Raw genomic sequence first — 72,089 nt, 5'->3', positions numbered from 1 at the left:
AGTACATCAGATCTTGCACTTCCTGTGCCATTTCCAAACATACCATCAAGAAGCAAGGCCTCTATATTCCGCTTCCTGCCCCTAGTCGAACTCGGGAATACATTTCCATGGATTACATGTCAGGCCTTCCTTCTACTAGGCATGGAAACGACTATGTTTTTGCGGTCGTTGACAGGTTCTCAAAGATGGCCGTTATGGCGGCCTGAAAGAAGAATATCATAGCAGAAGCCACTGCTAAGCTCTTCTTTCAATGAGTGTGGGTACACTTTGGGATCGCACAGACTATCATCTCATATCGGGATAGTCGGTTCCTTAGTACATTTTAGTCCAGTCTCTAGTCATGCTGGACACAAAACTCACTAAGTCCACAGCCTTCCATCCCCAAACTGATGGGCAGACAGAGGTTGTCAACATGATGATCGTGCACATTCTGCACATGTACAACTCAAAGCATCCACACACACATGATGACAACCTCCCCTATGTTTAGTATAGCTATAACTGAGCTCTCCACAGCTCGACTGGCCACAACCCTTTTCAGGTGGGCTTGGGATTCCAACCACTATGTCCCATTGATGTGTCCATGCCATTTGTAGCTACTCAGGCAGGTTCGCCTCATGTCTAGTCTAAAATAGATAAGTCAAACAACTTCATTGAGAAAATCCAACATATATGTCAGGAGGTCCACGACATTCCGAAGAAATCAAATGCCAAGTACAAGCAGTGACATGATCAACATCGGGTGCCACACAAGTTTAAGGTGTACAAGAAAGTCTGGCTACATTTGCAAAAGGAATGCCTTACCAGAGCCTATCGGAAACTCATACAACTCTGATACGATCCTTACACCATTACCAAGGCATTGGGAGATAATGCATTTGAGCTCAACATTACCCCATTCCTTGGCCTGCACGTAGTGTTAATGTAGACCGCCTTCAGCCATACTTTCCACCATTACTAGACACATCCGACATTGCAGAACAACTCACACCAACAGAGTTAGATCCAGATTGCATGGAACAAGCTGCAACTGGTCAGATCATGGACACACAAGATCCAATTGTATCGAGTTGTTAAATTAGGCCAACTCCTTCATGAGGGCGAGTGGCTCACCAAGGACCAAGCTCAGCAAATGTTTCCTCATCTCATGGATGAACTCAATGCAATGGGGATCATTGCTTCTTATGGAAGGAGGAATGATCGAGATGGATATTTGTAGCGACTAGCCAATTCCACTTGGACCCAAACCATTTTTCTTTTAGTTTTTCAGTTTCCTTAATTGTAACAGAGTTTTCTAGTTTTAGCAGTTTTTTGGGTCTTGAAGTTCAGGAGTCATTTTATGCCCTAAACGATTTTGTTTGGGAAAAATGGGACCAACATGGGTCTAAAGACAATTCCTTATCTTCCCAAAGTTGTAGTCCTAAGATAGATCTTTCTAGCGAGGTATTGTGCGTGTCAAACGGAGATCGTATGCCAAAGTTACGACCCCAGGAATTTGATGTACCAATTTACCCAAAAGGAGTCCCATAGTTTGTTGCTTCTTCTCCTAGGGTTAAGTTTTTGGATGTTTATGGTTTTCCATTATTTCTAAATAATAAATAGACCTTCGAGCCTCATTGTAAGATAGTTCCGAGGCATGTAGCCACCACTTCTCTCCTCAGAGATAAGCTACCATCGCTCGAGCTAGTTTATTTCCATTTCCATTTGTAAGCATATTTCAGTATTTTACATTAATTAAATGAAGTATTATTTTTGTTGCATCTCTATATTTATGGTTATCTCTGTAATTTGATGCATTCCTATTTAAATCCAGATCATAATCAGACCTGAGAATGATATTGATTATGAAGCATTTGATGGTTGTAATTCAAATTTGAAAACTAATTTGGTTGATGCTATTAACCAATATGATGAAATGTTTCAGGAATCAAAGGGATTACTTCCCAAGAGGGGAATCCAACCTGAATTACAGTTGCAACAAAAGTGTCTTCTTCCTAACATTGGCATGTACATGATGTTAGTGATGGAAGGAGCAGAAATTAAGATGAAAATCTATGGATTGTTAAATAAAAGGATCATTTGGCCTACTCGTTTACCATGTGTTGCACCTCTTCCTTTGGTGCTCGAGAAGAATAGTAATCATTTCCCTGAATGGGATTCAAAAAGTGGTTTTCATTAAGGTAGAGTTGTTGAAGGAGACATATGGAAGACGAGATTCAAAAGTAGGCAAGGTTTTTTTGAATGGCTTGTTATGATTTTCTGTCTTTGCCATGCTCCTACTTTTACACATATGAAGAAAGATGTGTTGGAGCCATTTCTAGATAGGATAGTCTATTTGAATGACATTTTAATTTTCAAAAAATTTCATTATGAACATGTCATGTGTGAGAGAAAAATACTTAATGTCGTGTCTCAGTAACATGTGTTTTTGAAGATGTCAAAGTATACGTTGGATAGAACTTCTTTCATTTACTTGAGCCGTGAAATTGGTTCTTCCAAGCATGTTCAGGTTTCCAAAGGCTTTTTGGCAGTCTGCGTGGGATGTGGAGAAGGTGAGATCAAGCTAGACCTCTTCAAGATTGATGTCGTAATAGTCTATGGTGGTATTGACTCCATTCTTGTAGACAAAGGTGAAATAATCATACATCCCCATGAAGCTATAGATGCCTTTGCTCTTCTTGAAATTTGCACAGGCAGACTCAAGATATTCATTTGGATAAGATGTTTTTTGGTAGCAGCCCAATGTTGGAGGATAAATTTTGTTAATTTTTCTTATATTGTAGTTCATTTGCATTCATTGGAAATTGTGCAAAAGGTATTCTAGTGGGGAGGCAAACAACGAGAGTCATTTGATGCTTTAAAACAAAAAATCAATACAGTTCTAGTACTTACACTTCTAGACTTGAGATAGTCATTTAAGTTCCAAGTTTTTAAATTCGACTATGCCATGGTGCAGTCTATTTGCAATATGATAAGCCCATTTATTTTCATTCAAAAATTTTCAATGATAAAGTCAACGACAAAGGCACTACCATTGGATGGGTTTTCTTCTATACCACTCAGTCAAAAGGTATAAGAAAGGTATAAGTGACAAGTTTGTCGAAATACTTTATAGTCCTATAGTTTGTACAACTATTTTCCTCAACCATCATTTTGTTTTACATAAAAGTTATGTTTAGAAAAGTACATAATTTCAAGATGTATATTCAAGCTTGAGTCAAAGGAATCAGATGGAGGAATTTGTTTACCATTTGCATCATAATGTATTGTATCATCTTGGTAAGAAGGATGTTGCTACTAATACTTACATGGACAATGCCAAAGAGTTCATTGAACGACTCCAAATGGTACACAAAATAGTGGAAGAAAAAATTGAAAAGGTTAAAGGCAACTACACAAAAAGACCCGACAAGAATCATGGAGATCACAAGTTCTAGTTCAGTGATCAATGGATCGAGATTTGAAAGGTGAGGGAATTGTACCCTCACATGCTTGCCAATTGAAAGTGATCTTTTGGGGTCGAAAAGACTTCCAGTCGGGAGGAGTAATTAGGTGCTAAAAATTATGCTCAAAAATCAAAGTGTCAGAATCTTGATAAACTTAACTTCAGAGCAAAGAGCTTGTAATTCTAAATCCAATGGCACAAATGACACTGAAATCTCAACTCATATGTAGAAGTAAGAACAATTCAAAGTTCAGGTTTGACTTTGACACATGCAGGATTTGATGATGTGCTAAGGCCGTTCAGCCAATGAGGAGGCACCAAGTGGAAGGCCACCATTGGTCCTTGCATATCGCAAATCGAAAATCACAAGTCGCAAGTAGATCTTGTTAAAGAATCAACCCTCGAGCAAAGAAGGGTTGTGATGTGATAAAGCACAATTGTACTTCGCAAAAGACAGGTGGAAAGGTGTTAAAGGATTAACCCCGTAGTTGCATGCAAAAGATTAGGCCACTAGAAGAAATGCAATAAATCGGTCCCCAGCATACCTAGGTTGTGATGCGATAAATGGAATCGAAGATCGCAATTGCAAAGTGCAAGAAAAAAAATATCCACATTAGTTTCTTCATCAATTGCAAAATGAGATTGGATCCTAGATTTGATGTGACTTCAAGTTCTAGTTAATACTCTCATTGGCTTCACCACATCACAATCGCACATTGCCCGCCACGTTCATAAGAACTTAAGCCTGCTGGTTCTCGTTGATTTTGCGATGAACAGTCGACCGATAGATTATGGCCCTCCACGCGGTGAAATTTTCAACTAGGTAGTGCATTTTTGGGGCTAATTTGTAGGATTATGCCAAAATGGGGCAATTTGTGGAGCGAATAATGGGAAAACAAGGCGAAGTCATAACTTCTTCAATTTCTCACAAAAGGCTCGATAGCCATTTTTGGACATTCTGGACTGATTGGAGCAGGTTTCATAAGCATTTGAGAATTGTAAACATAGATTTTTACACTTTTCACCATATTTGAGAGGCCCAAGCCACTGGAAGTTGGACTAATGATACATATCCCAGGAGGGGCGAACTCCTTTATCACGTTCTTGTTGTAATTTGTTTTTGATATTGTTCTATACATGTTTATGTTGTTGTTCAATTTCTTATTTATGTTAAATTTCTCATAAAATTAACATAAAAAATCTCCATTTCACTTGCAAAAAATGATGAATCCTTAAGCACAATGAAAGAATTTTTTTTATAATCTAAGGAGAATCTTAGCACTGTAAACTAATATTCTATATTAGATTAGTATCTCTAAGCTATCTCATTGTTCCCTGCACGTTTTTGTCCTCTCTATAGGGCCCAATACTTTCACTCGTCGAATTTGCATATCTTTCCATTTTATCGATTAAAGGATACAATGTTGCTTCCTCTATTAAGATGAAAAAAATTATGAGTTTGTTTATCCTTACATTCCTCGCTACCTGTAAACACAAACCACTTGTTAGTTTTAAGAACATGAGACTTCACAGCCTTTTCAGATGCTTACAACACCCTTTCCTCATGTAACATTGGAATCTTTAATCCATTCATCAAATCTTCATCTACTTCTTTCACTTTAATAACTTCTTCCTTAGTTTCACCATCTTGAAGGTTTGTATCCACAAATTTATCAATCTTCGACATCTCTTCAAAAGCTAGAAACTTCTCTAATTAGGAATCTCATCTTGAAATAAAAGACATTCAATCTCATGCTTTTCTTCCATAGATGCATTTATTCGTTGCATATGGTATACACCTTGATTTCCTTTACAAAAAATTCTACCTTCTTTCCTCTTCCAAGAGAATTAAAATTTTGTTTTGTTCCAAAAGTTATAACAATGATTTGTAATTGTTCTTCATCCTTCACAAGAATCACATTAAAATGTTGTTGTTCTTCCCTATTGTTGGCAACGGGTCCCCTGGAGTCAATTTTTGGGATTAAAACCCAAGTTACTTGTTAAATGATTCCTACTTCCTTTTGTCTGCTCCCTATAAACATAAATTCGTATAACCAAAGTTAACATAAAACATTTAAATCAATCCTCATAATACTTGTACAAATATCTCATCTCCCATTGGGAATATTCCTTCTTGAATCAACTTCTTCCCATGAGCACATCTACTCGAAATTTCCCTCATACGTCCTAGGGAAAAAAATTTGGGGAACGGGAGTAATTCCTTTCAACAAATGGTATTTCCTTTTGCTAGATGACATCGTCGACCTTTGTTATGTCATGGACCTTCACAAGGTCCAATTGAAAAAATCTCATCCCTTCTACATTATAAACTTCTCTATAACACCTCTTCTAATGGAGCGGCACTCTACCTCAATCCTTTATTTATTCTCGATCATTAATCACATTGTTTCACCCACACTATGAAGGAAAAGTTTCACCCCTTGTTTAAAGGGCCTTGGTGTCCTCTATTTTAATTATAATGTGCATCCTTGAACCTCTTTTCTATTGAACTTTGAATCTCATGGTTTAGATATTACTTCATAACAAGGCCATTTCCAATTGAACCACCCCCATGGGCAATGTACACATATTTTTATTACTTGGATCATGCATGCTATTTTAGTGTTAAGACCATGCACACCATTTTTTGAATTTAAATGCCTTTTGGGGGGGAGCTTATGTGCATGATGAATTGGCGACTTCACATATAGGTTCGGGATCACAAGCATTGTGTTTGGGCTATAAACACATGAAAATATAAATTTGTTAAAACGTATTTATATCCCTATCTTTCACATTATTTTTTGATATTCTAAACAAATCAATTGTCCAGGAAATTACATACATATATTGAGTCATCTATGTACATCCTAATTGTATACTTTTTAAAAATATTAATAGTGTTTACTATTTTGAATACATTTTTCTCTTGACATATATTGAAATATCAAAATAGATCCCCTTATATTTCCATTATAGCTTCTTTTCCATGTTAACCATTTGAAGAAAAAATTACATGGTTCACTAGTGAACAATAAGACCTACAATGATAAAATTAAAAGGACTGTTTGGTAATTTTAAGGCAGGACTGTTTGGTAATTTTAAGGCTCTTTTAAAGTGCATTAATGGAAGTACTTATGTTTTCAAGGATATAAAAAAATCACAATTCAAAAGGATATCAAATTAAGATCAATTCTTTTCAAAGAATTAGATATGCACAAAATCACTCTATTTTATACAACTCTACTAATTTGTTTTATCAATGTTTCATTATTTATGTACTTATAAGTTGCACTAATGAAATCATATGGCATTTAAGTAGACTTTAATTTAATTAAAAATAATTTGAATATATTAATTTTTAACAATTAATTAACACAACCCCTCGTTAAAAAATAATTAGACAAAACCGACCCATCCTAAGATATGAGGCACATTTGATGGCATATATATATATATAATAATAATATCCTATCATACAAAATAGAAACAAATATTTTGTAAGGTAAAGAGAAATCCTGGGTGGCGATCATTATTGCCGAAAATGGATCGTGAGATTCCTGAAATGTACATAGATGTGTTGACTCAAGAATTTGAGTATGATCCAGTTAGATTGCCGCACACAAAAGACCCCGCTCAGGTTCTATACGATCGAACTACATTGGAAACTATTTGGGATGCCAAGCACGAAGCAGTTAGTCCGTTTACACGTCAGCCTTTTGACATTACCAATGTTATTCCGCAGGTTGAGTTGAGGCAAGAAATGCAACGATACATGGTCAACAACTCAAGCCCAACTCAAAGGCTAGATGTCCTCTCCGACTATACTCAATTCTTGAGCGAAGCAGATATTCCGCAGGTTGAGTTGAGGCAAGAAATGCAACGATACATGTTCAACAACTCAAGCCCAACTCAAAGGCTAGATGTCATCTCCGACTATACTCAAGTATTGAGCGAAGCAGATATGAAAATTCTGGTGAAGGGGTTGATTTCGGATTATGAGAGGGGAAAGCGAGAGGTGCCGGAAGAGCATTATTGGAAAGTGTTGTGGAAGAAATTTAATCTTCTCCGCCTCTATTGCCCATACCAACCTGGAAACAGGGTTGTGTTTTGTTCAATAGGAGGATACGAAAAGTTGTTGCCGGTATTAGATGGCCGGTTTTGTTTTTTATGCAATCTCTACGCATCTTCATGTGATACTTTGAAACAAGTGTGCAAGGAAGTGTGCAGGCTCGTGGATCTCATTGGTTTCAAGGATACTAATATTCCTCCAGACATTTTGTTCGGGATTTTTACAGCGCTGTCTTGCCTTGTAACGCCATGCGATCAGTTGAAGATCCGGAGCATGGTTTTAAGAATTTATCGTCGGATGCTTTACGACTTGAACATCGAAATTCATGGGAGATCTAAGGTCGACCATTTCTGCTTCCGGATAGTCATGATCACCGTCCGTGCGTTAGAGCGTGGAAATTTGAGCGATATAACTAATGAAGACCTCTACAACGCAATGTTAATCCTAAAGGCTGCCTGGATAAAAGATCCATTGAATTGCATCATCTCAGACTCTAATTTCGTTGGCCTTGTACTTCATTCAGCAATTCTTTGCATCTCCCGTTTGCATTACTTGCACCATGCAACCATAACTGATGAATGTAGTAGGTCAAGAACGTTGAAGAAGAAAAAGAATGAGGATGATGAAGCTAAGAATGTCGATATAATTAATGTAGCACTTGAAGCAGTGCTCTGGTTAATTAACTCCATTCTCACAACTACCTCACTTGAAGAAGGAGAGAATGAGTTTTTCTCGGAGTCCAAGAAGGCGTTGCAAAAATCAGATATAGTAACAGAAATTGTCCGAATGGTGGAACTCGTCCTTGCTGGTTTCAAATGTCTGGGATCGTCTCATTTGCAATTTGGTATAAATATTGTGGTGGCACTTCTTAAGGAAGAAGGTTCTGAAAGAAGGAGGGACGATGTTGTGCGAGTTTTTGGCGATTTTCTTGAAAGTGATATGGTGGATGAGCATGATTCACATCTTAAGTTATTGCTGCAAGAATTTATGCACAGTGGCAGTGCATCCCAGCTGCCATAGTGCAATTACATTATTAAGTGATCGGTCTTTTCTCCATTGAATGTTTGTAGTGATCCCTCTGCGTTTATTACCTTTAATCGCACTAACATTATTGGCAAATTACAGATTACATTTACATTAGTTGTACTTAATGGAGGGTATCCATTAAAGTGCGTGTGATACCAACTCCATCAACAACATTATTACTTGTGCAGTCCCGTAACTATTTTTAACTAAATATATATTTTATGTCGAAATAGGACGCTTCCATTTCATTTGCAAGCTGTGCTGAGTTGATATTCTCATCGTGACAACCAGGAATGGAATTTGAAGCCCGTGATGCGTTTGCAAGTAAAGGTACTTTTGGCAGTTTGTTTTTTTTCCAACAACGTCCTAACAACGTATTTTGCTCTTTTTGGTGTTGGAGCCATTTCTAGATAGGATAGTCTATTTGGATGATATTTTAATTTTCAAAAAATTTCATTATGAACATGTCATGTGTGAGAGAAAAATACTTAATGTCGTGTCTCAGTAACATTTGTTTCTTAATGTCGTGTGTGAGAGAAAAATACTTAATGTCGTGTCTCAGTAACATGTCATGTGTGTCAAAGTATACGTTGGATAGAACTTCTTGCATGTACTTGAGCCGTGAAATTGGTTCTTCAAGCATGTTCCAAAGGCTTTTTGGCAGTCTACGTGGGATGTGGAGAAGGTGAGATGAAGCTAGACTTCTTCAAGATTGATGTCGTAATAGTCTAGGGTGGTATTGACTCCATTCTTGTAGACAAAGGTGAAATTTTTATATGGCTAGGTTTAGTGATGCGTTTGCAAGTACAGGTACTTTTGGCAGTTTGTTTTTTTTCCAACAACGTCCTAACAACGTATTTTGCTCTTTTTGAAGTTTAAAATTTATCTAAAACGTATTTTTGACAATGTGTATTTATCTAATGCTTATTTTATTTCGGAATCACAAGCTAAATGTTTAAGAGTAGTGTCATCTAAAAGTAATTAGCTTGAATATTGAAACTTGTTAGAGTTTGACCGATCCAAGATTAGGTTGGAGACTAATTTATAAGTTAATATTATTAATTCATATAGTAATATTATAGAAGGATTGTAATTTGTTAAAGGCAAATTAAAGATATTCAATCATATCAATAACATATTGATGATGTTTATTATTTTTATTAGCCTCACTCTCTTAAAAATCAATAATAAATCCAATTATAACCTTAAATAAATAAAATCATGAGAATTTCTCAAACTAAGGAGTCTAGTTTGGATGAGAGATTCTCTCCAATTAGCTCTCCTAAATTAGTGTGTAAGTTGAGAAATTGTCTCAACCAGGTGAGTCTAAGATAGATGCACTATCTTAAGACCACTTACTCATATATTTAAATGTATTATTAAATTATTTGAATAATGTGAATTACATGAGCATGAGAGACCACGTCATGGCTCTTTGCCTTTTCTGATACAGATAATCTTCCATCTGCATCTTCCATAGCTGGTAGTTTTGTCCGTTAAATTTTTCGACCCTAAACCTACCATCTTCCACCATTTCTCCCACTTCAACCAGTAAGCCTTCTCTCCTGCATTTATCAGCCAAATATACCTTCGGCTCTAATACCAATTGTTAGAGAATTATATATTACAGAGCAATGGAACACATAAAATATATTGTAGAAATATAAACACATAAAACACATAAAACAAGAGAGACACAGATATATGTGGTTCACCCAAGTTGGGCTACGTCCATGGAGAAATAACTAGTCCTTCCTTTTATATTATCCAGCAAACTGAAGTGATACAACCTACATCAGATCTTCTGTAATTCTCTCTTCGCTCTCACACAATATCCTCTCTCTTTCTCGCTCAGAATACAGATCTACATAGACACAATACATTTCCCTCATATATAGCGATGGGTTGCCTTCTAGGGAAAAAAACCCTAAATTAAACATAACACTCCTACTGTGAGCTCTCTGCCTAATGAATGGCCCAGATTGACTATGAAATTACATCATTTTACAAGGAAATTTTACATCTACTTTTATCTTCAGGGGCACTTCCCCCGATCCCTCGCCAGGGGGGGGGGCTCCCAAAGATTGTTGTTACCCCCCCTGGACCTCCCTTACAATGCAAATATTAGGGGCGGCGATGTCGCCACATTATGAATTGGGGTCCAATGCGCTGATACCTCTGAATAAATAAGGTAATTAGGCTCCACACCCAATAATGAATAACCATCATTTACTCATATTTTCATGGTCCCCACCGGGCCTAGTCTATGTGGTAGTGTCATTGAGTCACCCTTGTTCAAAGCATCCCCGATGAGTCACCCTTACATTCTTGGAGTCTATTTCATGTCACATCATATCATGTCACAGTGTTCCATCCATATTTTAATATCTTTCATCCTATGTTGCCCATTTTGACATAGTCATACTATCCCCATCCCCTCCAGAGTTGAGTCAGTTGTTGCCAGGTCAACCATGAACTATCCCTAGTGTCAGTCCATCAGTCACATTACTATTTGCTCTCATGCTTTAGCTGAGGACCACCATTGCCTCATCTATTGCAAGCCTTATTCTGCCGACATTAGCTCATTTATTCTAAAAGAAAAACGTAGAGGGCGGTGTATCTCTGTTCCAGCATCCATTCTTATTCAATACCTTGTTTAAAATAGAGGGTCTCATTATTGCCCTTTTACTTGGTTGTTCCATGTCTGTGATCCGTACACTTGATGGTATAGTGATGAAGCAGATTGTACCAGTGTTTTTTGGGTATGTGTGAGATGTTTTAGACCTCATGAGGGGGTAGCCCTTTAGGTAGCCCCACACATGCCCAGATGCATACCTACCATGCTACACCCTCAGATGCAGTTCCGCAGCGTTGATGGGTTCGATTTCTACCGACTGCAGTGTTCATAGCATGCATGTCTCCTCCAGATGATCCATTCAGTTTTGCATAGCCCTTCCTTATTCAACAGGGTTTCCTTGGTTGTTCTACCCTACCTCCCACCCATTTTTTGAGGGAAGGGGCATTGTATCTCATGTACTCAGATATTATTGTATTCATTCCTAGATCATGCTTTTACCAGGTGCAATATGTATATGCGACACGTTGTATTATTTCTTGGCTCTGTTATGCAAGTGTGTCATGTACCATTTAGCATGTACTTTATTGCTCAGTTTCATATTTCTTGGCAAATCATTATTTTGTACTAAGTTATCTTGGTGGGTATGGGTATGCCTCCCCTGCCTCATTGAGGTCTAGTACCACAACATAAAAGGAGAGTTGCATTAGTCTCGCCCCCTCTGTCACTATCTTCTCTCAACTTCAGCTTCATTGGTCTCTCTCTCTCCCTCCTTGACTCCCCTGTGTTGTCTAAGTGATTGTGTCTTTACAACATACTTCAGTCATACACTTTGCTCCTAACACTCATATTTTGGGGGCAATTTGTTATTACCAATTTTTGGTCATCTAGCCTATAGATGGAATGAAATAGACCATGTAAAGCCAATTTTACCGTAGTAAAATTTCTTTCACTGTAAGAAATCACCTAATAAATCACCTTTGTTAAGTAATTTATAGTTAAACCCATGAAGAATAATTAAATAAATCACTATTTATTTGATTTTCTTCTAGAAATAATTAATTTAACCATTGTTTTATTATTATTCTTTGTCAAATTTGACCCAATAATGAAAAATAAACAAACAAATCATTATTATCTTATTTTTCTCTAAGAATAATAAATTAATCGCTAACTAGTTATTATTCTTTGTTAAATTTGACTAAATCCCTTAGGAATAATTAAATAAATCCTTATTTGTTTATTATTCCTAAACTAATTCCTTCTTTTTCTTTTTTTCTTTTTTTTGCTAAGGAAAGAGTGTTTTTCGTTTCTCATTCAAAGGCTTAAAAAATTACATAATTATGATACAAGTCCCAGACATTGTCAACGGGACCGCTCAACCCTAAACAACAGGCTGCAATCCTAACAACAAACAACCTCTCGAACACATAAGGAGAAAAGTCTCAAAACATAGAATAAAATGGGTCCGCCCGAGTTTTAAAACCCGTGCGACTGAGAGATCCGCCCTTCAGGATCCAACACGTAGTACTTTGAAAAGAATGAAGGATAACTCCACTAACTAGCTCGACGTACTAGAGCCATTGATCTCCCTCCCCTAATCTGATGACTGAGGAGAATATTGCACGACGAAGAAGCACGAGGATAACCCACACAATATGGGTGGTATTCTCTCTCCTCTTGCTGCCATGTGTTGATTGATGAATGGCATCAGAGGAAAACCTTGTAAAACCACTTTAGGGCTCAGATGTGTGCGATAAACCACAAAACCACAAAACCACTTTACCTCTTATTCCTCTGTGAATAAAAAACACTTATTCCTCGCCTCCTACCATCCAAAAGAAAGCCTTCAAAACATCACGATCGAGAGCAGAGGCCAGATGAACCCTAGTCCCCCATCCTCTTCCCTGCCCTGCTTGAGAAAAATCTCATTGTCAGCATGAGCCATACTATAGCATTCTTCTCTCAAATTCCCTGTGGCATCGTTTCCCATTTGTAAAAACTGTATTCATTCTTGCAGAGCACCCCTTCATTTGCCAGCCAGTCCACCACTCTGTTGGCATTTCTGCGCACATGAGCAACGCTTAGGGTTCTTAGGATTCTCAGATGTGATCGAATGCACCGATAAACCTACAACAGTCTCTAGTGGTGCGAGACTTTCTGAAGGTCTGAGCCATTAGCAATTCTTTTCATAGAATTGATTGTTAATTCAGAATCAACTTCTATTATGGAGTTCTTCATGTTGAGGTTTCTTAGAATCTATAATCCTTGTTCTATGCCCATCAGTTTCGCCATGTTGTTGGTAGCATTCCCTAAGTAGCTGTGAAAGATGACTATTAAATTCCCCTTGTCATCTCTGATGGCACCTCCATACCCTGCTTCCCCTGGGTCACCTTTTGAGGCTCCATCTGTATTTAATTTTAAGTACCTGGGGGGGGGGGATGACCGAAGTCCTCCCTCATAGTAGCACAAGAAGGAATCTGGATTGGGCCTTGAGGGACCATCTTCTGTAGGCCCAAAAGATGAAGAATTCGAGTGTACTGAGGAGAAGGCAGATTCTCAGGAGGGTTCTTCTGAAATGTATTAATATTCTCTTTGAGCTGCCTGAGGAGCTTATTTATGATGATTTGGGGTGGGCAATATTTTTCCTTGAAAATTCTATTATTGCGTTCTTTCCATACGTTCCAGATAAGGAAGCCTGGGATTAGGGTCCAGGCTGAGTTGACAGTCTCATTCTCTCAGAGTTTTTTCCTCCAATTCCTTAAGGTTTTGGAGATGTCGTTTTCATCTCTGCCAGTTTGTCTAAATATACAGGCTAACTAGTTCCATAGGGTAGAGGTGAAGGTGTAGAGGCTGAGAAGGTGATCCCTCATTTCCTCCTGGATACCACATAACTAGCATCTGGAAGGTCTTGCAAAACCTTTCTTTCTAATATTTTCCCAAGTCAAGATCCTTTTGTGATGCACCATCCACATAAACAGCTTGATTTTCATCCATTGAGGGTGCTTCCACAGGTCCTTCAAAGTGTTATCCAAGTTTGGAAAATTCTATCCAGTGGCCACAACTTTAGCTTCTTTGAGGTTGAAATTTCCCTCACTACTTCTTCCCCATCTAAGTTGAACTGGGGATGACAAGATCAAAATTTTCCTTTTTTCCAGGATTTTGGCAAGAGTTACTATTTGGGTTTTTAGAGGAGATTCTTCATTATTAATTGGTACTTTCCAAGTTCTCCACTTGCGACTGTTTCTAGTTTTATCCCAAAAGTCGCTAACCTTTTTTATTTCTTTGTTGACAATTTCCTCTCTCAGAATGTCTAGTCCTTCTCTACTTAAGTTGGATTCCTGCTGCCAGTTATCCTCCCAAAACCAGGCAAGGTTTCCATTCCCAATCTCCCAGAAGCTGTGATTCTGAACTAAAGCTCTGTTCTCCCAAGCATTATTCCAAATGTGAGAACCCCTGAAGTCCTCCTCTCTCTAGTTATTTGCATATTTCTCCTTCCAAAGCTTGGCCCATGGGTTGCTGGATTCCTTCAGCCATCTCCAACAAAGTTTGGCCCCCAAAACGTTTTTGGCCATGCAAAGTTTGTCCCAAGCAACTAGTGCCCATTTATTATTTTCCTCACCTTTTCCCCATAGAAAGCCTCTTTGCATGTTCCTGATTTGTTGGGCAACTCCACTCAAGATAGGAAGAGCTGACAACATATAAATTATAAGAGACTGTAGGACTGTTGTTGTGAGAACACGCCTGCCAACAAGATTTAAAGATCTACTTGTCCACTTGCAGATTTTGTCCTTTAGTTTATTGATCAGAGCTTCCCAAACCTCCTTGCTCTGAAATTTGTCAGTGAGAGGAATTCCCAGATATTTGGTGGGGAGATGGTCTCTCTGAAATCCGTGAATGTTGGAGAGGTTTCTATGAATTACAATATTTGTATTGAAAAAAAACACTTTAGATTTAGAGAGACTTACCTCTGTACCAGCCGCTAAAGCAAAATCCCGCAGGATTTGTTTGTAGGTTTTGGCTTCCGTGACCATTGGCATGCCTTGTAACATAGTGTCATCTACAAATTGTTGATGAGTTAACGTGTTCCCTTCCTGGGTAAGCTTGAGACCCTAGATAGTGTCCTCCCTTTTATCCGAATTGATTGCTTTGCCTAATCCTTCCATCATGAGAACAAATAGAAATGGCGAAAGTGGATCTCCCTACCTAAGACCTCTCGAGGGCCAAAAGGATTTGGAGGAAGAGCCGTTGAGGAGGATGGAAAAGCTGGTTGAAGCTACCAAAGCCATAACCCATGTAATCCAATTCTGGTCAAAGCCACAGGCAATTAGAACTTATTTGATATATAACCAGCTCAGTTTTTCATAAGCCTTCACTAGGTCCAGTTCATTAATCATCCCTGCTTGCTTATTATTCTCGAGAGAGTGGAAAATTTCATGTGCCTGAATGATGTTTTTAAGAATTTGCCTTCCTTCCCCAAAACCAGTTTTCTCCTTCGAAACGAGTGTTGGTAGGAGGGGCTTTAGTCTATTTGCAATAACTTTGGAGATGATTTTGTATATCACATTACAAAGAGCTATGGGCTTGAACTGATCTAGAGTCATTGCCTTATCCTATTTAGGGATGAGGGTAATGAAAGAGGTATTTAGTGCTTTTAGGATTGCTTTTGAAACCCTTGAGTCCTCCACCACTTCCAGAATATCCTTTTTGACTATTTCCCAGCTTGCTTTGAAGAAATCTACGCTAAAACTATCTGGTCCAGGTGCTTTCCCATTGTGCATATTTATTACATCTTTTACCTCTTCTTCTGATACTGGTTTATTGAGATTGAAATTGTCTTCCCTGGACACCATTTTTGGAATATGCTTCGTAAATTTCTTGTTAGCTAGTGATATTTTTGAGATAGGCTCCTCTGTTATTTTTTGAAATGTTGTACCAGAACAGACTCCATATCTTTGTGTGTCTTGAGCTCTCTTCCTAGTAGATCTAAGAGCTTTGAGATCTGATTATGGGTCTGGTGTTCCATGGTAGATTTGTGAAAAAGCCTTGTGTTTCTTTCTCCTTCTTTGAGCCATTAGACTCGTGATTTCTGCTTCCAGAAGATTTCCTCCTGCTGAGATTTGGTTTCCCATTCCTGTTGTAGTGAGTTTTCTTGCAATTTTCTATCCTCAGTGAAGCCTTCCTTGATAAGATTTTGGTTGATATTCTGAAGCTTTTGTTCCATTTCTCTTTTGTCTTTAAAAATGTTTCCAAACTCACTTTTGTTCCAATCTTTGAGTTTAGTCTTCATGTTCTTGAGTCTCTACTGCAGCATGAACATTTTTGTGCCTTGAACCGATAAATCATCCTTCCACCACTTATCAATGTTGGATATGAAATTAGGGTGAGTAAGCCAAACAGATTCAAACTTGAAGGGTCGGTTCCTTGGAGTGCCAATAAAAGAAGCTTCTAGCTGAATTGGTCAGTGGTCCAACCCTCCAAAAGGTCAGATAAAAGCATTCAAGTTAGGCCCCGAGAGGAGGCGGTTCTCTGAGATTAGGAACCTATTTGGTTTTGAAGCAACCTGTGAAGCTCCTCCCCTCTTACTGTTCCAGGTGAAGATCCCATTTTCTGTTTCATAGTCCACTAACTTCATCTTGATGAGGAATTTTTGAAAGGCAATAGAATCCTTGCCCATTAGTCTAGTGCCTCCTTTTTTCTATAAGAGAATTGATCATGTTGAAATCTCCACCTAGAATCTAGGGTATCGCTGGGTGTCTCTGTCTAGGCTCCTCCAGTGAGGTGAGAAGCTTGAGTTTATCATCAAGATTTTGAGGACCATAGACATTAGTGACCATATAAATATCCTTGTAACCTAAAGGTTGGATAATCATTGAAATATAGTTCCTAGATGCTTTCGCATCCAAAATGTCAAATTTCTAGGGATCCCAGAGAGTGAGAATCCATCCCGCTATATTATTGGCTTTTACTTCTAGGTATTCATACTTACTGAGCCATTTACTATGTATATTTTGGACATTACCTATTGAACATTTTGTTTCCTATATGAACACCATATATGGGTTTTCTTCTTTTATTATACTGCTAAGATTCCTCTGCTTTCTTTTATTTCCTAGACCCCTAATATTCCAAGTTGTGAGTTTCATGATGATGGGTTTTTGAATGAGTAATTGGTAAGATAATTCATCTTACCTGATTTGATCATGGGCTTTCCACACTTTATTAGCAGTTCATTTTGAATCTTTCTGCCTCTTTTCCTGCCTAGGTTCCTAGCCAAGTGTCCTGATATTTCCTCCATTGATTTGACCCCTCCCTGGTCATGGCTTTCATGGTTTCTTTTGTTTCCTGAGGTTTTTATCTGAGATCACCAAAGGAAAAGTTGTTGTACTCTGTAAAACTCTTATTGTGGTAGTGAGTCTATCCCTTTGCTAGTTCCTGGTTTAAGAATTTCTACAGGTCAAGATTCTCCCTCTCAACTATCTCATATAGTTCTTGGTCCTCAGTCCCAACTTCACTGAGGGTCATCTCTTGATCCCTACTTTGTTCCATGTCGTTTGGTATATCTTCCTGTAGTTTGTTGTTATCCCGTATTATTTCCATGCTCTCTTCCTTTTCTGTCTCTTTAGGATGATTTTCTAGAGTTACCTCTTTCTCACTCTTCCCCCCTTCTTCTAAAATTTCAAAACTATTGCAATTTGCGACTTTGTTATCACACTATTTCTTCTAATACCTTCTCTCCCCACCTTTCCCTCTGCCTCCTAACTTGGTGAATCCTTCAGGATCTTTGTGTATGCTGGTCCTCGGATTCTCCTCCTACTTGTTATGTGGGCAGTCTTTGAAAAGGTGTCCGTGTTCATGACATTTCCGGCATCTAAAAGGGACATGTTCATAGTCCACTGCCTGTACCCATTCCTCATCATAAACTTCTAAGACCACTTCATCCAAGAATGCTTCCAATAAATCCATTTCCACACATATTTGTGCGAAGGATGTGTATTTCTCTCTCAGATTTGCCTCTGAAATTTTTAGAGAATGTCCTAATTTATTTGCTATAGCATTCAAGGATTTGGGAAGCAAATAATCAAGAGGTAGGGAGTAAAGTCTTATCTATACCAGGACGAAAGTGAATGTCTCCCACTCTAGGACAAAGTTCATAACCCAAGGTCGCATATAGAGTCCTGCAGCATCATAGAAATAAGGTCCTCTTTCGAAAAATTTGTCTTCATCCTCTAGGCTATTGGAAACCACTGTGAAGAAGATCTTCGACCTTAGATGAAGAGTTATACCCCCCTTTGGTTTCTAGTTGTTCTTGATCCAAGTATACACATTCTTCTCTGTGGGCCATAAGCCCATAAACTTACAGATAATAGCATAAGTCTTCATGTGATATATGTGCTCCTGTAGTGTAGGATCATTTAGAACCACCCTAGGTTTGGTGGCAGTCTTGGGCTTACAGGATCCCTCTATCGAGCTATACTCTTTTTTTTTTCTGACTGCTGTCCTCTAGAATCTTCTCCCTTCTAACCATCCCGTGAGTTTCTTCCTTAGCATCCTCTTTGCTACTTTCCGGTTTTGTTTAGTCTATATTTCTTTTTTCCTTTCTCCCACGGTCTCCTAAATTCATTAGAACTTGTTTCTTTGCTTTATTTGAAACACCGTTGTTGTAGGAGGGAGTGGAGATCCCTCCTCCTGGCACCTCCATGGTTCTCATCTCGCTTCTCCTATTACTTCTTGCTCCGAACCCTAGCTCCAGTCGTCCCTCTCCCGCAACATCACCCGGCTTGTAGTCCTTAACTAATTCCTTCAAATGATAAATAAATGAATCATTTATTTATTTATTATTTCTAGATAAAAGTTTAAATACTTTTTCCCTCCTAAACAAATATAATAAAATATTCTAGGTGGTTATTCCAAGAATGGGATCAATGATATTTTATTAATTCTCATTATTCGAGGATAACTCAATATTTTGTTATAAATAGAAGGGTTTTCCATTCATTATTCACTTTTGACTATTTTAATTTTTGCACTCACTGTTGTAACTCTGATTGTTTTCATTGTCACACACCATGTTTTTGTTGGGTTTATGCATTATGGAGGAGAGAGACTCTACAGAAGCTGAAAGCGTTTGAGGATTGCCAAGAACCCATCCCATAGAGGGGGATTAGTAACAAATATTTTCTCCCTTCAAAGGTGTTATAATAAAATCATTCTTTACATATCTCGTTTCCATTGGATGTTTTGGGGTTATTACTCTTCATTTCACTATTTAACTACGATTGTGGCATAGGTCAAAATTTTGGCAAGTTTTGTTTTTATCAATAGTTGCAGATATACAATGTTTAGCAATCATTTCTATTGTTGAGATTGTTTGTCATCCACGACCTTAAGTGGGTTCTTTTCGTACATCATTGAGAAGAAAAAACTATAATATTGATGGTTGCATGTCATTTCATGTGTTTCTAAATTGTGATTTCAATTCCGTAGAATTGTAGAGTAAATTTATAATCTCTTGATTTTAGTTTGAATTCATCATTAATGGAAAATTTTTGTTAATTTCTACACTCTACTATCTTGTTTCATTGTTTCCTGTACATTTCCCTTTCTAGTATCCAATTTCTTGCTCTACTACCTACTGAAATCCAGCTAATGCAATCACTCTCCATCCATCTAGAGTATGAGAACCATAAAAATATAATTTCCACTTAGGCGCAATTGTCATATTAAATATTGATTCAACAGTAATCTTGGACACTAAGAAATTCTCTACATATATTGGCACTTTAGCTAACTGATCTATAATAAGCTATCGCTTAATAGATTTATAATCCGCATATTATATATTAAAGTCACTTAGTATCAAGACTAATTAACCATATTCCATGTTAGATTTTCCTTAGACAAAATATATTTTAGTGTATCAATCTTTCAAAAAGAATTAGTTTGTTGATTCAGTATGTAGTACTTAAGATTCTAAGAAGAAAATATGACTATTGATATAGTATATAAATCTCTCTTTGATATTATCATCATGTTGTTATAGGAGAGATACTAGTATTATTGATATAGTGAAGATGTAAAATACCAATGGTCTAAATATCTACCTTCGACTAGTAGCACAAACATTCTTGGTAATCCTAGGTATTCTTTTAGTTATTGAAAATCTTCTTGACGCTTCTCATTTATTTTAAAGGTAGCATACTTATGCAAGAGATGAGTGAATCGATGACACTTTTATTGTAATTATAAAATAAATAGTCTAAAAAATTGTAGTTTTCCTTGAAGGCTCCTTAGCTATTTCATTGTAGTTGGTGGAGGCATATCAATAATTTCTTTAAGTTTATGTGGGTTGATCTTAATGAATCTACATGAAACAATGAATCTCAATAGTTTACCTAGTGTGAAACAAAAGAAAAATTTATGGGGATTTAACATCACCTTGTATTCATCTAATACACCAAATATAATTATCATATTATCTAAATGTGATCCTCTAGTAATGGATTTATTGAGATGTCATCTACAAAATATTAAATTATTTCTTGATACAAGTCATGAAAGATGATGTCCATTGCTCTTTGATAGGTATCCCCAATATTATTGACACTGAAAATAATGAAATTCTGATAGTAAGTAACCAGATAACATGTGAATGTTATCTTATGTTGGTCCTTTGGTGCTATAGGGATTAGATTATTGTAAAAAAAATCCATACTTTAAGGAAAGAATATCATGATCAACTTTAAAATATGTTATCAGAATATATATGAAAATGGCAAGTCATCCTTTGAAAATTCTTTATCTTAGTCTCCAAATTTATGGAATATTATCATGCACCTATTGGGCTTTGACATAGGTACCAAGCTTGAGATCCACTCAGCATAATTAATAGGGAAAATGAATCCAACATCTAACAAATTTTATAGCTCCCTTTTTACCAATCACGTTATTCGAGGGTGAATTTTTTGAAGCTTTTGTTTGATTGATTTTTCATTTGGAAGTACTATAAAATTATGGACCACCAAAACAGGGTCTATTCTATGCATATCAATATAGGATGATGTAAATTTGATACTTAGTTTCAAGAAACACTTCATGAAATTCTTATTTTCTTTGAGAGTTAGATATGCTACTAGGAAGATGTTCTTTGGAATACCTAGTGTCCCAATATTAGTCTCCTTAAAAGGTTCCACTAAGATTATTAAATTTTATTTATTCCTTATCATAATAGGAGATTAGATCCTTCCTCCTTGAGAATCACCTCATAGATATTTTCACTCTTAAATGTATCCTTTATTTTTACTATCTCTGTATCTGGTAGTTCCACAATGTTGTTTTCACTAAGGTATCACTCAACAATTTTTATATTTCCAATTTTGCAATGAAATAATTTGACTATGTACCTAAAGTATGATTGACATCTAGTTCCATCGTGAATCCTTATTTATAATATATTTGGGGCTTGTTGTCACTTTGTCCCATGAACTCAGAGATAGCTTCATCATTTTTAAATAAATCCAAAACCAGTGGTCCTTGTTGGTTCGTATAAGTTTTAACCCTATATAAAAATTACCTGCAAACAACTTCTTTAAACAGAAAAATATACAATGGAGATAACATAAAAAAATAGACATAGAGATTCCCCTGGAACCCAAAACTAGGAATACCATATTTATTTTTCATTATATTCATTTAAATGTTACAATACATATATATAAAGGTCGAATAATTCATCAAACCCAATCCACAAACCTTGGATTAGAAGATAGTTGCAATTCCGTTGATAGAATCTACCAAATACCATGTGCATAAAACCATCATGTCCAAAACCATGTGCCAAAAACACGCACGAGAAAAAGGGTAGGTTTGTCCACCATCTTTGGGTCTAACCCCATCCTTGGGTTTGCCTAACTATTATTGGGTCCGCATAAAAATAATTTCCTAGGGCACTTCCCTAGACCCCATGCAAGGGGAATACTGCCCCCTCGTAAACCCCCGATAGATGGAGCTGCCACCCCCTGTGACCCCCATATTGCACCAGTCACAACGTACAATGTGTGGAACTAGTTGTGGAAATAATATAACACACACCCAACGGTTCTAATCTATTAAGTTAGTATAGCTAGTCCAATGTTTTTATTTGATGGTTTTGATGTTTATGATACTTTGATTAAAATCCAAATGGAGGTACCAAGGTATAACTTGTTAATATGTAATGAATCATTCTAAACGGTATTGTCTCTAGAAGTATTAATAGAGATAGAAGCATCAATCACAATTTTTATTTCCCTTATAATTAACGCTCTTATCTAGTGTTTCAAATCCATGTCCTTAACATTTTGTAGCTTTATTTAGAAAGGTGGTTATTTTTTATTCCTTGTTCTTCATGATATTTATAGCCCATTTGCTTGATGAGTGGATATATCTGAGGCTATTGATCAATAGGTACTAGTATGGCTTCTTCCTCTCTAAATAACCATTTAGTGATGTTCTCTTCAAGGTTATCTTTATCTAGTTCTCCCTAGTGTGAGAATACTGTAAGCGAACATTTTATTGTTACAAGAGAAACTCGTTCCTTGATTTTGGATTTTCCGTATGCTTCAAGAGAAGTGGGATGCTATCTCAAGAAAAAGAAGCTTCATAAATAATATTTTCTTATACTTTTGTCTTGTACTTGGACCTTAATATTGGATTTGGGAAATTTTGTGTTTGATGATGAAGCAAGTGTAGAGGGATCCACATAAGCTACCTCATTGGTAGGGATTTGATAAAAATTTTAATTTTCTCTCATAGGTTCTTAGAATACTGATAATATTTAGGATATCTCTAAATGGTTATTTTTATGTTGTTATACAAAAACATTATACATTGATTAAATGTGGAAGTAATGGCTTTATGGCATGATTCTACAGTCAGCATAGGAAGATATTATAAGGTAGATGAAGGTATAATACTTGACATTTGACATCACTTGTAATTGGACCAATTTGACTGATAAATTTATTACTCCTTCTAACTATCACTCCACCTCATGATAACCCTTAATAGTTAATTTATTATCTTTAGCCACAACTTCATCAAAAAATCCAATTATTTAACAAAACTCAATAAATGCATATTTACATTTTCTCTACCATTTATCAAGACTTGTTTGATGTTGTCTTTATCGATATAGAATTCTATGTGTAGTACATGGTTATGATTTGGTATGGGTGGAAGGAATTTTTCACTAAATTTTACATCTTGCGGTGAAGAAAGGTGTCCTACAATATCTTGAAATGTATTAATGTCTATATCTATGGAAATGAAACATGTTTGTGAAGCTTGATCCAATATTTCTGTGTTTGGAAGATATAAGAGGAATTTCTAAGATGGATATTTTTGTAGGTGTCTTGTTTAGGTGATCTAATAGAATCTTATTGGTAGATGGTTAAGAGGTAGAGGATGATTCCCCATGGAGGGTTACCTTGCCTTGTGTAGTGGTGGTTATACAATCGATATTTCTATTAGAGACGAAAATGGTATTTGGATTCCTCAACTCATCCTAAAAGTTGAAAATATTATAGCTCTTCCCTTCCATAAGTCAATGTTCTTTCCATGATAGAATATTAGATCCATATAGATTTTTAAATTGTGTTTTGATGTGTTTTAATTCTCATGTATGTTAAAATCAACCTTATTAATCAAATATTAGATGAGATTTTTGAGTTTCATGCAATTAGGTGCCCCATGTCCTTTGACTCAATAACACTCATAATATTTGTTCTCTTTATATTGAGATGGTTTAAATTGTGGTTCATCATGTTCTCTTAGTTTTCGTAATTTAATTAAGTATGATTTTATGAGTTTGTTAATTTCTATTTAAATAGGCTAACCTAAGGGATTATATTTTCTTTTACATATTTGTTCTCCTCTTGATGTGCTAGAATTTTGGTGACTTCCTACTTGTAATGGGACTTAGATGTTTTCAATAGATTTAGAGTCTATTATTCCATCATTAATTATGCCTCTATTCTTATCCTAGATGGATGGTTTGTAATTATTGTTTGATTGTTGGTATTTGTTTTCTTAATAAATTTTAAATAATCCCTTGACAATAACAACCTTTTCTATGGTCTTTACCTTTCCAATTATTTCATTAAAATTATTAGCACATTGCACATGCAAATTATATTACATTTCTTGGTTTAAGTTAACAAATATCATCACTAATTGCTTTACTAGAAAAGGGTATGGAAATTTGTTGGCCATGGCTGATCTCCACCTTTGGAGGAAGGAAAATAATTTGTCTCCATTAATTTGTATGTTCTTACAAATAATAATCATGGAAATATCATTTCCAATATTACTCCTAAAGCTCGAGGGAACAAGTGAATCAAGTACGTGCCATTGTATGATACCTCTATATAGGTAGTAAAAAATTCTATAATATATTATCTTGGCTTACCTCTTCCTTTATATTTATTGATTATTTGGAATTTCAAAGTTAGTGGGGAAGGGAACCACCTGAATAGACTTTTCAAAGGAATAAGGACATATGCCCTCAAGTGTGTAACTCTTTTTTGGATGTCCATTTGACATCAACAATTATTTTTTAATATTTTGAATTTGTCAGATCAAGTCATCATTTATTTGAGTGATGTTGTGTGGTGGTTGAAGGTTTGTGTTGTTGATGGGTTGTTGTTGATAAGTGTTGCTATAAGGTTCTTATTGTTGATTGGTGTGGAATGGGTTACATGTGTTGTTTTTGGGCATGGTATGTGTTTATTTGTTGTAGTTAAAGAGGTTTTCTTTTCGTAGCTATTGTTAAGGTTGATAGGTGGTGTTGAAGTAGGCATGGTGTTACTGTTAGAAGTGAGAAAATGTTGTTGTTGGTACATATTGAATTGTTTTGTGTTAGGTGATGGATATGTGTATGTGTTGTATGATGTGGAAATGGGAATGGAAGTGTGCTCATTTGAAGTATTTAGTGGTATGGAGGTGGATGCTATGATAGATATTTGCATGTTTTTTGTAATATATGTGTTAATGATTATGTATGTTAATATCTTAGAGATGTTTGGAGTTAATACTTTTGAGGATGAATGAAAGTAATATGTTATTTAATTTGAAGTGTAGATTTTGTTACTTTTTGAGGTAGTGTTAAGTGACATGGACATTGGAATGGAAATTTGCATGTTTAAAGTGTTGGGTTGCATGTGACTAGTAGTATTGATAGAAATTATGTTGGTTTGTGTCAAGAATGAATTTTTGGATTTTAAACCTTGAAATAATGGATTAATCATTGTCCTCATAAATGAGAACCCTGAATATATACTACATGTTATATTCAATATATTATTGTGGAATTGTGTATTATGGGTGTATGAATGTACGGTAAGCTCCTATTGAATATACAATATTTGCGATGTGAGCCTTTAGGATGGTAGTGTCAAAATTATAAGGAACATTGGTGTTGAAAATAACAACAAGAAATGATAAAAAAAGAATCTAGAATATTCCAATTTTATTTTGTCCTTGAATTAAAATTGTGAATTAAAATCTAATTTAGTCTCACCAGCTACTTGGAAATAATTAATTAATTCATTATGGATTAATTAGTTGGAGAAATTCAAGTTAGAAGTCTTTCTGAAGTCATTCAATAATTATCCCTTAAATTAAGGATATTATCCCTTAATTAGGGAGATAAGATTGAGTTATATTTCAGTTGTAATTAGTTAGCTCAGTTTACTGAGTTAAGTCTAGTTAAATTAGTTCTGGAATGTTTGAGGAACTAATTGTGAGTTATCATTCAGTTGATGCATGCATGCACTCAACCAGTGTACTCCAGATAACTAAAGATTCCCTCATCAGAAACTCATGCATGTCTATTCTGAGAAAGACCTAGTTGAGCTAAATGTCAAGGACAATGTACTATCAGTTGTATGTGTTTTCCTATAAAGGAAACTCATGCATGTAGTCAAGGGAAGGTTCCTTGAGGATTGTGCAGTTTTGACAGTGCGTTAGAGGAGTGTGTGAGAGCAGTGATCCACTGGATGAAGGAGATCATCCCAAAGGAATTGTGCAAGGAAATATGAGCTTGGAGGGCAGAGGAGAATGCTCGGGAGAAGCTTTGATTGCTTATGATCATCCAAGAGGATTGTACTGAGAGCTGGCTAGCTATGAAAGCTAAGGCTTTGTATAACTCTTATGTATATCCACCTTGTATGATAATACAGATAATGGGGTTTTTTAGCTAAGGATTTCCCCTGAGCATTTTCAGTGTTTCATGTGCATTGATTCTACTTCTTATAGTTATATGTGTTCAGCTCTGATTCAGCTAGATCTTTAATCTTCTGCAAAGCAAATTGATAGCAGAAGTAGATTATATTATTTTTCTTTAGTTATATTGCATTATCGGGTTAATCTACAGTCAGATTTTCTACATAGTCTTCGAGTGATATTTGTAGAGCATTTGTAGTATTTCTACATGGTATCATAGCCTAGTTTATCAGAGTTGTGAATAATATATGGAGAAGAGAATTCAAAGGTTGAAGTTCGGGGTTGTAGGTTCAAATTGAATTCATATTATACTTCAAGGTTGGCCAATGGGGTTCTATGGATTGAGACTCGAGTATGCCTTGGAAGGTAGCTCGAATTACATAGCATGGAAAGATGACATGGAGGCTGTCTTAGAAGACAATGGCTTGAAGGATTTCATTGACCAAGAAATCCCAAAGCTAGGTTCAACTAATGCATAAGAGTTGGCTGAGTGGAAGAAGTGTATGGCGAGGGCGAGATGGATCATCCTTGAGGGAGTTCAAGACCATATTGTCTCGAGTCTCAATGTGAAGGAGACTCCATATTCAATGTGGAAGACATTGAAGGACCTCTACCAGAATAGTAGTGACCAGAGGAAATTGGCGCTCAAGGATAAGCTTTGAAGAATCAAGATGGAGAATGGCAATACTATTTGCACATATCTAAACAATATCGCCACCTGTAGAGATGAGCTTGGAAGTGTGGGAATAACTACTTCCAATGATGATATGGTGAGCCTCACTCTCCTTGGCCTTCCAAAGAGCTGGAATATCTACGAGGACCTTGTGAATGGAAGGGAGAAACTACCAGATTGGGAATGGTTGTGGTCGGATGTGATGCAGGAGGAGATCACGAGGAGCCCTCGAGATGGTTATTCATCTAAGGATGATGATGAAGAAAATTTAGCCTTAGCGAGTAAGGCAAGGAAAGGGAAGGGGAAGGATACCCATTCCAAATCAAATTCTTCTCATGGAGGGAAGAAGGATGACAAGTCCAAAGTGAGATGCTTTAATTTTCATGAGATGGGACATTATGCAACTAATTGCCCATTGAAGAAGTCCAGGAAGAGATACTTGGAAGGATCAGAAGGTGAGGCATTAGCCTCTCAGTTTGAAATAGACTTTACTCTCATCACATGCATGGTGTCATCAATGATGGGTTTTGTTTGGAATCTTGACAGTGGAGCCTCATTCCACATGACCGATGATAAAATTTTATTCAGTACTTGGAGGAGAAATACCTCAAGATGCACATATAGATGGGTGACTATGAAAGGTGTAGTGTTTACGCAGTGGGCACGACTACTTTTTAGAGGTAGCATGGACCTCCTATCACCTTGACAGATGTGAAGTATATGCCTGGACTGAAGAAGAACTTGGTATTGGTCGTGATATTGGAGGAAAAATGCTACAATGTTGTCTTTAGTAAGGGAAAGGTTTTCTTTAGACACATCACCACAAAATAGGTGTAACAGATCACTTCACAAGTTAAGAACCTGTATGCTTTTGAGGTTCAAGATGCAAGCAAATCCTTGAGGAGCAAGGAAAATTTTAGAGACTTGGTGGTTGAGAGGGAGAGTAAATTCCCTCTCAACATGCAGCCTTAGAAGAAGTCTCAAACAATTGTGGAGGAGCCACAATTGGAGAGCTAGGTAGAGGGATCACATGCAGCCATACCTCCAGGTGTGAGGTGGGACAATGTGAAGTGATCTTCTCAAGAAGGCTGAAATTGGTCAAGTCCATTGAGACGTTTTATCTCATGGATTGTACCTTGCTACGGAAGCCCAAAGTACATAGTAGTGGGAGGAATCAGTGGGATTGATGCAGTGAGAGATCAAAGTGATAGAGGCTAGAGAAGCCAGATACTAAATAGCACAGAGAAGGATTGAAAATAGTGCAGAAAGGTAGTGTCAGCCGAAGCGCAAAGTTTTCAGTAGCAGTCAGATACTTCGATGACAGATGCATCATACGGATTTAGGTTGGATTTTTTTTTGTTTCTAGAGTTGCTGGAGAAACAACACTACATAGAAGTGTTGCATGCATAACATTCCAAAGTTTCATCATCAAGATTGAGTTGAATTAATTTCTTTTTGAGAGGGAGTGTTGAAAATAGCAACAAGAAATGATAAAAATAGAATTCATAATATTCCAATTTTAATTTGTCCTTGAATTAAAATTGTGAATTAAAATCAAATTTAGTCTCACCATCTACTTGGAAATAATTAATTATTTCATTATGGATCAATTAGTTAGAGAAATTCAAGTTAGAAGTCTTTCTGAAGTCATGCAATAGTTATCCATTAAATTACAGAGATTATCCCTGAATTAAGGAGATAAGATTGAGTTATATTTCAGTTGTAATTAGTTAGCTCAGTTTACTGAGTTAAGTCCAGTTAAATTAGTTCCAAACTCTTTGAGGAACTAAGTGTGCTTTATCAGTCAGTTGATGCATGCATGCACTCAACCAGTGTACTCCAGATAACTAAATATTCCCTTATTAGAAACTCATACATGCTTATTCTGAGACCTAGTTGAGCTAAATGTCAAGGACATTGTACTATCAGTTTCATGTGTTTTCCAATAAAGGAAACTCATGCATGTAGTCAAGGGAAGGTTCCTTGAGGATTGTCCAGTTCTGATAGTGTGTTAGAGTAGTGTGTGAGAGCAGTGTTCCACTGGGTGAAGGATATCATCCCAGAGGAACTATGCAAGGAAATAGGAGCTTGGAGGATAGAGGAGAAGGCTTGGGATAAGCTTTGATTGCCTATGAGCATCCAGGAGGATTGTACTAAGACATGGCTAGCTGTGAGAGCTAAGGCTTTGTATAATTCATATTTATTTCCACCTTGTATGATAATACAGATAGTGGGGTTTTTTAGCTTAGGCTTTCCCCTGAGTATTTTTTGTGTTTCATGTGCATTGATTCTTATTCTTATGGTTATATGTGTTTAGCTCTGATTAAGCTATATCTTTAAGCTTCCGCAAAGCAAATTGATAGTAGAAGTATATCATAGTATTTTTCTTTAGTTATATTGCATTGTGTATAGTCATATTTTGTACATAGTCTTAGAGTGAGATTTGTAGAGAATTTTTAGTATTTCTATAGTTGGAACCTTATTGTGTCAATAAGAGGTGATATCATTCTAAAACTAAATGCAAAAAAGCTATGAATAACTTTCATAATATTTTGTTCTTCTTCTAAAGGTAGGAGTTCTTGATGTGTCAAATATAATATGTTTTGTACTGTTATTGTTGGTGTTGTTGTTGTCATCAAAGGAAAATGTATAGGTGTCTGGTGTACTCGGTTGCAGACATGGGAAAAATCCATAGTCTCTTGTTGAGTACCATTAAATGATGGTGGCTTGGTATTAATTTTCTTCTTTTTATACCTTGTACTAACACCAAGACCTTGTGACAAAGTAAATGATATCCTAAAAAGCTAGTAACTAATATTTTTTTGGTTTTGAGATTTCTCTTAATTATTTTTGGATTATGGAGATAAAAGGGTATGTGCTTGGTTTCTTCTGATCTAGGGTTATTTACCATTGAGGATACTAACACCATTATTTATTTTATATCTAATGAAGTTTCATATGATATTAATATAGTTTATAATAATTACCTCCCATACCATTGAGCCATGAAGAGAGGACCTATTGAGGGATCAAATCCAGTCTACTATCGAGGAGGGGGAGATGTACCTATTATGCTTGATAGAAGATCACAGGAATACCCATTGAATCATTATCCATACCCCCTTAGTAGTAAGGTCTTTGCGAAACCAGTGAAGGTTATCCAATCCACAAACCCCTAAATATTTTGGGATGGAAATAGAAATCCATGTAGTTAAAGAAAACGATATTTTTTCCTACCGATAGAAATATTCGAAATAGAGGTCTAATTTTGTGTAGAATTCCCACTAGAACCAAAGCGAGTGAGGCCTAATACACAATAACTTCCTTAATAATAACCTTAAATTCCACAAGTATCCCTACCCTACATAGGCATTTATTTCATGATTCCCAATTCATGATTCTATTTTTTTATAGAATCCAAGTCTAATCCTTTTTTGCATAGGAATTTGGCTTCAAGAATAAACCTAGACATTTGAATTTTCTTGTAATAAACATAGTGTATTTTGAGAAAATCTTTGAAATGTTGTCTTAATCTAACATTTCCAAATAATTCTCATACATATTGGATTTATATTGTTTGATTTTCACTACTATTGCAACTCAGAAAGATTCTAGAATATCCTTGATATAGTGCATATCGAAGACATACGTGACAAAAAAATGAGAATATCATCTAAAAAATGTAGATGAGTGAGGGAACAATTAGGTGATATTTTCATACTTGAGACTTCACTCCCTCTTCTAGCATGACAAATAGATATATTGAGCCCTCAATGATAAGAAGGAATAAGAGAGGGAATATGGGACAACCTTTTCAAAGTCCTCACTATGGGTTGAACTAAGGAAAGGCCAAACCATTTATCAAAAAGGCCATGGAGGAGGAACTGATACAAGAGAAGATGTAGGAAATAAAGAAGGGATAGAAGCCTAGGTGGAGAAGGAGGAGTATAATATAAATTTAGTCAACTTGGTCAAAATAATTTGATAGGTCAACTCTGAGAATGACTTTTTGTTTTTTGGTATGAATATAATGAAGGCCTTCTTGTGCCAATATGATTGCATCATGAATTTTGTGATCTTCCAAAAATTAAAATTGTTTCATAGAGATGTTATTAGAGATAATATACCAATCGAAGACTTATAATATTAAAATTTAATTTATAACTGGAGTTGTAGGAAAAACCAGTCCAAATAAGTGGGCTTGTTAGAGTTTAGGATAAAATCAGTGAAAGTGGAATTGATGAGATCCACCGTGCTGTCAGTTTTCCTCAAGTACCCAATCACCCTAAGTAGTCTATCCCAAAAAAAATCATAGTACTCTAGATAAGATTTTATTGAGAAGTCATCCAAGCCTAGGCTCGTTTCCTTCTAGAAACTTTTGAGGACAAATTCCAGCTCATCTTTTGTATTTTCTATCATTAGATCACTATTTCCTTTATCATCAACAAATATTGAGAATAGTTATGCAATTTATAGAACTTTGCCAATGTTTACTCTATTATTTTGATTTAAAATAGACTTAAGTAAGATCATCCTTCCTTTGAAGTATCATTTAAAGATGAGACAAATAGACTTTCTGATGTTTTTATCTCTTAGATGACATTAGTATCCTTTTTTTGGTTTGCGATTCCATGGAAGAATTTCATGGTTTCATCTCCAAGATAAATCCATAATGATATACCTCTTAATATACACTCTCGTTCTTTGTATAGGAGAAGGCATCAATTTTTCTCTTCCTAAGGTTTGATAGAGAATTTATGTTCTTCATAAAGGGTGCAAGGTCTTGAAAAGTCCCCGAGCTCTAAAATTTTCCTTTCTCCCTTCACAAGGCGATTTTCATCCAATATTTTCTTCCTCTGGTGCCCTAGGAGATATTACCTTATTTTATTTTATTAGGTTCCTTTGAAAATGTAGAGGAGGAGAATCCTTGAGATTTGGGTTGTAGGGTACCCAAGAGTCCTTGATTTTCTACATAAGAGAAGGATGTCCCATTTAGTGAGGATTACGATTCAAGGATATTGAGGAATTTTTTTTTGTGGATTAAATATCCAATATTGTGTGTCTATGGTATGACTCCCAAAGCATTGAGGTCCATTTCTATATATAGATATTTTTATCCAAGAGGGATTTAGGTATGAATAAATAGTTTGGTCTCTTCAAGATATATGCTTCACCTGTCGTCTTGTTTGAGCAGGTAGGGAGTACTTTGATAGGGAGTATATTAGTAAAACGAATCTCATAAATATTTTCGACCAAGAAATATACAAGAGAATCTAAGAAATCAAGCCTCATATTTTATAATGTCCTAATGTGAAATTTAATTTTACTTCAAGAATGAACTTCTCTAAAAGGAAGCATGGGAGACAAAAGCAATACTGCTTGAATAGATTCATTTAGGAATAATGACCATAGATGTTAAGGAAAATGAAGACTAGATTCTCATCTCTTGAGTTAAAGGACATCACCAAAGAAAAAACCAAACTGCGCAAGTAGAAGAATCCAAAATGGGACTATAAATCCAACCTATAATTAATCCATTAAAACACCTATAGGCATTAATGTAGTGAAAGGTCCAATTTCGGAGAAAGTGACTTAAGGTATGTGAGGATTTTGAGCCGTCTAGCATACTTTATTGAATGAAGATAATATAGGGGGAGGTTAGGGAGATAAAACATTTGAAGGCTAGGCTTTCTGATGGGATCACCAAACCCCTAGTGTTTAGAGAAAAGATTATCTTTTTGTTGCTTTTGTAGGGGAAATTGCTCTAAGGGCCCGAACAACATATTTTTTTTTCCTTGTCAAATTTTTGAGGATGCTTGCTTCATACTCTTTGAGAGAAATTATCTTCCACCACATGCATGACCATATAAAACTAAGTACTTATAGGGACCCAATCCTCCTCCCCCCTCAAGAATAAAGGAAATAATAATGTTCGAAGAGCAGAAAAAGGGAAAGAGATAAGTGAACAAAAAAATTATCTAGAATATGTTGGGAGAGAGGGAGAACGGGGGGAGTTCTTATCTAGAAGGAAGGAAAGGCCGAGAGGGGAGGGGAGGATGAAGAAGGTGGGTATGGAGTGCAGAAATAAAACATAGTGGAATGTGGGGAATAGAGAAATAAGGTAACTATGAAAGGCAGTTAGGACTAATATTTGTAGCTAAAATTCAACCATTATATAAATTTAAATCAACCAATGAATTAAAATATGGGGGAATGGAGAAGGGGAAAAACGTGGATACCCACAAAACACAAAGTTATTGTTGTGGTTGGAGGCATATGTCTCTCCAAAGAAGAAGGTACATCCTCTAGAGGGGATAAGAGACTATTATATTTCCTAATCTCTACCATAGAGGACATGTCGATCATGATTTTGGGTGTATCCAAAACAAGAACAAGATAAGGCCTTTATGGGGACTCTTCAGCTTTGGATTCCTCAAACAATTTTTTGAACCATTTCCTTATGATTTTTCCATTCTTACAATCCACTCTAAGGTGGCCATAGTAATAAGAATGACCAATGGATCCATCCTCATGGTTTCAAGATGTACCACATGGCATTGCCTTAGGTCACTCTAATTAAAGGCAAGGTTAAGAGAATTATTTGTCCTAGATGTAAACAAATGACAAGACCTTATACTAAAATATGTTGAAATACTTGTATTCCCAATTTTTGTGCCCACATTTAAACAAGATACCCTCATAATTAATTTTTGTTTTTTTTATGGAAGAAATTCCCATATTGAATTTTAATAACATCTAGAAGGCATGAATCCAAATTTGGTGCCACCAAAATCTATGCCATAATCATATAGCTATAGGCTTTGTAAGTGTAGTCCCCTTCATAGAAACTACTAATAATTTTCCCACTCTCTTAGAAAACCCCCTCAGATTGGAGAAAAATAAGGAAACTATGGAGGGAAACCCAAACTGATGTTACATAGAGCTTTCCTTATGGGCATTGCAATTAACTAACTATTTCTTTATAAAGAGGGCTTGAGAAACCCAACTCCATTGTTTCTACAAAATTAATCCAACATCATCATTTGGAAATACTATCCATCTTAACCAACCTTTTATAAGAATAAGGTAGTGTGGGAAATAACCTAAATTGGTCAAGATTTTTTTTTTGTCGAAGTTTGCAGCACATCCATGGTCATATAATTGATACCAAAATTCCCAATGACTACCATTTTCTCCGTCAATGAAATGTCCTTAAACTGAATGTCCTCCTCTAAAATAATACAAGGATATTTCACCTTTCTTTTTACACATTTATTATTAGGTTTTGTGAAACCTTATTTTCTAGCTCGAAGGGTGAGATTAGCTCAATGGAAAATGTTTACCCCTAAACATTTTGGGATTCAAAAAACTATTAAGGAAACCTGACAAATAACAAGGAAGATTAGATAAAATGGTTGGAAAGTGTAGAATTTCCTATAGATTCACAAGCTCATGCAATTTACTAAAGCACAGGACAATAATCTCCTTCTATTTTCAACCAACGGAATCCAATAGATCGATGAAAATAATATGAACAAGAAGAAGACAAATCAATGGCACATAACAAAATAAGTTTTCCCGGGGAAATCCACTGCCCACAACCCTGCCTATATGTATTGCATTAAATTAGAAATATCAGTGAAGATATAAAGTTTTCCCTAACTAGAAAAATTCCACACAAGTATGCTCAACTCTCTACCTCCTGTTATGATTCTGTATTTTTTAGGTTGTGGGAGTAAATACATTGGACAACATCACACCACTTTTGAAGTTGGGATCTAGCCTTGCCAGCTTCAGAGAGGGCTCTCTCTTTATGATTTAACTTTGTTTTTAAGTTGATTTTAGGCTAGTTATGATTATTCTTGGTTGTTTGTTTGGATTTCGTTGTTTAGTTTGCTTGGTTGATCTAATCAAATTACTTTCTTTCCATTGGGATATGGAATCAAATAAATCTAGATGTTACACCAAAAGTTTAAAAGAGTAATCACAGGGTAAGCTAGTTACATTTATTGGATCTTTGAATTGCATCATGAAATGGAGAAAGGTGCACTTTAGGAGTGATTGAAAAAAATTATTATTTTTTCAATCAGGCTTCAAAAGAAAACATACAGATTGTAAAAACAATCCAAATAAGGTGTTCAATTAACATATCTTATTTTTCACATTTCCTGTTTTACAATTAGATTTTAGATGATTAACATGCATAAAAATAACAGTGAAGACGCAATTACAGCAAGAAAAACATCACCAGTATATCGCAACACAAGAATCCTGTGAAGAGTCTTTTTATTATTAGTGATCCAACAGTGTGGAAAAAGTAGAGTGCTTGATAAAAAGAGTTACAATGTTCATGGACCACCCCTTAATACTTCAAATGAATGAAGTATTTAAATATAATTTCCAAAAAGTTTACAATTAATGCCTTATCAACACAACATTCTACTATTAGCTCCAAACTAACAAAATGCAATAATGCGACCAAAAGATGTGAATTTGATGAAGTGATCTGGATATCTAGAATTGCTTTGGTGGAGAGCAGTTGTTGAGTGGCCACTATTTGGGTGTTGTGCTAGTGAAGCTGACCTTTTCTTTAATCCTAGATTAACATAACTTATCCCATCGCTCCTCATCTGGAATGGTAATTTTTGTTGCCTTGAGGTAGATATCATTGAAATAGCCCCGAAATAAAAACATGTAATTAATTAGATTAATCATGCGATTTATGATCAACACACAATTAATTAACTATTTAACATAGAATTTCATAAATATGAGTAGAGACAACTTACGTGTGGCAATGATGTTTCTCACTTGTTATTTTGGGGTTGAAGGCTAGTTTAATTTTGGTAACTGTAACAAAGTCTTGGGGATGACCCTCCACCCAACCATAGGCTCAGTTGCACAAAATCTTGCTACAACTGGCCACCCCCGAGCCCTCAATCAACGTACTACTGCCAGGGAATCCTTTGTTTCACAACCCTATTCTCCCAAAGAATGGATGATGGAATCATGGAATGATGGAATGCCTCTCATCTTCCTCACCATCTATTAAATAGAGCAAACATTGGAAGGGGAACCACATGCACACACTCCATGTGTCAACATGCAACTTTACTGATTTTTACTGCTTTCTTGTTTTATTTCTATTTATATTTATTTAGAGATTTAGTATTGTTATTTATTATTTTACTATTATTTATTATTTATTTACTATTACTATTTTTATTTATTGTTTATTATTTATTTTCTTGTATTTTAATATTATATTATATTATCTAGTATTTATTATTTTTATTATTTATTATTTATTATTTATTATTAAGGGACATTACATACTCCCCCACTTTAACAAACTTTGTCCTGAAGTTAAGTTGAATTATTTAACATTTTATTTTGTTATTTATTACTTCATGTTCACCGACACCCTCTACTGAACTAGTATAATATGAAGGCATCGAAAGTTTCACAACACCTGGGAAATCCCAAGGAATCTCTGTCCTTTTTTCCACTTTTGGAACTAGGAATAAGCCTCCTCGGTCTGTATCCTAGTCCAAGGCTGGCCCCAAGGCTCGCGCCTGACTCAGACCTCATCTGCCACAACGCAGGCATCCGGTATGGTACTCAATGACTCCGAGCATCTCGCAAGGCTGGCCCACTCCCTCCACAACTACTAAGGTGCACAACCCCAAGCATCGAAGTCCTTATATCCCCGCTAAACTTCGACATCCCTATCTAATAACAGGCACCTAGGCAAGAACATTAGGCACTTGGCCTCCTCAAGATGGTCCCATATACCTTCAAGAGCTATCCATAAAGAGCTACACAAGAAAAAGGAACCACTGGCATATGTAGTGTTGATTGAGTTTGTCCCTAGCCCATATGGTGTTACTTATTCTCCCTCGTGCATATCGGCTCGCATGAGATCATCAAATAAACCATCCCTCTCGACCCATTTGTGGAGTCCCGTCAATCATCACACCTCAACATGCAACTAATGAAATAATCCAAATGTCATCATGAGAACATTCATCATTGTTAATCACAACATTATGAATAATAACAAACTGCATGCTCATGCATGTCATAAATTTGTATGCAACTATCACATGCTTCACCTCATGAAATACGATCATAAGTTATAACATCAACATATTTGCATCAAAGACATATCATGACTTCACATAATAAATGAACTGCATGTCAATAAAACTCATATTATAGCATCATAATTCCTATGCCACATTATGCATATCATATCCATCATGAGTATTCAACATTAAATACCTATTATCACATAGTAAATGAATATGTCAATATACCTCGACATAACATCATAATTTCTATGCATATCATCATCAACATATGGATACGTCATCACTATAAGAACCACATGTGCATCATTATCCTCCTACCATTATATCACGAAACCTCATGTAAAATTATACTCAACATCATAACAGTTAAATAAGCTAAACAGAAATCATAGTGTATGATTTAGATGTATCATAAAATTTAAACAAGAAAACATGATTTAGATGCTCCATAAAACTATCTGTCTTAGATAAGTAAGCACTCCTAATTAGTTCACCACATATTTTAATCAAGTAAATAAGGAAAGTCATTAGAAATAACATATGCATCTTCCTAGGTAGCTGACCCTGGGCTATATTGATCCCACTGGACCATAATCTTATTATGAGGGAGAAATGAGAACTTTATGAACAATGAAAACATCCTCCTTTAATTACAAAATATACGAGATAAAAATCAATTACATTATTAGATAAAACAACTATAAAGATGTTTCTATCTTTACTATTTTTTTTTTTACTTTTCATTCTTTTTAAGTTTTAAATGTTGCGAAACAAATGTGTTTTTTCCTTGTCGTCTAGTCACTTAGATATTTATGTTTGGTGAGACTTTCTTGGTTGCCAAATACATTGAAAAGAAAATCGAAATCGAAATCAATAAGGAAGTTTAAATATAAACGTACAACAAATATAGAATGAAAGAGATTTTTTATTTTTTATTTAGTCATTTGGATTCTTTTCGAAGGAAAAATCAAAACTGAACAAAATTCTATGATCAAAATTGCCACGTAATACTTTCCCTTCATCAAATTTGAAGAATAATTATAACTTAAACCAATTTTCCATTTATCCGATATCAACGTGATCCAACATCCATAATTTGAAACCCTGGAATTTGACGTTTACTCGAATTTCACATTCCGCATAATGTATTTCTATTTTTAAAACTGGGAATAATAATTAGCCGATAAGCATATATATTTCAATCTTGGCGGATGTTGTTCGCAGAAAACAACTCAAAACAAATAGTTTAGATATTAATGACAAAGTTCTTTGTTTATTAATTAAATTTTTTTTATTTACAAATCTTAATTATATTTAATTTATTTCATATATTTCATTTTCAATAAAATTTCCCAAAACCTTATACTTAAGAAAATATTAAATTAAATTGAAAATGTGTAATAAATCGCACCAAAATAGACTTCTTTCATTTAATCACTCATATGTTAAGAAGTAAAAAAAATTTAACATTTCTGAATTTACATAATGCTTTATAATGGTAAACATTAAAAACAAATAATCATCATCGAATTCTGACGTGACAGTCAGAACAAACTGAAATTCAATATAAGATTCCATGTGTGTTTCTGACGGTCTTGATAATTACACACATGTTCTTGCTCCAGGGATAAATTAAGGCGAACCCACAAAAGTGTTAGGGTGGAAGATTTCTTCTCATAATCTGTTAAAAATAAATAAATTAACGATTTGGTAGCAAAACTTTTGAAGCTTAACAATTATATTTTCAAAAAAAATTACTGGATTTTATTATAACCTCATCTAAATTTCAATTATTTTCATAATTTTCTAGGCTAATTTATAAGTTCTTTAGAATACGCTTTAAATGAGGGCAAAAGACTAGTCATAAAACTAGCACTGGCCTGCCCACTACCAAATGAGTGGGGCTCTTTTGGTTTGTATTTTTTTTTTTGCATTCTGGCCATCCACATATATTGGGATTCACAGTGTATTATCAACCATGCTCGGGGCATTAAGTGTATCAGGTAACAACATATCCAAGGCTGGCTCAAACAAGTCATGCTTCTCTGGAAGTCTTTCAGCCACACACATATTCATTCAGCACATTGGAAAAAAATTCAATCAAAATATTGACAAGATGTACAAAATGGACATACATACTCAGCAAAATAAGATGCATATTGATATTGAAATACTAGTGAGAAAGCACCACACTCGAAAGTTTTCTTTGTCACAACCCATCAATAAAAAGAATTGATTCTTTTTTGTGGAAGGAAGGATGTGACTGTAATATTCCCTTTTAAGTGGATAGAATCATTAAGATACAGTGACTGAAATTTTTTTCTCATTAAATCATTTGGATCGAAGTTTTCTACATTAAAATGTCTATAGGCCCTAAGAGTTGAAACTAGGCTCTGATACCATATGTAACAACCTCGAAATAAAAACATGTAATTAATTAGATTAATCATGTGATTTATAATCAACATGCAATTAATTAACTATTTAACATATAATTTCAAAAATATGAGTAGAGAAAACTTACATGTGGTGATGACGTTTCTTACTTGTGATTTCGGGGTTAAACTCTTGTTGAATTCTGCTAACTACAACAAAGGCTTGGGGACGATTCTCCACCCAACTGTAGGCTCAGTTGTAAAAAATATTGCTATAACTAGCCACCCTCGAGCCCTCAATCAACATACTACTACCAGGGAATCCTTTGTCTCAAAACCTTATTCTCCCAAGAGAATGGATGATGGAATCGTGGAATGATGGAATGCCTCTCATCTTCCTCACCATCTATTAAATAGAGAAAACATTGGAAGGGGAACGACATGCACACACTCCATGTGTCAACATGCAACTTTACTGCTTTCTTGTTTTATTTCTTTTGTTTTTACTTTTTGATAGCATTACTGATTTTTACTGCTTTCTTGTTTTATTTCTATTTATATTTATTTAGAGCTTTAGTATTGTTATTTATTATTTTATTATTATTTATTATCTATTTACTATTACTATTTTTTATTTATTGTTTATTATTTATTTTCTTGTATTTTAATATTAAATTATACTATTTATTATTTATTATTAAGGGACATTACACTCATATACCTCAGTATACTGAAAATGTCGGTTTTACTACAAAATGTGTTTTATCTCATGCTGGATGAAACTCATGTTGCTGGTAACTTCGTAAAAATATCTACCTATCATAGCACCTTTAACCTAGGAAGACTTTGGAGTATCCTTTACAATGTCTTTCAACTTCTTCAAGTAATCTTCCCTGGCCATGAGCTTGTCATTGATTACAAATAAAGAAGGAAAGCCCTTCTTATTTAATGCTTCTATTCTAGTGAAAAACATGTTGATTGCTACCTCCAAAGTCTGACATTTATCTGTCAATTGCACAATCGAATTCTTCTTTGTCCTAAGCTTCCTTACTTCTAAGATTGTTTATGTTTTGTCATCTACTCCCAAATCATCCAATTCATTTTTTTTTGTGAATTGAGAAATTTGATGATGTTGTCGGCTGTGGTAGGCATTTCTCCCAACTCATTGTTGATAGTGGAAATGGATTGCTTGGCTTTCTCCATCAACTCTTTCCGCTCAAATATAATCTGGATACAAGGCCAAATTTCTTGCACTGCTTCAATAATGTTATTCCATATGATTTCCTTAACTTGGGCCAATGTATGGCCAATAGTGGATTCATTTACTGACTTCTCCCATGCTTCTATCTAGCCTTGAGCTCTCTATAGCTCTACTACATGTAAAGTCTTATTATTTAGGATGTTTTGGAGGAGACAAGTATGGAGGATCAAAAACCAGAACGAGTGGAGACACCCACTCAACCATAAAATTCCATATATGGGATGAAGAGAACCAAAGAAGCTGACATATTGGTGCAGGATGCAAGGAAGAATATGGGACCTCCTACATCCTTCAGCAAGTAGAGGAGGTCACCACATAGGTACACTGGGTATATGTCTCTCATGACAAAGCTCATTGAGTCAGGTCCTTCTTCATTTGAGGAAGTAGTTTCTCAACAAGTGTGGGTTAACACTATGGTGGAGTATGACTCCATCATGAAGAACATTGTATGGGAATTGGTGTCGAGACCATAGAGCAAGTTAGTGGTTGATTCTAGATGGATTTACGTAGTGAAGCATGCAACTAATGGAAGTATCAAGAAGTACAAGGCCAGATTTGTGTGCAGAGGCTTGTCTTTGGTAGAAGGAGTCGACTATGAGGAAACATTTGTCTTAGTGGTAAGATATCCCTCGATCAAAACCATTCTATAATTAGTTGTGTAGATGGGGTGGAAGATCCATCAGATCGATGTGAAGACCACCTTCCTTAATGGTATTGTTGAGGAGTAAATTTACATAGATCAGCCGGAGGGATTTTAGACATATGAGAGGGAGACACATGTGTGTAGATTGACGAGATCCTTGTATTGTATCGAGAAAGTGCCCCAAGAATTGTACACTTAGATTGACACAAATATCGGCAGATTTGGCTTCACCTAAATTGAATTAGATGCCAATCTCTATCACATTGTGGTATATGGAAAGTTTCTTATCTTGGCATTGTATGTTGATGACTTGATACTTACAGGGGATGAGAAGTTGATCCGCTCTTGCAAGGAGGACCTTGCAAGATAATTTGAGATGAAGTACATGGTCTTGATGCATTTCATCCTTGGGCCGGAAGTATGGAAGGGGTGATGGTGATTTGTTTGTGAGTAAGGGGAAGTAATCCTGTGAAACACTTCAAAGATTTCACATGGAGAACTACAAGCCTATGGACACTCCTCTAGATACAATCTAGAGGATAGAGGATTCCTCTTCAGGAGAGGAAATATATGCTACTATCTACATGTATCTTATGGGATCCTTGATCTATCTATTGAACATAAAGATAAGACATACGCTACACAGTTAATTAGTTGATTTAAGCCATAATGAAGGCTACTAAGTTGTATTAGAAGGAATCAAAGCATGTGTTAAGACACCTCAGAGGCACAACCGAGTATGGATTATGGTACAGGAGGAAATATGGAGTGAAGCTCTAAGGATTTGCTAATGTAGATTGGGAAAGGAGTCCATCAGACATGAAGAGTACCTCAGATGGTATCATCAGTGTTGGGTCTGCAACTATTTCCTAGTATAGTAGGAAATAGAGGCCTGTGACAGTCAGTTTAGCAGAGGTTCAATACATGGTTGCAAGTCAAGCAGCATGTGAGTCCATATGGATGAGGAAATATTTGCAGGTATTTTCAGTCATGATATGGATCAAAAGTTATTTTTTGTGATTATTAGAGTTTTATTAAATCTTTGAGAATTTGGAATTTCATGATAGGTCCAATCACATTGATATTAGGTATCATCACTTGAGGGATTGCGCACATAGGAGAATTGTGATGCTACAATACATTCCAAATGAGGATAAGGATGTAGATATATCAACAAAGGAAATGTTAAGAGGAACATTTGAATTCCACAGGTGTAGGATAGGGGTGGTGAAAAGTCCCTTTCTTGCTAAGAGGGAGTATTCGAAATTGAAGCAAGAAATGCTCAATTTGACTTGTGCCTTAGTAAAATTGAGAAATTTGATTTTCCACATTAACAGGATGAATTGGATGGCAATTAAATTGTGTGGTATGTATTTTTCTTCTAGTTAGATCAAATAATTTGAGTTATCGGGCTTGGGGTAGAGTTGTGCATGTGTTGATTGCTAAATTTTAGCAATATCGTTCAATTATTTTTAGTTGTACTCAGTTAAATGAGCTCTAGTAATTAGTTGAAGGTCATTTAACTAGTTATGAAATGTTTTCAACTAAGTGATATCTCAGTTAACTAGTCAGACAGCCAAAAATATCGAAGACATGCATGGAATTTTAATTTCCTAGCTAGAGTGGAGAAAAAAGCTCATTGTAATTATCAATTCTATACTAGTTGAGTGTATGGGCTTGGAAATTGATAAGGTGATCATTTACCTTGGAATTGTGCAAGGAAATAGGGATTTCCCCTATTATTTAGGAGCTCAATCTCTCCTAAATCGTACAATGAAATAGGAGGAATATGGGGGGATTGAATATGCTTAGTTTTGGCCAAAGGTAGTCATTCAACAAGAGAACATGTTTACAATCCAAGGTGTGCTTCAAAGCTGAAGCAAGTCATTGTAATAGCTTCTCATTTCATCCCAATCAATGAAAAGGATCAAAGGGGTTTTTCCCAGTTGGGCTCCCCTATAAATCATTGTGTTATTGTGGTTTTAATGGTTTCATGTCATTGCATGTGTTTCTAAATTTTGATTTCCATTCGACAAAATTGTAGAGTAAATTTGTAATCTCTTGTTTTTTGTTTGAATTCATGAGTAGTGGAAAATTTAAATTTATACACTATACTATCTTGTTGCATTTTGTTTTGCACATTTCCCTTTCTAGGATCCCATTTATTTCTCTACTACCTACTCATAATCCAGCTAATGCAATCACTCTCCATCCATAGTATCTTTTCACTGATTGTTCTTCTCACATATTATAGAAATTATCTCTAGTTACTTCTTCAACTAGTGCCCATATTTCATCAATTCCTCCTAGCCTTGTGCTTTATTGGTAGACATTACTCACATAAGGTTTTTGTTTTAGATTTTCACAAAAGCTTGCATGGGCACTGTTGTTTCTAAATATTCATACTTGTACTCATTCTTACCAAAATATTTAATCCAATGGTTTACATCCATAAGATGAAAATTCTGTGTACATGTCTACTCCAACAAACTCATATTGTGAAGCTTGCTAAAATGACGAATTTGCCACAAACAATTTATAACTTTATACAATGTTTCCTCCATAACTTTGTTCCATTTTCCATTAGTATGATTGTCCTCTATTGTCATTTATTCTTTAGCAAGTTCCATGCCTACTTTGTAATATTGCATGACCTATTTCAAGATTTCTTATACTTCTTCAGCTAAAGTATCTATAAGCTAGCTCATTGTTCCCCGCACATCTTTCTCCTCTTTACAGGGCCCAATACTTGAACTCATTGAATTTGTATATATTTCCATTTTATTTGTTAAAGGCTACAATGTTGCCTCCTTTGCTAAGATGATAAAATTATGAGTTTGTCTATCCTTACATTCCTCGCCACTTGCAAACACAAACCACTCATTAGTTTCAAGAACATGAGAATTTACATCCTTTTTATATGCTTGTGCCATTCTTTCCTCATGTTGCACTGGAATCTTCAATACATTCATCAAATCTTCATCTTCTTTTTTCACTGTTAACTTTTTCCTCAGTTTCACCATCTTGAAGGTGTGTATGCACTAATTCATCAACCTAAGGCATCTCTTCAAAAACTAGAAACTTCTAAAATTAGGAATCTCATCTAGATACATAAACCTTTCAGTCTCATGCTTTTCTTCCATATATGTATTTATTCGCTGCATATGGTATACACCTTGATTTCCTTCACAAAAAATTTCTACCTTCTTTCCTCTTCGAAGAAAATTAAAATTTTGTTTTGTTCCAAAATTTATAACAATGCTTTGTAATTCTTCTTCACCCTTCACAATAATCACATTAAAATGTTGTTCTTCTTCCCTACCCTGAACAAAATTAATGTTCTTTCCATCATCTTCAACAAATCCTACGTCCATGCACTAATTATCACACTTAAAATCATTATGACCTTTAGCCTCAACATATGGTTCTAACACCCTATGTTGATATTCCAAACAATATCTAATGCTATTAGAAGGTATCTTCTTAGCATATTCATTTTTATGATTCTCTCTAAGGATTGATCTCTACCCTAATTCACAATACTGAACTTGCATCTTAAACTCAATTTCTATGAGTTATTTTGTCAACATGGAAATTAACCTTTTATTTAGCTTCACTTGTAATTAATGTCATCTTACCTTCTTTGTCTCCCTTATCCATCCAGATCCTTATTCTCATAGAAGCCTATTTATATTACTAAGTTCTACTCTTAACTCAACCAATTCCCCCTCAAAATCCTCATCAATCAATTGCTTGATGTCAATTGTTTTGACATTCTCTTCCACCTGATTGTGACTTCTCTTTGAACCCTTACTATGACTATTAGTAGTCATTTCCACTTCCTTCTTTTGTGGACTCTCATTGTCCATTTGTGAGCTTCAAAAATCCTTATCCTTTTTTATAACACATTTTTCACTTGCCAATAGTACCAATTCACCCTCTTAATAGACACTCTTCTTGTAGTTCACTTTAGTAGACCCTATTCTTGAGCACTCCTTCTCCTCAACTTCCAAAGTTGTTGGCTTTTACATTATTAACTTCTCGCTTCTTCACTCCTGTTTTGAGAACTCATGTTGTCCCATTCTCAACAATTTCATTTGTTGTTGCCATTTTGCCACAATTTTCTTCTCCTAAGAGCTTTTCTTCCTCCGTCTTTATCTTTCGTAGTGTTACTTGTTATGACCAAAGTTAACATAAAACATTTAAGTAAATCCCCATAATATTTCTACAAAGTTATCATCTCCCACTCGGAATATTCCTTCTTGAATCAACTTATTTCCATGAGCACACCTATTCGAAATTTCCCTCATACCACCTAGGGAAGAAAATATGGGCAACGAGAATAATTCCTTTCAACAAATGATCCTGCCTTTTGTTCGATGACATCCCTGGTCTTTTTTATGCGATGGACCTTCACAAGGTCCTATTGACTAAGTCTCATCCCTTCTACGTTATATACTTCTCTAGAACACCTCTTCTAATGGACCTGCACTCTACCTCAATCCTTTATTTATTCTCGATCATTGATCACATTGTTTGATTAGTGATCAATAATATAAATTGTCCCGACTATAAAAGGCAAGGTTTCACCCCTTGTTTAAAGGGTGTTGGTATTCTCTACCTTAATTCTAATGTGCATCCTTGAACTTCTTTTCTACTAAACTTTGAATCCCATGGTTTCCATATTACTTCATAACAAAGTCATTACCAAGTGAACTGTCCATGTGGGCAACACACACACATTTTTATTACTTGGATCAAGAATGCTTTTTTAGTGTTAGGACCATGAACACAATTTTTTTTAATTTAAATGCCTTTTGGGGGGGAGCTTATGTGCATGATTAATTGGATACTTCACATATAGGTTGGGGATCACAAACATTGTGTTTGGGCTGGAAAGACATGAAAATATAAATTTGTTAAAAAAATGTATTTATATCTCTATCTTTTATATTACTTTTTGATATGCTAAACAAATAAATTGTCCATGAAACTACATACACATATCGAGTCGTCTATGTACATCCTAATTGTATACTTTTTTAAAATATTAATAGTGTTTACTATTTTTAATACAATTTTCTCTTGACATCTATTGGAATATTGAAATACATCCCCTTTATATTTCCATTATAACTTCTTTTCCATGTTAACCATTTTAGAACAAAAATTATATGGTTCATTAGTGAACACTAAGACCTACAATGTAAAAATAAGAAAGGATTGTTTGTACATTTTAAGGCTATTTTAGGGTGCATTAACGGAAGGCCTTCATTAGTGAACATTAAGACCTACAATGTAAAAATAAAAATGATTGTTTGGTCATTTTAAGGCTCTTTTAGGGTGCACTAACAGAAGGCCTTATGTTTTCAAGGACAAAAAAAATTTCATATTTTTCAGGCCAGGCAGTAACTCTCTAAAGGAAAAAAAAACTTATTCGTATTTTATTCCATAGGTAACCCATTGTTATATACAATAGGGAGTGATTGTTCAGTTCATCTTTCGATGACTGTTCACCTTCCCAATTAATTTATTTACATAAAATTCCCAATCATGAAGATTAGGTGTCAACATTCCTCCCCTTAATCTGAAGGGATGTTGGTGAGTCCAAGCATCATTCTGAATCGTTCAAGCTTTTCCTTTCCAAGTGCTTTGGTGAAGATGTCTGCAATTTTCTCATTTTTGGAACAATGACGGAGATGGATTGTTTTTGCCTCAACATGATGTCGAATCAAATGATATTTAGTATTGATATGCTTTGTTCGATCATGGAACTTTGGGTTCTTGGCCAACATTATTGCAGAGGTGTTATCAATCATGAGTGGAGTTGATTGTACTTGTTTTACCTGCAAATCTTCAAGAATTTTCCTGAGCCACACAATTTCTTTAGTTGCTTCAGCTGTTGCCATGTATTTTGCTTCTATTGTGGAATCTGTTGGAACTGATTGTTTACGTGATCTCCAGGAGACAGCTCCTGATCCAAGACTCATAGCATATCCTAAAGTAGATACCCCAGTTTCTTTTTCTCCATCGAAGTCTGAATCAGAGTATCCAATCAAGCTGAAGTCGTCCACCTGTGTATACTTGATTCCAAGGTCTTGAGTTCCCTTCAAGTACCTTAGAACTCTTTTTGCAGCAGACCAATGTCCCTCACAAGGATTTTGCATGAACCTGGAGAGGATTCCAACAGTAAATGAAATGTCTGGTCTGGTAGTAGTGAGGTAGATGAGACTTCCTACAAGCTGTCTATACTTTGTTACATCCTCAAATTCCTTTCCTTCAACAGATGTGAGCTTTAAGTTTTGTTCCATTGGAGTAGAAAGAGGATTGCACTCTGTCATGCCAAATCTGTTTAACAAATCTCCAATGTATTGCTTTTGAGAAAGAAATATGGAATTTGGATGTTGGGTTACTTCAATGCCAAGATAGTAATGAACATAGCCCAAATCAGTCATTTCAAAACTTCTCCCCAATTCCTTCTTTATGGATGCAATGTAGCTTTCATTGTTCCCTGTCATTAAAAGATCATCTACATATACCACAAGATACACAACTGTTTTGCCAACTTTCTTGACAAATAAAGTTGCATCATCAAGATCAAAATGATTGAAGTTGAGTTCCAGAAGATGCTCAATTATTTTTTCATACCAGGCTCGTGGTGCTTGTTTGAGGCCATACAAGGACTTGACAAGTTTTCATAATTTATGTTCATGTCCTTTCACAGCAAATCCTTCACGCTGGGACATAAAAACATTCTCTTTTAGATCTCCATTCAAGAAGGCAGTTTTTACATCCATTTGATGGACTTTCCAACCATTCTGAGCTGCTAGTTCAAAGAGTGTCTGGATGGTGGCCCATTTTGCTGTGGGGGAAAAAGTTTCCTCATAATCGACCCCTTCCTTCTATGCAAAACCTTTTTCCACAAGCCTAGCTTTGTGCTTGTCAAGTGAGCCATCAGCTTTGTACTTGTTCTTGTAGACCCACTTGCAGCCAATTGGTTTGGTTCCAAATGGAGGGTCAACCAGCTTCCAAGTGCCGTTCTTTATGAGAGCATCATACTCCTTTTGCATCGCTTCTTTCCATTCATCATGAGAAGGAGCTTCTTTGAAGGAAGTTGGTTCAAAATCTGTAGACAAGTTTAATTCACAATCATAAGTAACATCCATATCAACAGGTGAATTAGAGTCATCTACATCACCTCCATTTTGTCGGTTTGAATTTCTGGTTCCTGTTTTTCCAATTTCATCAGGATGAACACTTTCAAGTGTCTTTGTTAGCCATTTTGGGGGACCTTTCTGAGATGGTCCAGGCTGATCTATTGATTGAGTTGGGACTGAATCAAGATTGAGTCTCCCAATTCTATCAATTACATCACTTAAAGCATCATCCGTTGTTGGAGTTTCATGCAGGGGAGATTGTTTTTCAGAAGAAGATTCCACATGTTGATCTAGAATAGGAATCCCCCCTTCAAGATGTGGAATCTGATTATCAAATTCTTGAAATGATTTCTTTTTGTGAATCTATCCAAGCGATCAAGTTTCCTCTCAAGAACATTGTCAGATTTGGATGATTCAAGAAAAATGACATCTCTAGATACAACAAACTTTTTATCTACTTCATCATCGACGTAGTATGCTTTAGAGGTGTTTGAATACCCCAGGAAGATACACTTATGACTTCTAGCACCAAGTTTGTTTCTATGTACCTTTGGTACCAAAGCATAACAGGTGGAACCAAAGATCCTGAGATGTTTTACCGAAGGAACATGTCCATACCACAATTCATAAGGAGTCTTGTTTCTTATAGCATTATATGGACATCTATTCTTTATATATGCAGCACATAGAACAGCATCAGCCCAAAACATTATCTTTACATTTTTGAAGAAAAGCATGGATCGTACCATATTCAAGATTGTTCTATTCATTCTTTCAGCTACACCATTCTGTTGGGGATTATAAGGCACAGTTGTTTGATGTTTGATCCCATGTTGGCAAAGATAGTTTTCAAATTCATTTGATTTATATTCTTTTTTATTATCAGTGCGAATAGACCCAATATGAGATTATGCATCATTTTCAATCCATTTATGAAAATTCTTGAATGTTTGAAAAGCATCAGATTTGTTCTTCAATAAATAAACCCAACACATTCTGGTGTAATCATCAATAAATGTCATGATATATTTATTTCCATTTGCAGAAGGAACAGGCATTGGACCACATAAATCTGAATGAATGAGTTCAAGCTTCTATGTGCTCTTGAATGTGAATCATGAAAAGACTGTTTGTTATGCTTTCCTAGAATGCAAGCATCACATTGCTTACGTTTCCTAGGAATTGTAGGCAAAACAGTAACACCATTTTTCTTCAATAAGCGGAGACTATCATAGTTTAAATGTGCAAATATAGCATGCCATAATAAACTTGATGGAAGTGTACCTTCTTCATGATGAGAAATATATGAGAAATGTTGTGCATGAGCAGAGGTTCCTTGCAGTTTGAGAAGCCTTTCTTCTTCTGTTCCCCTCATGACAAGTGAGTTGTTAGATGCTTTTCTTACCTCAAGCTTGCCATCAAACATATGAATGGAGTGACCTTGCTGGCAGATGTGGACCAAGGATAGCAAGTTTCTCTTCAGTTATGGGAGATATAGAACATGATCCAGAAGAAAGTCTGGAAGACCAGGCAGTTTAAGCCTGATTGTGCCAAGCCCTGACGGCTTTATTTTTGACTGATCTGCAAAGTATACTGCTCCATCAACATTGTCAGTGAAATCTTCAAAAAAATCTTTTCTATGAGTCATATAACAGGTTGCTCCTGAATCAAGCAACCAATCATTTTTCGAAGAAGCAAGTGAAGCATTAAACAAATCTCATTTACTCCAATTTTACATTGTGCCTCAATATAGTGAGCGGATTCAAGTTCTTTACCTTTGTCTGTATCATCAATTTTAGCTTTCTACTGGTTTCTTTTCTGCTCAATTTTGTCCCATGGTAGCTTGCATGTAGAAGAATCATGTGATCCATTTCGTTTGCAGTGAATGCAATGGAGATCTGCCTTTTCTCCTTGAGAATGTCTGCCCCCCTGCCTCTGAAGTATCTTCCTCTTCCTCTTCGTCCACCTCTTCCTCTTGTAGAATCTTGAGCAGGATGCTTTTCTTTATGAGCAAGACAAACAGTCTCTTCAGAAGATTCAGGGACTGTCTTCTTTCCAAAGGCTTTCACTCTTTCAACAAACTTTTTCATAAGAGAGTCAAAGGTTATATCTTTAAGATTTCCATTTGCTTGTAAAGACTCAAGATAATTGGAGTAGGTAGGATAGATTTCCTTGAGAAAAGCAATAAGAGGGATATCCAGCTCAACCTTAGTGGATTTAATATCATGCATTATAGACTTTACTTCAGATGCAAGAGCAAGAGGATCATTATTTTTCAGTTCAAGAGTGAAGAGTTTAATCATGAGCTGAACAACTTCAAGTGCAGAATGTGAGGCATAGAGCTCTTTCAGCTTTTGTAAAGCTTCAAAGGCAATTGAATATGATGAAATATGGCAACTTACTTCTTCATTTACAGATTTTGCGATTAATGCATAGGCTTTGCTGCTCTTGTTTTCCCAAATGACGAGCTCTTTGTTTGATGTAGGCTGCACTGGGTCATTGTCTCCTTCTCCGACACACACACCTTTCCACAACTCATTGAAGATGAGGGTGTGTTTTATCATCCGGGACCATTCAGGATAGTTCTCCTTGCCAATGAGAACTATTCCTACCATAGAGATGATTGAATGCATTCTATAAAAAATACTTCTGCTGATAAATAACTTCTGCTGATAAAAACAAACTTCCTTACGTTACAACCTTATGCACTATATTTTCTTCAAATCCCTCTAATGTTTGATAGAAGCATCAAAATTTCATTGAAATATTATGTACATATCAATATTACATATCACTTTATGCTTCAACACAACATTACCATTCAAATGAAAAAACTGTGCAATACTACTATGTCACACCATTCCAAAAAATAATATGTCCACCAGCAGCTTCAATGCGGTTCATAAGACTGCTCTGTAATTTAAGCATCAGCCATACCTCAAAATACTTAGTCACAATAATATTTTGTCGTAGTCAATAACAGTGGTAGAGGCTAATAATTATTATTGGAGTAGAGCATAGTTCGGTTCATATCGCATGGTCAATGCCATGAAATTCTACCACTTAAAAGAACAAATATGGCATAGACACAACGACAGATTTGGTCCTTTTTGTGGGGTAGAAACTAATGTTTGCGATAGCGAATTGTAGCCTTGTGGGCTTCCATGGAATTTCACCCAACATGAAACAAAATAAAAATATATTGATAACGTTAATAATGCTGCGCATAAAATAACCTTGCTCTGATACCTGAGCGAGGGAGACTTCTGTAAATCGACGGTGGATCCGTTCTCAATATCGTGGGGGACTACGCCGACCGGCCAATAATCCGTTCATCATGAGAAGCAACAAATATTTGGGTCCCATGGATTTCAAAGCTATTTGGAACAATTGAAATTTGTTCGAATATCAACCACAACGCACTCTGTTATGGTCCGTGTGATCCAACCATCAAATATCGAACGTGGACTCCAAATAGACCGTCAGATTTCTTGGAATGGACGGTGCTTTTGTTGGGATCAAAGAAATATAGGACATTTCTTATGTATTATAAACATGTGCAGGTACGTAACTCTCCATTCATCAATCCCTTTAAGTGGGGATGAAGATCTTATGGTGCGGATGCGACTAGCCGCACTTCCAACCTTCAGGAAGCTGTATGGACGGATTGAGGAGGACCTCAAAGAAGTCAACCCGCGTGAATATATGAATACCAGACCATCTGAGTTCTTGTTTTTGGGTGAGAGTGAGGAAGCGCAGACAGTATATTTTAAGTTCGGTGTATACAGAAGTATAACACTAGGGCAGATACTCATAGAGTACAGAGATCCATGGCTTCCGACTCCGATATGTTTTTGGTACCACAACGTTGGGCAAAGAATTTTATTTTTTTTGGTAAGACAGAGGCGAGGTGAATCCGGCGACTCCTGCTCCACTTCTGGAAGACTGAGACGCTACAATCATGCAAAAATTGTGCGAACTGTTAGAGGGCGGATTGGGCAAACTGGTCTATGTGTAGCGTTTAGACAATGGCAGTCATTGTGGAGGGAACAGAGGGACAGAGAGCCCAGTAGTGGACAGACTGCATGAAACTAGCAGAAGGGAGTTACAAGATTATGCCAAAAATGGAGCTGGCTCTGATACCATGTCAGGCCAGGCAGTAACTCTGTAAAGGCAGAAAAAACTGATTCGTATTTTATTCCATAGGTAACCCATTGTTATATACAATAGGGAGTGATTGTTCAGTTCATCTTCCGATGACTGTTCACCTTCCCAATTAATTTATTTACATAAAATTCCCAATCATGAAGATTAGGTGTCAACAATATTTAAAAAATATATCAAATTAAGGTCATTTTTTTTCAAAAAATAGATATGCACAAAAACACTTTGTTTTTGATAACTCTACCAATTTTTCTATCAATATTACATTATTTATGTACTTAGAGGTTTCACTAATGAAATCATATTAATTGCACTTTGTATGAAAATAACATAATAATGTTAGTAAAACTCAAAATTGACATAGTTAGACATAATGTCTATTAATACAAATTATATATTTCGAAAGATAATTCATTTATCTACATTTCATATTCTTGCACCATCTTGAAATTTATTGTGTATGTATCTCTAAGCATTCCTCCAATTTAGTAGATTATCTTTTTTCCAAGCGTGTATTACCACAAGTGTTATGAGAAACCATCATTACCTTGCATGCACCTCTAGGTACTCCAATGTCTCATCTCAAAGTGATGACTAAATTGTGAGGAGACGAAAATACATGAGGAAGAGGAGATAAAAGAAATGAGGAAGAAATGCTAAAAGAAAAAGTCAATAACAAAGTGTTGTTCAAAAGAAAGGTGTTCAATTACAACATTTGAAACAAGTAATATCACTCTCAAACAAGTACATTATCACTCAACTCAACATCCAATCATGAAAATTACATTAATAGTAATAATAATAAGAGCAATAGAAACACCAAATTGGTGCATAAGATCCCCTTGTTTGTGAGAAAAGATAATAATGGTTACTCATAAAACATAATTATCAAATACAAATCCACGATATTCATGATTAAAGAAAAATAAACGTGTAAAACACTATTGAATGAAATAAATGTATAATGAGTTTCCAAAAATATGATTATTTTAGAGAATCTAGTTTTGGACGTTCAAGAAAATTCCATATAAACAAGTCATACTATCACAATTTTTTTTAGGAGATTTGATTAAAGCATGTACTACCATATCCAATGTATTTGAGTTCAATACTATGGTAATGAAACTCAAATTGTATGGTCAAATACACAGTAAACTATAATCAAACATGGTCAAACATATTCAACAAATTTGAGCTATAAATATCCATCATCAACTATAATGAGTCATCTCTAACCATATTAAACTCACATAAGTAAATAAAAATATTAGACAAAATCAATCACATTCCCAATAATTTAACCAAAATTAAACATATCAACCATAATCAATAAATAATAAACATAACCAATGCACTAACTATAACCCACACTAAATTCATTATAATTAAAAAGAAATACAATATATTAATTTTTAACAATTAATTAATTTAAAAACATAATTTAACGATGGACTTTATTTTTTAGAAGAGTTTTAGGTGGAAATCACATAATTTTTTGACATGTTTCAAACCAACCAACTAGTGTGCTGCATTGTCATGACGCGTTACTAACCAGTGTGGTGCATCATCACGACGAGTTTTGTCCTGAAACACACGTCAACAAATGAATTATTATGTGATTTCCGCCAAAAACTCTTCTAAAAAATATTCATGTGAATCACAAAAGCCTAAATTCAACCATAAACTTTATATTTCAAATTTTAAAATATAATAAATATACATAGATGTGTTGACCAAGAATTTGCGTATGATCTAGTTAGATTTCCGCGCACAAAAGACCCAGCTCAAGTTGTATACAATTGAACTACATTGAAAACTATTTTGGATGCCAAGCACGAAGAAGTTAGTTGATTTACCCGGCAACCTTTTGACATTAGCATTGTTATTCGCACGCTGAGTTGAGCCAAGAAATGCAAGGATACATGGTTAACAACTCAAACCAACACAGAGGCTAGATGTCATCTCCAGTTATACTCAAGTCTTGAGCGAAGCAGATATGAAAAATTATGGTGAAGGGATTGATTTCAGATTATGAATGTCTTCTAAATGCTGAGAGGGAAAAGGGAGAGGTGCGAGAAGAGAATTATTGGAAAGTGTTGTGTAAGAAATATAATCTTCTCCGCCTCTATTGCCAATACCAACCTAAAAACAGGGTTGCATTTTGCCCTATTTGAAGTTTAAAATTTTCTGGCTTTAGTGATTGGTTTGCAAGTATATAAAATGTATTTTTGACAATTTTTATTGAACCAAAAATTTGATTAGTACCAGCTTCAAAATATGCCAAGGTCAAAATATTTGTGAGCTAGCACATTTCCATCTTTTAAATTGCTTTACATTTTCTGCCCTCAAAGAACCCGTAATTAAAACATAAATAGAAAATGCTAGAAAAATTTCAAAGTATTACAAAGACTTCTTAAGGATATCTATTTATTGTGGTGCACATGTAAATTGCAAGTTGCATTATATAGCAAAACCATTTAGTTTCAAGTAGCATTATATCAGAACCCATCATAGTATCAATAATGTTGCATTTTATCAAGTTAATAATAGTCTATTGCAACATCGGTATATAAAGGTTCTAATAATTTAAAAAGAGAATTAATTTTTAAAATATATTTTGCTTTATTTTTTGTAATTGGTGGATGCTCGTAAATATAGTGAAAACAGACTATTAGTAATATTATGGAAGTTCTATTTTTACATGATTGTATATACATAGAAAAGAAAATTTAAAGTACTGACTTTAAAATAGATTTGTATTAAAAAAAATTAAAAAAAAAATAAATAAATAAAATATTTGATGAATAAATTGGATAACATGTTAAATAATAAATTAAAATTTGTATAATTTAATATAAAATATAAATTTTATTATAGTAAAATTAATTATTATATATTTTTAATATGAACGAGATTATAATTTTTTTTTCATCATCAATTTGTTAATGATGTTTTATTAAGTTTTTTTTGTTTACTAGGTAATTTGAGCTCTAAGATTACTAATTCCCCTGATCTATGGCTTGAGGACATCTAACCCATTAAACTTAGGGGCATTGTTACAGATCTATTTGGGCACATCACTCCCATCATCCATATCATTGTTTTAGGGCTCATCAAACCCTAATTTCAGTTGCTACATGCCCTAAACAAGTCAACCTTTTGAATGCCTCCTTCCCAAAAAATTTCATGGCCTCAAGACATCTTGAAATGACCTTTTGAGGGACTAGCACAATTAGGCCCATGCAAGGGTGCATTGCAGAGCAGTTGAGTCCATGCTAGGGTGCTCTTCAGAGCACTTAGGCCCTATTTGACCTGTGTTGGGCGAGATTGAGCAAAATTCACATAGGGTTCTAAAAATATTCTTATCCTTTGGAGCCATCTAAAAGATTCCCACACTTATCATCTCCTATGAGCTCGAAAATGGATTAGGAATGAGTTAAGATATATCCTATCCTCTTATCCCTTCCTCCATGGAACTAATTCTAAGTATGGAAGGCCATTCAATGCCCTTATTGATGACAAAACCTCATCCATCTTCCTATAAATTGAGCACTCATATAAGTGATCAATGGCTGGATTTTGTTGATTGTAAGGACATAATGTTAGTTTGATAATTGAGACTATTGTAAGTGTCCTTATGCTACTAGATTGTCATGCTTGTCATGTGTTGTGGATGGAACCAAAGCTGGAGGAGTGACTTCAAGTCAGGCTTCATGGTTATAATTCATCCTTCTATTAAATACAGTATTTGCACCTTTTTACTTATGCTTATCTTGATATGTGATGCTTATATATGTGAATGTATCTGATTCCATTTACTTGTAATCAATAGATCTTTTGCTTTCATCGATTATTTTTCTTCTATTGATGTTTACAGGTACTTCTCAAGCGTGTTAAGTATGGGAAGGAGTGACATAATCGATACAAAGGAGACAATAGGAAAGCAAAATTAAAAGTAGGTCCTCTCATTCTCTTTGTCTTATCTATTGTTTATAGAGAAAGGTTAAAGTGCTTTAAATTGTTGTTCTAGATATAGCTATTGTCTAGGGAATTATATATCTGTAGATACCAAATTCTTCATAAAAAATTAGTGAACATACTAGGGAATGATCCTCATTCTGAGTAGCTTATCACATCCTAGGATTCTCCAATAGACCTTACTCCCTTTCATTGATTGTATTTCAGTGTTGTTGAAGTGAATTTGGTATGGTACCCCCTCCAAGTAGTGTGGTCACTTCCTTTGATTGGAATCGACTGGGAGGATTTTGTCTTCGTTCTTATGTGCCTTTCCAGATTATAGTACAGGTTTGTAATATGATTGCATCTAGCACTATTATAGATGAAGGTGCATCTGTGAGTATCCTTTCCTCCACTGATTGGCAAGCACTTAGTTCACCGCCACTTGTGCCTATTACCTAGAATTTGTTGGCTTTTAATAGAGGAACAAGTCTACCATTATGGATCCTTCCTCAGTTTCCTATTACTTTGGGAGGAAAAATCATTTATCTGAACTTGATGGTAGTCCCAGGCCCTTTATATTACAATTTACTTCTTGGGTGCGACTATGTTTATGACACAGGAGTTATTGTTTCAACACTCTTTCGAGTGATATGTTTCTCACATGAAGGCAGAATTGTCACCGTTGGTCAGATTTCATTTTTGGTCCAAATATGTGATCCGGATTTAAACAGGAACGCAATAGATTACAGAGATAACCATAAATACAGAGGTGCAATAACCATAAACACATAGATGCAGCGGAAATAATGATTCATTTCATTAATGGAAAATACTGAAATATGCTTACAACCAGAAATGGAAATAAACCAGCTAGGGCGATGGTAGCTATCTCTGAGAAGAGATGTGCGGCTACATGCCTCTGAACTGTTCCGAACTGTGTTACAATGAGGCTCGAAGGCCTATTTATTGTTGAGAAACAATGGAAAACCCTTCACATCCCGAAACCTAACCCTTGGAAGATGAAACGCCAAATTGTGGGCCCCGTTTGGGTAAATTGGTACATCAATTTCCCGGGGTCGTAAATTTGGCATATGATCTCCGTTTGACGCGCACGATAGCTCGTTAGAAAGATCTATCCGAGTACTACCACTTTGGGAGGCAACATTGGTCTACGACCCATGTTGCCCCAGAATCCCAAAAAAACGTCGTTTAGGGCCTCAAAACGGCTCCGGAAGTTCGGGACCCGAAAAAACTGCTAAAAATAGTAAACTGTGGTGTAATTTAGGAAACTGAAAAGACTGAAAGAGACAGTTGTGGGGGTCCAAATGGGTTGGTGGGTGGCCACCAACATCCACCTGGATCATTCCTCCCCCCTTAGGAAGCAATGGTCCCCATTGCGTTGAGTTCCTCCATCTGCTGAACTTGTCCTGCAATCTCTGATGTGTCCAGTGATGGTGGGAAGCATGGTCGACGATCGTCCACATTGAACACTTGGTGCAGGCGAATGAATGGAGGAATGATGTGCTCCAAAGAATTGTTCCCCATAGCCTTGGTACTGTTGTGAGGACCATGTCGGAGTGGTCGGAGCTTCTGATGGGCTCTTGTAAGGCGTTCTTTTTGTCGATGCAACCAGACTTTGTTGCCCACCTGAAACTTGTGTGGTACGCATGTGGGTGAGGAGAAGTTGTTCCTGTGTTTTGTCATGACCGTATCCCTTTGTTGCTGCTGCTGCGTGGAGGAACCCTTTGCAGGGGTCATGGATGTAGCAACGATCTTCCCCTTACTTTGGGAGTGAACCAGACAAATGAATTTCCTGGTCTGTGATATGAGCTTGCTGCCTTTCTTGGTAGTGATCAAAGATGTGGCGATAGGTGGGGCTACCTCTGGTATCCTGTATAATGAATTATTCAAAGAAATAATGACAGCACGAGGCCTGGACTCATACACAGCATGTCGCCTCCATAAGTATGGCTGGCCTAATAGTACATCACAAACATCCAGAGGTGTAACATCACACAATACCTCGTCTGTGAAGGGCTTGATGCTGTAGGGAAGGCGGCACTGCTGGCGAACTTTGAGATCTCGTCCTTCATGAAGCCACCCGATACTGTACGGCTGTGGGTGTGGTGTAGTTGGTAGGCCCAACCGCTTCATGACCTCTGCTGAAATGAGGTTCTTTTGGCTGCCACTGTCGACAATGAATTGCAGCGGCGAACCCTTCACCCACATCTGTGAGTGGAAAAGACGCTCCCCTTCCTCTGGATTTTCGGGCTCATCTTTCTGGATCTTGGCGGTGGCAACAGTGGCGCTGGGGTCCGCATCAATGATCTGCTTCCCTTTGCCATTACCTTTGTCGGGTTCTGGCTTAGGGTCAGAACATGCATCTGATTCGGAAGCCTTCAACTCGGCCACCAGTGACTGCTTGGTCCGACACTCAATTGTGTTATGAGTGGAACTCTTGTGGAACTCACACCACTTCCCTGTGTCCTTCTTCGGCTTCATGGTGTTGTTCTTTTCTTGCGGCTTCGACGGGTTGTCTTGGGTCACCCCGCCTTGGCTTTGTCCTTTGGGCTTCGGATTTGCAGATCCAAAGTCTCGCTTCTTCTGTTTGAACTTTTGCTCGATTTTGACAGCATATCGGTACGCTGTGCCGAGCGAGGAGATGTTCAAGAACACCATCTCTTCCTGGATGTATCTGTGCAGGCAGCCGCGGTATTTGAGTACCAGATGCAGCTCAGAATCTTTGATACCCAACTGTGTGCGAAGGGTATGAAAAATGTTTGTGAACTCCGACACATCTTGCTCTCGTCCCTGCCGCAGTGTGGTCCATTTGATGTATTTGTCCTCATAGCTTCCGACAGGGTAGTACTGCTCTTTGATGGCATCCCGGAAGTCATTCCAAGTGGGTGAGGCTGAAAATAGTGAGCCTGTACTTTCATCCTTCTGCTCGCAGTAGGTTTCCCACCAGTCCTTGACGTGGGGGGCTGCTTTGAGAAGAGCAAAAACAATCTTTTCCCGACTTGAAAATTCGTGAACAGAAAAATACCCATCTAGCAGATTTAACCATTTATCTACGGCATCTGCGTCTATTTGACCCTCGAATATGGGGATTTCAAAATTAACTTGTACCTTGAAGGGTGTGGCGTTTCCAGAGTCGCTGTTGGAAGCCGATGCGTCGCCTCTGGGTAGCCGCTGAAGAATCTGCGCGAAGCTATCCATCATCGCGTTCCTTTGCCGCTCGAGTGCTTCTTCGAGCAAGATTTTGATAGGATCTCCTGCCCCCTCGTCTTTCTTCTGATCCGCCATGGGAGGCCGTCGGGATTTGCGAGGCTGGTCTTGCAAAGGTTCGACCAGTTCAAGCCCTAACTCCTTATATCCCGACCTCGTTGGGTACATGCAAAGAAAAACAGAGAAAAAGCAGACCGCTCTGATACCACTGATCCGGATTTAAACAGGAACGCAATAGATTACAGAGATAACCATAAATACAGAGGTGCAATAACCATAAACACATAGATGCAGCGGAAATAATGATTCATTTCATTAATGGAAAATACTGAAATATGCTTACAACCAGAAATGGAAATAAACCAGCTAGGGCGATGGTAGCTATCTCTGAGAAGAGATGTGCGGCTACATGCCTCTGAACTGTTCCGAACTGTGTTACAATGAGGCTCGAAGGCCTATTTATTGTTGAGAAACAATGGAAAACCCTTCACATCCCGAAACCTAACCCTTGGAAGATGAAACGCCAAATTGTGGGCCCCGTTTGGGTAAATTGGTACATCAATTTCCCGGGGTCGTAACTTTGGCATATGATCTCCGTTTGACGCGCACGATAGCTCGTTAGAAAGATCTATCCGAGTACTACCACTTTGGGAGGCAACATTGGTCTACGACCCATGTTGCCCCAGAATCCCAAAAAAACGTCGTTTAGGGCCTCAAAACGGCTCCGGAAGTTCGGGACCCGAAAAAACTGCTAAAAATAGTAAACTGTGGTGTAATTTAGGAAACTGAAAAGACTGAAAGAGACAGTTGTGGGGGTCCAAATGGGTTGGTGGGTGGCCACCAACATCCACCTGGATCAATATGGCTTCCAGTCAACCATCTTCCCTAAATGGTCCTTTTGTCCCAATGGTATCATCCCCACCATGGGTTAATCATGTGGCAACCCGTTCCATGCCTACATCAACTAACGATCAATTTTGTGATGTTGTGCATTATGTACTGGGGGTACTAGAACCAGATCTCTCTAATGGATTTCTTGCTATGGATCCCTTCTAGAGCATTGTTCTCCCATCTGATGAGAACCTCTTGGAACTGATTACCAATTATGGGTCATGATCAAGGAATATGAGGATAGTTCCTTGTCTTGTGTCAACCTCGTTAAAAAATGAAACAAAGGGTATGAGCATAGATCCTTGTCTTCTGTCAAACTCATTAAAAAATGAAACAAGGAATGTGAGGATAGTTTGTGGTCTTGTATCAACCTCGTTAAAAAATGAAACAAGGAATACGAGGATAGTTCCTAGTCTTGTGTCAACCTCGTTAAAAAGTGAAACAAATGGATGAGGACAGTTCCTGGTCTTATGTCAACCTCGTTAAAAAATGAAACAACAAACATGAGGATAGTTATTTTAATGTATCAACCTAATTAAAAAATGAAACAAATCCCATGAGGATTGTTGCTTGTCTTTTGTCAACCTCGTTAAAAAATGAAACAAATGATATTAGGATAGTTCTTTTACTATGTCAACCTCATTAAAAAATGAAGCATCTCCCATCAGGATAGTTCCTTGTCTTGTGCAAACCTCGTTAAAAAATGAAACAAGGAAGATGAGGATAGTTCCTTTACTGTGTCAGCCTCATTAAAAACAAATGAAACAAGTCTTGTGTCAAACTCATTAAAAAATGAAATAAGGACCTCTGGAGAAAAGTTCTAATTCGAGTCTTTGATTAGATCTCGTAAAATCCCAGTCGAGTCTTTCACTTGATCTCGTAAATGAATCTTCATTCCATCCACCTGATAGCCACAAGTAGTCTACTTAGGTGAATACAATGAAGCTTGGGGGTCATGCACCTAGAATCGAGTCATCATGCTGGGGGCTTGCAAACCAATCTCAAGCATAGTTTTTCATTTCAAGCTTGTTTAAAAATGAAACTGAATCGAAGCATAGTTTTTCGTTTCCAGCTTGTGTAAAAATGAAACTGAATCCAAGAATAGTTTTTCGTTTCAATCTTGTGTAAACATGAAACTGAATCCAAGCATAGTTCCCTATGGTTCAAGCTTGTGTAAAAATGAACCCATCTCCATTTTAACCCTTGTGATTTCCCTTCTATCAGCCTCTTCTGTCATATGAGCCTTGGTTTTCTCCTTCCATCATCACTATCTACTTGGTTGAGGCTAAACCATAGGGTCACTCAATGCCTAGGTAAGCATCTTGCTAAAAAATAAAAGAGATAATTGTGTGTTTCTCTTATACTGAATATCACACAAGTACATGAGGGGAGGGGTACACACATAACAACTATCGGATTTAGAACTACATAGCCAATTCTTTTTTAAGGAACTTGAATCAAATATTATATAAGCTATGAAAAAAATAAAAAAATTCCCCACAACAAATATGTTAGTGATTTAAGGGTTGCAATTCTTCTCCTAATGATCTCCAAATTCTTCATAAATGTATTAGTTCTAACACATATTCAACGATTAGCTCAAAAGGAAGCACAAGATGAAATGCAAAAGTGCCAAGGTACTTGATAAAAGCATAGTTTTACTTTACAGATGCATTTTTATACCTAATGGAAGAAAATTAACATATAACAAAATCATGTGATTGTAGAAGTGATTGAAAACCTACAAGTAAAAAAAGAACAAATGGATTTTTGGAGGGATAGAAAATAAAATATCTTAATCGAAACTGTAATTATAATCTTAAATCATACAAATTAAGTGATACAAATTAAGAACTAAGCTCAAGATTCATAAATTTTAAAGGTATAATAGATGCACCATAAAAATCTAACACGTGCCAAATTGTGTAAGATATGAATTATGTAGTACCTACATAATAATGGGTGTGGGTCCCACCAAGTGTGCCAAAATGTAACTAAGTAATAAAATTGAATAAATATGAGTGAAATCACAATATACAATAAAAGAAATTTAATTATTTGAATGAAAAATGAAGCTAGATGTGAACACTTGAGAAAATAAAATCTAAACAATGAAATACCCTCCCAATAGAATTCACCTAATTGTGATCCATTTGAGCACTTAAAAAATAATTATGTCAATGGATCAATATTCTTGAAAGTAACATAAAAAGACTCTATTACAATTTTATAGGATTATGGCTTTAATATGCATAATTCCTACCCCTATATAGCGAGATGAGGGCTATATTTATAGGCTTGTTAGTCATTGATCAATGATCGATACTGCATGCAATAGATTGAAGGTAAATGGATAATATTTGATGATAACATTTTATTTAAATAAGGTTACCAATTATATGATATATTTGTCTAGTTTCATGATCAAAGAAGTGACAGTAAGTTACAATTAAGAGCTCGAAGTGGATTGGAAAATTAAAAATCCTCCAATTGTGCCCATGAGATGATAACGATAAATAAAATAAAAAAATTATTTTTCTAGAAATAAATTTAGAAAATGAATAAATATTCCTTGGAAAGGCACACTGCAAGGTTCCACCATAGGGTTCCATGGCCTCATGGTCCTTGTTAGCCTCTTCATTGTTCTACTTCAGATGTGAACCTTTCTCCTTCCACCATCAAGTGCAATGTGTTGAGTTTGAATATATTTTGGGCGACAAACTATACAAATCCCCATGATTTAGTAGTTGGTTGGTGAATGGTATATTAATTCATTGGTTAGTGAAGTTTGTGGGTTCCAATCCCATAGACCCTTGTTTCATATTACAAAACAAGTTTGAGATACTTAACATCCAAGTTTAAGTATCTCAAACTTGGATGTTATTCCAAATCCAACTATAACCAACTAGGTCATGGAGCTTCTACAGTCATCGCCAAGTTTATCCCACCAACCATTGAATTTGGCTCGACCACCCAATTTGGTGATGGTTCAAACTTATGTAGTGAAAAATAGATTTTTTCCATTTGATAGGTTTGATTGTAACTTTAAGTAGGCATAACTTCTACATACAAACTTAGATCTAGGTGCCATTTGCATAATTGGATTCCTTGTGATGAGATCTTAAACTTGGTTGTAATTATGTTTAGTTTCATAAACTTTTATTTTTATACCTTTTAGGATCCTCCTTGATGAATGGGTATTTAAAGATGGCCCAAGTTAGGTAATGTGTATTTGTTATTATATCGATGGATGAATTTATTATGGGGATATTGGAATTGACCAATTATATCTAGGCTATGATGGGGTGATAGATGGATATGTGTTAGGTATTTATTATAGATGATATTCATGTCTATTATAGATGGAGATGGAAGAGTTATTATGGAAGTATACAAAACTTGATAGATGGTGGATGAATCCCATTACACATGCTTCCTATAGAATAGGTTTTTTCCATGGTCTTTATGCAAGGTGTCATCAAAGTTCTTACCATAGAATGCATTATTTCTTATTAGTGACTCTCACATTTATTTTCGTAGGAGTTACTAATGCATTTGGAACATAGCCATAGTGTCTTATTTTGTTGATCATATTATGCAACATTCACATATTGGAGTGAGGGTTTAATATTAGTTTTACTTCAATTGTTTGTGATATCATGACTTTTTTGGTTATTGTTATTCATGTAACGTTTTTGGCCATAAGGTATCTAATTGCAGATCTAACCAATGGAGGAGAAGCATATTGCAAGAAATGTATATATTTTTCATGATCAGTAAGAGTTCTAATCCTTTTTCTTGATATCTTGGCCATGTGGAGTGCTATACATGCCACATTTTTTACCATATGGAAAGACATATTTTTTGCCTCGATACTCAAGGAAAAACCATCAAATGTAGAAAAAACAAAGAGGACCTACTAGAAAACCAGTGAAGGAAGAAAAGAAGGAGATGAAGGAATAAATGAAGTAGTCAAAGGCCGTGTGGGCAAATGAGGAGCAACAACTCTTCAATTAGTGAAGAGAATCCCCTACTGTAGTGCATGATTATTTCTTGCATACTTATAGATGATTGTGGAGTTTATGAGAGGTGCATACCTCAGGGTGAGTGTATGGCAATTATAGTAGAAATTATAATGAGATCATTTCAACCTCATATACATTCAGGACCATAAGATCATCCTATTGATTAGAGGTATATTGAGCTCAAGGGGAGATTTGCATGGTATGAGATATACATGTGATATTCAACATATTCTTCATTACTTTGGCTCATATATTTGTAGTTGGTATACATGTTTTTTTTGGGTGAAAGTGGTACTTTTTTCATCCATATATATACATATATACATATACATATATATATTCTTTTGTTTTCACTAACAAGTTGCCAGGTTGAAAAGATGGTACAACCATGGATAAGGAGTTTATTGGCACAAGATGTATTGAGGTGACTTGAGACATGGACCAACAATGTATGAGCTATCTGATGGTGGTTATTACAACCATGTATCTTGTATTGTATCATATTTTATGCTGGTTTAGAGTCCAGTCAATAGTAGCTTGAGTCATCATGGTGTTAGTATTATTATGGAGGAGCCTTATGGAGTCATTTATAAGACACATCTATCAGCTAATGATGATGTAATAGTCATTATGTATCATGTTTTTGATTCATTAGTCCATAGGAGATTATTCTAGTAGCAATGTAATTCATTGTAATATCCATGTAAAAGGCTCATGAAGCTATGTACATGTATTGTGTTATGATTGAGTCATAGAATCATGAGTCATGACATTATATAATGGTCATGTATGAGGTTATTATGTCACTAATACAATAATGTATGTATCAATGTATATGTCATTTGAGTCATGGTCATGTGGAGTCTATGTCCATATGGTGCTTCTATTTGGAGGAAGGAAGCATTGTTTCCAGCGGAAGCGTTTCAATACAGGTTGGAGTTGGTCTTGGAGATGGCATATGTTTAGGGGTAGCACTATTTGTTCCTATTCAGTTCATCCATAGATTGGTTCATTATGATCTGCTTGGAGATGTCATGATGTGGCTCATGCTATGCTATGATAGTTGGGAATTCTTGGCTTGATGTTATGTTCATATATGTTTTGTACTCGTTGCTATGTAGTTGTTATGGAGAGTGTTCGATGATGACTACGTGCACATTGTTGCATGTTTTTTTATTATGATTCTTCTCATTAATGATTGTATTGTTGCCTCATGTTATAAAATTGTTGCTGCTACTAGAGGTGTTTGTTTAGGTATGATGTTATGAATGTTGATTGGTTATATGTGTTTCTTGATGTTGACATGGAGAATATGGCTATTGATTGATATGCATTACTTTTTAGCCATGTTAGTCGCTGCAATATTTTTGCTTCAATTTTTCTGCCTATTAAAATGGAGGTGTCCATTTTTCATAGATGTCAAAGGGGGAGTGATAGAGGATGACCATGTAGAGGGGTTTTGTGGTTGTCATAAACGCCTAGCTTATGTTTGGGTTCCCTCATTGTAGCAAGGTTACATCTCGGAGAGTTGAAATTAAGTTAATTGTGTTGGAAATGATGTCAATTATACAATGTCATCCTTGGTTATGTATCTTTTTGGTTGTATGTTGCTCATAAACAGAGTTGTACACTTGATGAGTTGGCATACTAGGTCTTCATTTATGGTAGAGGGAATTACTCCCCTAGGGATTTTTTGGTGAAACCCTAGTAGACTGAAAGTTTTCTATTCAAAGAAACATGCATTCATACAGCCATTATGCTATTATAAGCAAATTCTATGATAAGGGTATGTACCTTCGGTCCTACGTTTGAGAAGGCCTTTAGGGTCCAAACCCTTCTTGGAGTTCCCTTCTTGTCTTTTGTCCTACAAAACAAACAATTCAAAGAACACAACAGTACATGGACAAAAACTTATAAAGAAACCATCTTCATGTTATAAAGAAAGGTAGTTAGTTATGAAATCCAAACAACCATTTACACATGAATTCAAAACATGAATATCATTAACATAAAGAAGATTCATTTCGGGAACCAAGACATGTGTTTCTTTTATTATAGACAAATAAAGTACATAAAAAGGAATATGTTCACCTGAGTCACCTTCAGCAGGCTCCAAGCAAAGCTTCCTTCCGGATCCGTTCCAGCCTCAAGCCTCTAACAAAACTCCTTCCATGACTCTCTCCATGATGTCATAAATGGTGGATGAACATCAACACACAAGGAAACAAAGGTTTCGTGTACAAAATGGGGGAAGTGCAGAAGGCACAAGGGATTTCAGACCTGGTCAAGAGAAAAATCTCAGCATAATAACCTTTCTCTCTATTCTCCCCCTTAGGCCTTCCCTTTGAGGTCATTTTATACCATCTCCAAAGTATTTTTTTAATTAGGAGTTGGTTGGGAACAGTTGGGCCACGGGCACTAACAGGTGATCAGCAGGTAAAACTCGTGATCTCCACCCGAAAAGAAGGAATTTTATATTTTTTTAAGTGTTCAATACATACATGCGGGTTGGATATACACAGACCCGCGTATACACGCGTTTAACTCAGGGCAATGTCGCGTATAAGGGATAAAACACTATTTTTTAAATCTTAGTATCAGGTCTGGAAGGAGGGGTTGCCCTAGGCCATGAGTACAGCATCACAAACCATAAGAGTGAGATTTGGAGCTATAACAATCCGTGCCAGTCGAGGAGCTAGGATGCGTAGCTTGAACCCTCACCATATGAATAGTGAGTGACCCCTATGAAGAAGTAAGGGCCCTTCGACTCACACCGAATCGACACACATCGAATGAATGAATGAAAAAAATGAAATGCATAATGACATATATAATGATATTGATTTCGGTAACTAGAGGCAGCCTTGAGCAATATATCAACCCCCCAAAAGAAAGAAAAGCGTAATGACATATATAAAGAATGACTGAAAGAAATGGAAGAAGTTCACGAAATCTCTTTTTCTCAAAATAGCGTAATTACATATATCGAGTCATGGTTGGATTCGAGAGCGTAATTACATATATAATATATGCATTGTCTTCTAAAGTGTAATTACGTATATAATAAAGCGTAATGACATATAGAATTCATGACCAGCAGCCACTGACTTATTGGCGTAGTTGGTTAGGTAATGATTTAGCGATAGCCAGAGATGCCAGTTGAGGTAGGTATTGATGAAAGGAACGCCGAAAGAGGGAAGAATCAACGAAGAGAAACCAAATCCGAAGAGAAAGACTAGGAAAAGAACTGACAAGACAGAAACCTCCTTCTCAATATGCTGGAAGGTGCGAAATTAATAGGTGCTGGAGCAGCTACAATTGCTTTAGCGGGAGCTACTACCGGTATTGGAAACACTCTTAGTTCCTTGATCCATTCCGTGGCGCAAAATCCATCATTGGCTAAACAATTATCTAGTCATGCCATTTCGGGGTTCACTTTAACCGAAGCTATTGCATTGTCTGCCTCAATGATGGCGTTTCTGATCTCATATGTATTCCAATGGAGTTGCGGAAACATGGAGTGATTTAGATGGAAACTTCTGCTTCATCTGTCTCTCTTAAGGCCCCCGGAGGAATAGGCAGGCCTATCCATCTATAACTCCTAGGGGGAAGGGAGTGGTGGCGGGCCCTTCCCACTTTGAAATAGATATCTAGAAAATGCAAGTTGTCTCCAGCATTTGTATCCAAAAGGATATGGCCCTCACTCGATTGATGATGTGAGCTCGCATCTCTCGCATCTCTCTCGGGATGGGGGAGAGGAGGGGAATGGTGGTGGTCCCTTCCTGAAAGGGTAATTCCCACTTTGATGGGGCACTTCAAAAGTGCTTGGGGAGACGTGGGGAACTGCCCTTCCAACTCTATTGCGAGCCAACCAATTCATTACCATAGCCTTCCCGCATATGTAGACGACAACCTTGCCCTCAGAAGCGCAAGCCCTCTCAACCTTGAACTACGTTACCAAGAGGGTGATCTGAAAGGTATAACCTTCCCCTCACCAGTAGAACCTTATGGAATTCACCTTGCTCGGTGTGGATAAGTGACTACTTTTCTTACTTCATCTTATCTTACTCCACTCCTAGCCATTTCCAAGGGGGTAAGTGCCATACAGGAGTTGGTCGGCCTGAGCTTGCTCCCCTTCAAAGAAAGGCCCCCTTGCCCAGTGCGGACAAGTGACTACGTTCCTTGCTTTCCTAATGTCAAGCAAGCAATAAATTCCTCTCCTGTTTGTCGAGAGTTCGACAGGCTCATCCTCTCCTTATCAGTCGAGCCCCTCTCCTTGACAATCGAGTGTGCTTACGCACCCTACCGGTCCTTGCTTTCCTAACATCAAGCAAGTAATTAATTCCTTGCCTGGTGTGGACACAGGACTACGTTCCTTTCTTCCTAACATCAAGCAAGCAATAAATTCCTCTCCTTATCAGTCTAGCCCTGTCGAACCTCTCCCATTGGTCGAGAGTTCGACACGCTCACCCTATCGGGCCTCTCCTTTAGTCGAGAGCCCTTCTGAATAATGGCAGGCTCACCCTTATTTATATATAGCGTGGAGGTTTTTCAAGATTTACCTCCTATTATAGAATTTCCAGGAGGCGGAGGTTTGAGCACTCCCGATGGCAGCGTTAACAGTTGAGCCCTGCGGGACCTTGCACTCAAAAGCGCAAGATCTCTGGACTTGATTCCATTAGCAGAATGACTGAAATATCTTATCTATGTTACGGTAGTTGTCCAGATCATGAATCATACGTGAAATCTAGTATGAAAGGCCATTTGTGTGATTTTTGTGGCTACTTGACACGCCCAAGTTGGCTACCCTACATAGACTGAATTTCACCCTAAGAATTTGGCCATTTGGGGAGGCGGAGGGTTGAGCAAAAGAAACTATTTGTTTTGGATTATATCGATTGTTCAAAGTGGCTCCATGAAAATAGCATATATAAAGAAATGGCATCTCCATGAGGATGAAGGGAAGAATAGCCCTTCTTGGACTGGTGGGAGCTCCTACCTTATCTATTGCTACTGACTTCTTTGCCCCTGGAGGTACAAGCGGCTTCGCACCTTCATTATATACGTCATTTCAGACAATGAAAGGAAAGAGAAAGCTTTGTAGCATAGCCAAAGCACATTTATGTCTCTATATCTGTTTGAGATAGGGCTGACACCCTAGCTCTCAATTAGGTCTCAATTAGGAGGGAATTAACTCTAACGGAGTGTTGCCTTGCCGAGGGAGTGCTTCTCTCAAAGTTCCTAGAGTTCAAGCGCTTTACCGTGCTGAAACTTGATTGAAATGACATATATAAGAGAGTGATGGACTTCCGCTAATGGAAGAAGGTCCCTACTGGAATGTGAGCCATTTCTTCATGCATAATGACATATGCCCACAGCAACAGTTTCTGGTGTCATTTCAGCTATCGAGTCATGCCATAATGACATATATAAGACACTACGATCTGACAAAGAGAGGACATCATGATTAATCGAATCATGCCCATAATAGTATGGGGCCTTTGCTTCCTTCCCTCTCGAACCCTTTTCTCGCTCCTGGAAATGGCCTCCCTACTCCTTGAGCCCAGCGAAACCAGCCTGCTCTTGGATTGATCTAACCTAGGGAGGATGCGTAAGCAGTAAGGCCGCCATCACTGAAACTTGTTCATGATTCCAGTCATTATATACGTAATTACGCAATCTAATTTGAGGGCTAGTAGGGTGAGCCTGCCAAACTCTCGACTATAAGGCCACCATCGACTCACTCATTCCGATGCCCACCACCCAATAAGCATCAACGACTGGCGGGGGCTCGACTGTTAGGGAGAGGAACTTGAGTTTCTCAACCAACAGGCCACCATCATAGCACACTCGACTGATAAGGAGAGGACCAGTAGGGTGAGGACCAACAGGGGCTCGACTACTAAGGCTGCCATCATGAGCCTGTCGAGCTCTCGACCTATGAGAGAGGTAAGATTGACCCTCTGAAATAAGTCACCAAGAGGAGCAACTCTCTTGGGGGGGGAGGGGCCCCAAAAGGGAGGCCCGACAGGGGCTCGACTGATAAGGAGAGGATGCCTAAGGATGGCTCAACCATCCTTTAGTTACTTATTTGAGAGGGGCCACCCAATAAGCATCAAGGGCCGGTAGGGTGAGGACCATTAGGGGCTCGACTGCTAAGGCCATCATCGTGAGCCTGTCGAATTCTCGACCTATGGGAGAGGTATGTTAAGTGACTTGACTAACAATAGAGGAACGAACGCTCGACTAATAAGGCCACCATCGCTCGACCACCGGGATGCCATCACCGACAGGGGCTCGACTAATAATGAGAGGAACGTGAAGAACTAATAAGGCCACCATCGACTCGACTACTAAGGCCGCCATCGTGAGCCTGTCGAACTCTCGACCAATGTCATCAATTGATCAAAGCGCGTCGGGCCTTACTGATAAGAAAAAGGATGGGATGTTGGGCCGCCATACAACCTAAGCTTTCTCCCCCTTCTAATTGGTCAGCCTTCGCCCCCTTCAAATGAAGGCCACCCTACAAGGCAAGGCCTGAGATGGACAATATAAATCTATCCTGGTTGGTCGATATTGAAAGGCCTGAGACCACCTTCTCTGATTACACTTCCCTGATTGAGTCTAGGTACCACAACATAGAGAATATATTTCAGTCATTTCCCTAATAAACTCAGTCATTTTCCTACTTGAAAAGATGGAAAACCTGGGAAATCTGGACAATCTTATCAACCACCACAACGTATATAATATATCGTGTAAATTCTGCTAATAAACTAAGGAAAAACTAAGGATGCGTAAGCATGCTCGACTATTAAGGAGAGGCATTTTACTACTAGATTTTCTAGAAAATATGGCTGGGAAATATGGAAAATCTTATCAACCACCGCATCGTAGATAATATATTGAGGGAATTTCGCTAATAAACTTAGTCATTTCACTGCTGGAAAATGAGCCACTTGGATAAGATATTTCATGAAAATAGGTCATTTGAGGGCTGAAATGACATATATAACGAGTGACACCCTTGAGGGAAAGAAAGGATTGATCGATTCATGGCAGCAATGGTAATTTCGTAAGTGTGAAAGACGCCTCCCTGCACCCCTACTATATATCTTGGGCATGTTAATTACCTACGGGGACCTGGGACATAGCGTCAAAGTAGCACTTCCATTTTGCCACCTGCCTGGAGAGATTGAAAGGGGAGTGAAGCATGTTGTTCTCTCTCTCTTGAATGAA

The sequence above is a fragment of the Pinus tabuliformis genome, chromosome 3_2, assembly GCF_031772625.1.
Source record: "Pinus tabuliformis cultivar Carrire ecotype Pingquan chromosome 3_2, CPIR1, whole genome shotgun sequence".
In the NCBI taxonomy this organism is placed as follows: Eukaryota; Viridiplantae; Streptophyta; class Pinopsida; order Pinales; family Pinaceae; genus Pinus; species Pinus tabuliformis.
The sequence above is the reverse complement of the archived record's forward strand: the minus strand, read 5'-3'. Positions refer to the sequence as shown.